Here is a 72,089-nt window from a genome sequence, read left to right as displayed (position 1 = left end):
TCTTAAGTATTAATTTGGCTCCAAGAGACTCGAGGCTTTAGCTAAAGAAGTAGGAGCCTAAATTTCAGGGAATTGAGTGTACCACCTTCTGGCACCACTGCTTATTTTACATCTTAGTACGATAGTCCTGGAAGCTGTAAGTATCTGTGAAAATGGCAAAATATTACTAAGACAGTCTAGAATTACAATGGTCATTATGAGAAATGTTCCAGTTAACAAGTGCACTTGAAAGTGATGGCTCCCAAATCAAACAAACAGAATGGGTTACCTATTTTAATTGGCAGGCAGAAGTCTCCCAAAGTTTTCAAGATTCCAAAGTAATTTCATTGAAACATTCACTGCAAAAGGCTAAGGAAACATTAGAGACAGGAGGTAACTAAAAGACTGACATGATCCTAATTCTCCCCTCTAGCATCCTTTACCTGAGTGCTCACTGTCTACTAATCCTCTATCTGAATTCCCTTCTACTCTGAAGAGACTAAAAGACTGTAAACAATAGATGACCAAGTTCTTAAAACACTCCTATATCTACCCTCAAAGGAGAGCCCCCATATGGACAGCATCCAGGGTTGATGGGACTCTAAGGGATTTTCTGATAAACTGCTACCCATTATTCCCTTAAACAGCCAAGGAGAAACTAAAAATTAATCGGAAACCTTGCAAAATTCTGGTAGATATTGGGGCTATTTTCTCTATTTTGAACCCCACTTACTCTGGAGCCTGCAGATAGGATCCTGGGAAGACTCATAGAAGCCAGTGACAAGTGAGAATTCTTACCAGAATCAGCTCTTCCAAATCTCTGTTGTGTCCAAATCTCTGTAGTGTCCATTCATGAGAGGAAGGTAAAATGTCATGTGATCTGTCCTTTCTAAATCTAGACCACTTGGTTACTGATCCTTTCCCTCCCAACAATAACTATTGCTGTCTTTTTTGTCTTGTTTCCTGAGAACTTGGACTGACAACTCTCAGGTTGGGGGGTCCCCAAAAATATGGTTGGACAGAAATGTGGGTTGCACTTCATTTGCAGGTTAGGATCCTACTGATTTTTGCCAACTCTCAGGAAATTTGCCTAAGTGGCTATCTTTTGGCTATTTAGTGGGGGGGGGGGCGCGGGGGGGGGCACACCTGTTGGATTCATGGGTTATTCAATACTGCTAGAAATATTTATTGTTTGTTCCAGCTGAAACCTGACAAAATATTTGAAAGGATTTTTTAAAATAGGCTTATGGTCAGAAGTTGGCCAAACTGGGAGCTGATATTCACAGCCTGATAGCTCTTTTTCAGGCCCTTCCCCCTAAGCTAATATGAAACTGTGCGCCCACAGGGGAAGAAAAACAGTCCAAAGAGAAGCAGCTCTAAATCTACAGCATAGTAATCTTTTGATTTCCATCTTCATTAAAGATTTTCTCCCTGATACAAAGAAGCAAAGTGAAGATAATGTAGTTGGATGGGTGGCAAATCCCTTAATTTCATTCAGGTTGCAACCCAATTCTTGAGGAATTAAAAACAACTGTCCTTGTGTTATAAATTGTTTACAAAAACAGAAATGCAGCTCTAGAAGCAAGTCAAAGGCCACCTATCCTTTTTATTAATCCCTAAACCTCTCCTATTCATCTCAAAAGGATTGTAGATGTTGTAAAAGATCTGGATTTAGGGAACAAAAGTCCTTCTTGGTGTAACTTGCCTTCTTTCTCTGTATCTTTTGTGATGTAAAATCATGTATTTTATCCTCTTTAGGAAACAAGGTCATTCTTACCAGAAAGAAAAAAAAGGCTAATTGAAAACTAGGCCTATGAAAATCTTAAAATTCTTTGCCACAAACGTTAGTGAAAAGTTCAAGCCATTTTAGCATGTACCTTAACTTACTTCATCTGCCAGAAACACAACGTGGATCTGACTGTTCTTGTATAAACTAGTGAGTTTTGCATTATCATATCAGCCTTTTGTTTTTTTTAAGATTTTATTTATTTGACAGAGAGAGACAGAACACAAGCAGGGGGAGTGGGAGAGGGAGAAGCAGGCTTCCCGCTGAGCAGGGAGCCCAATGTGGGGCTCGATCCCAGGAACCTGGGACCATGACCTGAGCCAAAGGCAGACACTAATGACTGAGCCACCCAGGTGCCCCCATCATACCAGTCTTGATGGGGTTTTGGAATATAGGTGAGGTTCAGTGGGGTGAGGTCTGGAGCCAATGACCAAGAAAGAATTCTTGAGACATCTTTGGTACAAAATGGTGGTTTATTAAAGCACGGGGACAGGACCCGTGGTCAGAAAGAGCTGCTGTACCAGGGTTGTGAGGGGTGGCTGATTATATACTATGGGGTTGAGGGAGGTAAGGAAAAGGGAGGTTTCAAAAGGATTTTCATATGTTAAAGAAGACCCACAGGATACTGGAGGCCTTGCTATTGTCAAGTTAAGGTTGTTTTTCCCTCCAGCAAGTCATTAACATGAAGATAGTTGGGAGCTTCCTGGAAGAACATTATACTCTGCCCAATGGGCTGCAGGTTATAAGGCCTTTTAATTGTATCTACATTTCTTTCTGGAAGCTAGGCCTTTGATAGAAATGTAAATTGCTAAGACTTTTGTAAACTGAGGGAGACTCCTGTCTTGCAGGATTGTGATGTCTATAAATTAACTATTTGTTTTTCCTTTCCTTAGCTTTAGGGCAACCAGGAGTGCATGAGGAATGTCATGTATATCCCTTAGGGGAACTTGTGCGTGTCAGCTTCTGTTTTGTCCTCAACTTGCTTTCTGTTCCCTCATCAGACTTACGGATAAAATTTTAAAACAAAAGCTGTAAGATCGGTTTATGTCTGTTCATATGTTTATATATGTCTACGTATGTATGTTACAGATGTGATTTTTTTTTCTACCTCTGGTTAGTATTACCCAAAGTAATTTTTAAGAACCTCTATTTAACTGATTTAAAAACAAGTGCTGAATAAATTAGGTATACTCTCAGAAATATAAAAACTAACCCAAATGTTTTTAAAGTCTATGGGATCTATGATAATCTGTAGTAAATAAAAGCTAATTTAAGTGTATTGTTTTAATTAAAACAGGCATGTCTTTAGAGCTATCAGTATTAGATATAATATGGGCATATGGCTTTTATTCATCCCAGGTTTACTAAAAGTTAAATAAGCTCATGTCTGTTACAGAATTTGTCAGCAAGAAAGATGAGATGATAGGTGTTTAATGTCTCATGAAATTTTCTTTTTTTTTTTTTAAGATTTTATTTATTTATTTGACAGAGACACAGTGAGAGAGGGAACACAAGCAGGGAGAGTGAGAGAGGGAGAAGCAGGCTTCCCGCTGAGCAGGAGCCCGATGCGGGGCTCGATCTCAGGACCCTAGGATCATGACCTGAGCCGAAGGCAGTCGCTCAACTGACTGAGCCACCCAGGCGCCCCTCTCATGAAATTTTCATAAGCAATCTAAACATAGTTAAGAACAGGTAAGTAGATGTAAGTAAAAGTTTATAAATAACTTTTTAACAAATAATTACACTTTATGGCACGTCTACTTAAAAATAGGTAAAATTATACTGAGATATATCAAATGATGGATAGTCATTGAAAATCTAAATTGTTTCCAAATAAGATAAAATACTCAAACATTAATTACTGAATGTAGGTTTATCCACTGCTGTCTCCTTTTTACAGAAGAGGCAAAAATATTTGGGTCTATTAGTAACATACTTTGTACCACATTGAAAAATTTACTATAATAGAGAATATACTTCTAGAAATTATGAAATGTATTTATAAATTTGCAACCACGAAATCCTGGTCTAATAGTCCACAACTGCTTACCTCTTAATTTTCACTAGGAATTAAAGATTCTAAGTGTTAAGAATTCTTATCAATAAATTTAATTAAAACTTAGTAAGAGTAAAAGCAAACAAATATTTGGTTGTTCCAGAATAAGAAAAAACAGCGAAATCTGAATGGATATAAAAATGTTGAAGATTTATGGAAAAGGAATCTTGGGAAAAGAATTTTGTGTATGGCCAAGCTAAGATTGGAATGATTTAAGTTTTTAAAATAAGTTTTAATATCAAAAGTACACTGATAAAAATTAGAACTTGGTTTTCTCTCCACTAAAAGAACAGAATTTTCTTGGACTTTTGATCTACTTTTGGTAAGAGATTATAAAAGTTTCTCTACCTTTAAGTAATCTGCCTGGACAGCAAAGATTTTCTAACCAAAATAATTAATGTGAAGCACAGTAGTCTTTTTCAGGTCTTTGATTACTTAAAAAACCCCAGTCTTCTCGAGATTAAAAGAGCTAAGTTTTGTTTATAATTATATTTTGTATTTTTGTATTTGCCTTTAACATCTTCTATTGTTACTTTGGTGAAATATTATTTCATGATAATTTGTGATCCTATTATTCAAACTTTTTGACATTTTCCCAAAATCGATTTCTAAATAGAGCCTTTGTGATCTCAAACTAACTTTCTGATTTTTTTTTCTAAATTTATTTGACAGAGAGAGAGAGACAGCAAGAGAGGGAACACAAGCAGGGGGAGTGGGAGAGGGAGAAGCAGGCTTCCTGCAGAGCGGGGAGCCCGATGCGGGGCTCGATCCCAGGACTCTGGGATCATGACCTGAGCCCAAGGCAGACGCTTAACGACTGAGCCATCCAGGCGCCCCCTAACTTTCTGATTTCTGAGTGCTTCAAAATCTCAAAGGATTTGTCTTCCACTTGGAAGATGTTAAACTAACTGGTTTATTCCATATGTTAAATTACGTGGGAAACATCACCAATAAAAAGTAATGCTAAACCTTCTTAGGTTATATGGATGCATTTTGTTAATATAAGTGTTTTAAAAATTAAATGAAATTCCTAGAAATCTGATATTGTCCTAGTATAATGTTGTCAGTCATAATTCAGTTATTATCTTAAGGAAGTTTGGTTATTTCTGTGATAAATAAAATTTTGTCAGTTCCATTATAATGAACTCCCATCAGATCTGTAACCATGAGCAGTTTTAAGGTTTTTTTTGGGGGGGGGGAGGCATTTCTGTAACATTTTATTCTGATACTTTTGCAAAAGTTGGATTCATGGAAGGGATCCTACCAAGTACTGTTGACCACTGACACCACTGACGAATTACAAGGTGTCAAGCCTCAGGTGCATAATTCACAACTGATGAAGTCTCCACCTGACATCTGATCCTGTGTAAAGATGGAGACTTCCAAATCATGTGGGCTAAGAAGAGAAGTAGCCGATGTCAAGGTACACTGCTTCCTCGAGAAGTCTGACCAATAATGTATCTTTCTATCCTACCCTCTGATCATCCTCTTCCTAATTTTTACACTATGAAGGTCTTTAGGATTATTTTGTCTACCTTTTGCCTTGCTCTGTCCTGGAAAGATAATGCTATTATTCAAATATATCTGGCCAAGGGTGCCTGGGTGGCTCAGTGAGTTAAGTGTCTGCCTTCGGCCTAGGTCGTGATCCCAGGGTGCTGGGATCGAGCCCCCATGTCGGGCTCTCTGCTCAATGGGGAACCTGCTTCTCCATCTGCAGCTTCCCCTGCTTGTGCTCTCTCTCTCAGATAAATAAAATCTTTAAAAATATATGTAACTGGCCATTGCAAGGGGGATAACCCAACCCAAAATAACTGGTAGGTTTGCCACTATGCTGGTAATCCTATAGCTTTACCTGTGACAAATTTTCCCTGATTTCCAATGCCTCAGCTTCTCTGGAATAAACTCAGCCCCCTCGCCTTTATGTCAGACTCCCTGACCCTGGGGGTCCATTTCCCTGTCTTTGGGTAACAACCTTAAACCCAGGAAACCTTGTATCCAGGCTCTGTCCAAAGAAAGGGACACAATGCAAGGTTAACCAGAATAAAACTGCCTGTGATCTATAGATGCTTAAATTTTACAGATCTCCATGGCTGTCACTTTTCCAGCCCTAAGCCACAGACACAAATGCGAAATATCAGGATGCATTCATGACTCAGTATTAGCTATTTTGGCAGATTGCTACTTCCTGGCTAGGAGTAAGTACCAATGAGGCTATGACCAGGAACCTCTGGTAAACTCTTGAAGATATTACAGAATCTGCTACTAAAGCAATAGCTGCCCAACAACAACAAAATCCCTAGAGTCTCTGGCCAAAATTGTTCTGGATACTAAGGTAGCCCTTGATTATTATTTTTTCAGTTGAGTAAGGAGGTGTTTGTGCTATGGCCAACACCACTCGCTGCACTTGGACTGATATTTTTGGGGAAGTTGAGACTCAGCTACATAAAGACTACTGAATAAGCCAGTTGGATTAAAAAAGTGAGTCCTTCAATGAGGGCTTTCTTTGACTTACTTGATTCTGATTGTTTTGGGTCTTGGGGACCATGGCTTTGAAGGACACTCCAGACATTGGGAATTACCCTACCTATAATAATCATAGTAGCTTCACGAGTATGTTGTATTCTCTCAAAAGCTTTAAATGCATGTTCACAGCCTTAATCACCAACCAAAAGATCTCTCTAAGACTAGAATATCAGAAAGGGAATGAAGAAAATGACCAACTTAAAGAATGTGAACCAAATATCATAACTTGAATACCACAAAGAGATTCAGCAAAAATCTCCAAGAACTCCACAGTGGTGCCTTACATTTTGATCTCATTCTGAGAGTCTGATTGAAAGTGTGGGACAGATTGTTAAGACAACAGGCCCAAGGGGCACCTGGGTGTCTCAGTTAGTTAAGTGTCTGCCTTCAGCTCAGGTCATAATCTTATGGTCCTGGGATCTAGCCCTGAGTCAGGCTCCCTGCTCAGTGGGGAGTCTGCTTCTCCCTCTCCCTCTGCCCCTCCCCCCCCCACTCCTGTTCTCTATCTCTCAAATAAATAAAGTCTTAAAAAACAACAACAACAACAACAAAGACAGCAGGCCCAAAATGGAGTCACTTATGCTAAGCCTCATGTCACCATATGAAGATTTACAGTTTTGGCTCTTCCAGAAATGCAATCTTAAACCAATCAATTAGGACCTGCCTGATCAGCACTAGTTAGGTAACCTGTCCAATAGATTCTGGCCATCCCCTAAAGGAAAGTAAGCTTATAATAACCAACTGGCTTTTTTTCCTAGTGTAACTTCCTATTCCTGCTCCCATCTGCCTATAAAACTCAATTTGGACAGTTCCTCAGGACTCCTTTCCATCTGCTAGATTGGATGCTGCTTGATTTGTGAATCTTTGAATAAAGCCAATAAGATTTTTAATTATTTTTTAGAGAGAGAGAGGGTGCACGTGATTGGGGGTGGGATGGGTTGGGAAGGGGCAAAGGGAGAGAGAATCTTAAGCAGGGGCTCGACCTCACAACCCTGAGATCATGACCTGAGCAGAAATCAAGAGTCAGATGTTTAAATGACTGAGCCACCCAGGTGCCCCAAGCCAATAACATTTTAAAATTTACTAATAATCTTCTTGTAAGAAAAAAATAAAATTTACTAATAATCCATGATGGGAAAGTACTGTTATTGATAAGGGGTCATGTTAGGAACAAAGACATCTGATATTTTAGGTTTAATGAAAATTTTAAAGTAAGTCTCCTTTAAATCATTGTGACTTGGAGAAACATCCCAAGGATACTCCAAAAGAAATGACTATTCATTATGGTGGGTTAAAATAATAAGAAAATATTAAACTTTGTTTGGGATTCTCTTTCGAAAGTAAGGACAGACATATTTTTTAAGTTTCTATCAAACATGTCACTTTTTAATTTAGAGCTTAAAAAAAATTGTAAAAGTCCACTCATTTTCTAAATAAATTACATTACACATCATATAAAAATATACACACATATAATAAATAACTTACCATTCTCAAAAAGTTAAGAGTTCTAGGTACATTACTTCCTTGGAGATGGACTATTCAACTTCCATTAGTTTAAAACAACTCCAACTCTGAGATCTGTTTATTATAGAAAAATTGATTCATAATTATAAGTGAAATTTGTATACCATTAAACAATTTTTCCAAAGAATTGACTACTGTTGTAATGGCCTTGTTTACTTAAACAATTAAATTACCATTTAATGAGAAAGAAAAGTTGTAGCCAATTAAAGACCAAACCAAAAGACACACTGCATTCATTTTTCAGCAATTAATTGATAACTTGCTTACGATGGGTTATCTAACAATTAGCCAGGGAAATATTTCTGGAAATAGAAAGCATTAATGCTAATGTGTTCTTGATTTATTCTTTTCAAATCCATTTACCACATTATCTAATGTGGCATAAGCAGGAAATCCCTAGGAAAGATTAATATTCAAAAACACCTCTAAGCCTTCTGGTGTTGGGAGTCGAATTGTTTGGGCAACATAAATCGTTAAAGGAATGTCTAAAGACACTTCTCAGCCATCACAAGCGTCAGAGTTAAAACAAGAAGAATAAAGAGTTTTCTAGATGCTGATCTGTATGTTAGAGACTGGCAGCTCTCAGTACATTCTCAGCCTGTGTGACTACTGCTATACTAATGCTCACACACCCATGACAATGGCCAGGGCCATGCATGGTTACAGGTATCACATCTAAACACCACTTACACCACCAAAAAAGCATATCGCAAGTGACTATGAGAGACATTAACCTTGACTCTTCTCTAGTTCATATTTTAAAAGTCATTTGTAAATTTTTAACTTGACCTTTTAGCATGATTTCAAAATCAAATGTGACTCAGTGGGTCATTGTGCTGTATTGTTACACCACGATTATGAATTTCTAAAGTAGAACTTAACTTTGCAACTCCTGTGAGTGTGATTCATGATGTCTACCTCTTCAGGTAAAATTTTAAAGACTCATCCAACTGTCCAGGTGTTCAACTAATGTCCTTAATATGACATTTGACTCCTGGTTGGGGGAGGGGGCAGGAAACATTGGTTTGGTGTAAATAAAATATCTAAATCGGGGTTTCTCAACTTTAGCATCATTGATATTTGGGGCAGGGTAGTTTCTTTCTGGAGGAGGGCTCTCTCATGCATTGTAGGATATTTGGCAGCATGTTTTCTCCCCAGTAGATACCAATAGCAGCCCCCCCGGTATGACAACCACAATTTCTCCAGACGTTGCCAAATAGCCTCTACTTGAGAACCGCTGTCTAGATCATCACACAAGTATGAACTGCTTATGTGTACATCGTGTGTGGTTATGCAGGCAAAGCCCTGGGAACCAGTTATTCACACTGATGTCCCCTTACTGACAAATCATGTACTTATATAATCACTTCTGGCACTACTCCAGTTTTTCTTTGAAAGAAGAGGGAATCTTTATACATGAAAAGTCACCTGCAGGAGGCATATTTTTCTCTTCTTCAGAGAGAGCCAAATCAGTTGTTTGACAAAGAAATTTATAGGTTGCTAAAAATTTGTAGTTCATTTCTTAGGGGCAAATTGAATCTATTTGTCCAAATGATGTGGGATTAATCACCAGGAAAATGTTTTTACATACACAAGATATCCTTATCCTGGGTTTTTGAACTACAACAGTCTCAAGTGTTCTACAGGAAAACGAGTCTGGTGTTGACTCATAGTTCACCTGTTTATGATACTGTCTTCATCTGGGCAGACAGTAGAGAGAAATTACATGAGTTCTATTAAGGCTTAAACACTACCCATCTATCCCAATAGAACAGACAAAAAAAGATAATTTTTCTCACTATCACCATTACCTTCAGTCTGTGTGAAATTATTACCTCCATCTACAGAAAACCAATGGACCATTTTAACTATTTATTCCACTCAAGTTGTCAAACTAAAACAGAGTGAAAATGCCAATAATTTACAGCTAGGTCTTAACGCACTTCTAGAATATCACAGATGGAAACCTAAACGCATAGTAGACAGCTTTCATCAATAGGAGAAAAATAACTGGCCAGACCAGGGTAGACGAAAATCTATGTGGATAAGCCCTCACCAAAAGGAATTCACATTTAAGTTTTCATTAAATATATTTTTCCATCACCTTTCATGCTGCTAAGGCTTGACAGCACTAATCTTTTATTTCTGCACCCTGAGGAGGCTCGCACTGGGTCTGGCACTGAGAAAGTATAGTCAACAAAATGTTAATTGAATAAACACATCAATAATAGTTAATTCTGTTTTTATCAGATAAGACTGTGACTATAATTACATAGCAATGTGGCTTGTATGTAGTGAGACAAGGAAAAACAAAGTACATCTGTAATTTTTTTGTCTCAAAATTTAAAATAAATTGACATTTATCAAAATAAGCATCTGCTTTATAGAATTGCATAAGGTATGAAGATGTTTGTAAGCAGAAATACAGGTGAGACAAACTAGAGAATGATTCAAAATGGTTTAAAAACATACCTTAAAATACCTTTTTATAAAAACAATTTAAATGTAACAGGCTTGTAGAATACTTGTGAAATACAAAAATAGATGTTAAGGAATTCTCTTAATTCTCATAATTCCATTTCCCAGCTATAATACAGTTTAATATATTGCCTTACTTTACATAGAAATTGTTGCAGTCAGTTCACATAATCTAATAAATATATCTGGTTCTTTAAGTTAACAATATATTATGACTATTTCTAATGTCTTAAATATTCAAACACATTCTTTTTAAGGGTTGTTAAGATTTCACTGCAATGCATGTACCGAGAATGGCATAACTGTATACCTATTACTGGCTATTTCTCAGTTTAAAAAATATATATTATAATTGCTAACTATGACCTTATTTAGAAATAGAGCCATTGCTGATGTAATAAGATGAGGTCATACTGGAGTAGTATGGGCCCTCATACCAGTATGACTGATGTCCTTGTTCAAAGAGGGGAAATTGGAATGCAGAGACATACAGAGGTAAGAGATATAAATAGACACAAGAAGAGAGCCAGCCACCAGCCCAGGAGAGAAGCCTGGAACAGATCTTTCTCCCAGCCTCAGAAGGAATCAGCCCTTCTGACACCTTGATTTTGGACTTGTGATTTCCTTGCATACTCCTCTAGCAAACTAATACCCTAACCAACACTGCAGAATTCTCCCTATTCAAAACTCCCTCTCCCTAGCCAGTGTGATCATACCTTGGCTAACACTGAAAAGTTTTATCAAGACTTTTTCTTCTTTTTTTTAAAGACTTTATTTATTTATTTGACAGAGAGAGATACAGCGAGAGAGGGAACACAAGCAGGGGGAGTGGGAGAGGGAGAAGCAGGCTTCCCACGGAGCAGGGAGCCCCATGTGGGGCTTGATCCCAAGACCCTGGGATCACGAACTGAGCTGAAGGCAGACGCTTAACAACTGAGCCACCCAGGTGCCCCAAGACTTTTTCATCTTTTACTGCTCAGTGTATATCCATCTCTATATCCTTTCTTCCAGCCCATAGTCTTTGTAGGGGGCATTTTTTTAAACTTACTATTCCAATGGTCTTGATAATGAAAAAATACTAACAATAGCTATTATTGAATGGTTTCCATGTTCAGGCTTCATGCTAAATTAAACTCTTTACATGAATTATCTCCTTTACTGCCATGTTAATGGACTCATGGACATGCGGTAGCATCTCTAGCCTCCTTCTGTTTCGGTTTCCCAGATGGGTGGTGTCCTGTGAATATTAGACATCCATTATGTGTTGATGATTCTGCTACTCTGGCGTAAATCTTGAAAAATGATCATGTCCCAGTGTGGAATTATAACTAGCTGTACTCTAACTACTGTAGTCTTCAGAAAAGAAGAGTTGGCATTTGGATGGTATTTATTCCAGGAATCACAATTTTCTCTGAATTGAATTCAATTGGAATTTCTCTCAAATTTTCCCAGTACTTCAATTCACTGAATAAATTCCCACCCTCTCCGTGAGCTCTAAGCAGTCAAACATTAACTGTTCAGGTGGTCGGAAAGCCAAATAGGATGTGAATGTTACCAGGTGAGTAATAGCACAAGGCAAGGATAGTTATGCTGAAATCTAAGGGTGGAGCAAGAAGCAGCTGTTGGGGCTTGAGGAGCAGCGGCTGGTGGAGGCCAGGGTGGCAAGGAGTCTGGTGTGGGGCAGGTGGCTGGGCAGTGAGTGCAGCAGGTGGGGCTGGCTTGGGCAGGCCATGGCCCACCTGACGGACTAGACTGTCAGACAGAGCAGGATCTGGAAACAGAGCAGTGCAGAAGAGTTTGTGGAGAGGCAAGGCGGGCTCGTGTCAAGAGCAGAAAGGGAAGTTAATCAGTGGAGAATGGGCTGACAGCAGCTTTGGATTTTTGTCATTTAGGTTGCAGCTGCTGGCTAATGCAGGACTTGTTGGGGGGAGACAGATGTCAAAGTGTGATGTTAGCAAACCTCCTGCAGAAGCACTGTGCAAACACAGCCAGAGTGGAGTGTGACAGGGAGAACAAAGTTGTGTGTTTCTTTCCTTTTTTGCTCACAATAATCTATCTCTTCACATCAGGGAAGTAACTTGCATTTTACTCTCTGAACTCTATAAGGGACCACCTAAGAAATGTGTGCTCTCAGATGTATAGGGTGGGAAAGATGAAAAGTCCTAAAGAACTCTGGTGTTTTAACTAAAGTTCTGAAGAGGGTGGAGACATGCATTTATTAATTCATGCCCAGGTGTTCTCCATCTAGAATGGCCTCGGTTCAGTTAATGTTTTGTAAGATTCTGCACCCAATTCCGATGCATGGGGTTTTCCCCCACACCACCAGTCAATTCTCAGACATTAGCTGGGTGTCCTATGATTCAACTCAAATGTGATACCATCCACCCAGAAATAGCATTGGATTCCACAGGTGAAAATCACAGTCCTGAAAGCCTGTCCCCACTTCAGATGCTACTCACAAGTCCAGATTGTCACCTGTACTTCTGACCAACTGGCCTGTAGAGCAGAGCTTCCCACATCCTCCTCTTCTGGTTTGGTTAATTTGCAAGAATAGCTTACTAAACTCAGGAAACCTATTTCTTCATTAGAATACTAGTTTATTACAAAGGATATCAAAGGGTAAGACTCAACAGCTAGAGAAAAAGATATATAAGAAGAGGTTTCCAACAAAGCTTCTGTCCTTGTGGAGTCGGGGGCCCAGCACACTGGCATATGGAAGCATTTTCGTTTACCAACTAGCAGTTCTCTAAACCCCTTCCTTTTGCGTATTTATAGAATCTTCATTACTTAGACATGATTGATTGAGTCATTGGCCATTGGTGATTGATTCAACATCTAGCCCTCTCCCCTCCCTGGAAATTATGGGGTAGGACTAAAAGTTCCAACCTTCAATCATGGTTGGTTCCCCTGACAACCAGCCCCCATCCTTAGGTGCTTTCCAAAAAGCACCTGACATAACAAAAGACACATTTAGGTCTCTTTTCATTTAGGAAGTTCCAAGGTTTTTGTTTTGTTTTAAGATTTTATTTATTTATTGGAGAGAGAGAGTGTGTGTGTGCATGAGCAGGGGAGGGGCAGAGGGAGAGAGAGAATTTCAAACAGACTCTGTGCTGAGAGCATGGAGCCTGATGGGGGGCTTGATCTCACAACCCCAAAATCAGGACCTGAACCCAAACCAAAAGTTGGACACCCAACTGACTGAGCCACCCAGGCACCCCAGGAAGTTCCCAGGTTTTTCATAGCTTTGTGCCACAAATGGAAATGAAGAACAAATGTATATTTCTTACTATAAATTACAATATCACACTCTTTCAGTGTAGAAGATTTAATTGTTGCTTTCTGGTTTCATTTTTTCCTGCCAGAGAAACTACTAATGTGTTTTTCCAAGTGTGACATGGATGTCTGATGCCTTCACAGAGACCTTGTCTGTCTACTGCAAAAGGCCCAGCGTCCTTTCTGTGCAGTATAAAATTTTTTTTAATGCATGAAGTTTAGTATTGAATTTGCTCAAACCATAGCTGACAGTAACAGCCATAATCCTGTGTGTATTTCTTCTGGGAGTTCATTAATTATATTCACAACTGTGTAGCAGTAAAAGATTACGTGCTTGGATTTCTCTAGTTTGAAGTTCATTCATCTTGTATTCTGGTAGTGCTCCTTATGCTTGCCCCTGCCACTATTCACTTCCCATTTCTTCTCCAACCACAAGCAGACTCCCCACTAAGCATGGAGCCCAGTGCAGGGCTCAATGTCATCACCCTGAGATCATAACCTGAGCCAAAACAAGAGTCAGACGCTTAATTGACTGAGCCACCCACGTGCCCCATTAGATTGTTTAGTTCTATGTAGCTGCAGGGCTGGCTCTTCAGCAGGGATTGATGGAATCCTCCTTCCCTTTGGTCCCACAGGGATGCCAGAGTCCTGGATCAAGTCCAAGGGAAGAACAGGCTCTCCTCTTTCCTAACCCTCCCTTCCTCTCACACTGGCACAGTCCCTTCTGTGTGCAAGGCACTAGGGATAGAAAGTTGGATAAGACACAGCTCTGCCTACTCTAGTAGGAGGACCACAAGAATGTACCTCATTTTAACATAACATAAAAATTCAAAAAATTACAAATAATAGCAAAGCCCTGAGTTTGTACTAGGACTTCAGGATGGGATGCGGTTTAGTGATAGAAAAACCTGCAGTGGGTAAATGTCTAGCTATTATTTGATAATAAAAACAGGTTTTTATACTTACTGTGAATACAAAGCCAGATTTGAAACAGATATTGCAACAAAGCAATATAGTACAGTGGTAGAGGGCTCATGAAGGAAGTCTATCAGGATTTAGTATCATGGTGAACACAAAGGAGGAAGTGATCAGTTCTCACAGATTCTTAGAGAGGTGGTACTTGAGCTGAGTCTCGTGAGATTAAGTGTAGACAAGGGAACAATTTTAGGCAAAATGAACACCATGAAAAGAGACCAAAAGAAGGCATTTAGGAATGAGGCAGTGGGGTGCATTTGCCTAACTCCACGTTATTTATTGATATGGATGGTGAATAGAGGACACGTTTTGGGAAAGATGATGGAGGCAGGACCAAAATCATGGAGTATTTTGTATATAAGATTGCACAAAGGAACCTGGTGTCAGACATACACAAATAACAGATTTTATTTTCCATCAAGCTTTACTAATAATTTAAAAAATACAATAGTGGGGGAGAGATGTGTTAAGTAGGTGATGAGGATTAAGGCATGCACTTGTGATGAGCACAGGGTGTTGTATGGAAGTGATGAATCACTAAGTTGTACACCTGAAACTAGTATTATACTATATGTTAACTAACTGGAATTTAAATAAAAAAATACAATTAATCATGATGTACATGCAATAAAGAGAGAAGTGCAAGATCATCAACACAGCTCTGCAGACTTTTCTTGCTGACTCAGGATGCATTCAGATCAACATATGAGGTCATTAAGTAATGTGTGTGGCTACATTATTTACATGAAAAGGAGCTGTTTTGTAGTCACAATTTCAATTTTATACTCCCATATAGTTACATAGCTTATGTGATGTTTTCTAGGGAGCCATGTTCCATCAATCCATAGTATTCTAGGTTTGTACCATAAGTAGCCCTAAACAGATTTGGTACATCTTGCTAAAAGCATTCCATAGATAAGGCTTCTTCCACCAGCAAATGACATTATCATACTTGCTATGGGGTCTATTATTATGTTACTATCATATTTAAAAGGAGATTTGGCCTCACTACCTTCTTTCCTTCCTGGGTAATTATCTGTCCAACCTCCCCATCCAGGAAATGGAGAGAATGTTTCCCAGTATGCATTTAGACTACCATAAAACCTGGTGCTGTTTATAATGGACTCCAGAGACCATCTGAATCATCCGGGTCACTTGGTAAAATGCGTCTATCTGAGCCTTGCCCAGGATCTAAGGAATCAGATCTTTAAAGCTGGGGACCAGGATTTGCATTTTAAAGATGCTCACAAAGGATTCAAGATGGCAATGTAGAAAGATCCTGAATTCACCTTTTCCCACAGACATACTGAATCTACAACTACAATGGAAAAACTTCCTCTGAAAAAAAACTAAAAACACAGAGTAAACAAGCAAATAAAAAGCAAAAATGAAAGCAAAAAACCAAACACACACACAGTGAAGTGGGTAGGAAGCTGGGGACACAATCTCACCATAGACCTCTTCCCAGCTCTATGACCCACAATCAGGAGGGAACTCAAAATCCAGAGCTTCTTCCTGTGAAGAGAAGGATTTCAATGCCACAGTGGGCACCCCAACTTCTAAGACCTGAGAAATGAGTCCTCTAAACATCTACCTTTGAAAACCAATGGGGTTGGGGCGCCTGGGTGGCTCAGTCGTTAAGTGTCTGCCTTTGGCTCAGGTCATGATCCCAGGGTCTTGGGATCGAGCCCCACTTCAGGCTCCCTGCTCGGCGGGAAGCCTGCTTCTCCCTCTCCCACTCCCCCCTGCTTGTGTTCCTGCTCTCGCTATCTCTCTCTCTGTCAAATAAATACACATCCCTCTCAAGTGTACCTGAAACATTCTCCAGGATAGATAATATGTTAGGCCAACACAAGCCTTAACAAATTGAAAGACTGAAATCATACCAAGTCTACAAGCCATACCACCTTGAATGTACCCAATCTTGTCTGAAATCATACCAAGCACCATTTCCAACTACAATGGTATGAAATTAGAAATCAGTTTTACAAGGGGCACCTGGGTGGCTCAGTCAGTTAAGCATCTGCCTTCAGCTCAGGTCATGATCCCAGGGTCCTGGGATTGAGCCCCGTGTTGGGCTCCCTGCTTAGCGGGGAGCCTGCTTCTCCCTCTCCCTCTGCTCCTCCCCATGCTGTGCGTACACTCTCTCTCCTCTCTGTGTCAAATAAATAAATAAATAAATGATCTTTAAAAAAAAGAAATCAGTTACAAGAAAACTGGAAAATTCACAAATATGTGAAGATTAAACAAAATGCTATCAAAAAACAGTCAAAAAAGAAATCACAAAAAAAATCTTTTGAGACAAATAAAAATATAAATACAACATAAACTTATGGGATGCAGCAAAAGCACTTCTAAGAGGAAAGTTCTAAGCAATAAATGCCTACATCAAGAAACAGGTGTCTTTTTTTTTTAAGTGTCTCAAACAACACCTCAAGGAAATAGAAAAAAAAAAAAAAAGAACAAACACAGCCTAAAGTTAACAGAAGGAAGGAAATAAAGATCAGAGTGGAAATAGAGACTAAAGAGACAATAGAAAAAATGATCAGTGAAACTAGGAGCTGGTTCCTGGAAAAGAAACCAAACTGCCAAACCTTTAGGCAGACTTACCAAGAATAAATGTAGGACTCAAATATAAAACTCATATATGAAACAAGAGACATTACAACTGTATTTCTGTACAGAAATACAAAGAACTGTAAGAGACTACTGTGAACAACTCTATACCAATTGGACTACTTAGGAAACATGGATGAATTCCTAAAAATGTACAACCTACCAAGAATGAAAGATCAAAAAACCCTAGAAAAACTGAACAGATCTATTACTAGTAAAGATATTTTATCAGTAACCAAAAACCTACCAAAACACAAAAGTCCAGGACTAGGAAGCTTCACTGGTTAATTCTACTACACATTCAAAGGATTCATAACAATCCTTCTCTAACTCTTCCAAGACAAAAAAAAAAAAAAAAATAGAAGAGGAAACATTTCCAAACTCATTTTATGAGGCCAGAATTACCCAGACACCAAAAAAAGACAAGGATGCCATAGGAAAAGAAAACTACAGGCCAATGTCCCTGATGAACATAAATGCCAAAATCTTCAAAACAATATTAGCACACCAAATTCAACAACACATTCAAAGACTCAAACACCTGAAGCTAACATAATGTTATATGTCAATTATACCTTAATAAAAAAAAAAGCTCACAAGACAATCCTTAGCTAATATTTGATATTTCAGGAATGAATGCTGGAGATGTTTGAAGTGAGTTTCAACATTTGAACTGGGGCAAATTTTGAGATTTCCAGTTGCTTAAACTAAACAAAGCTAGTATGAAAATTGAGAAACCAATCTGGGAGATAAGGAATAAAATGTCTAGGGCATGCTGCCTGCCTAAGACTCCTGGAATGAAAAAGACGGAGTGAAAAGTATTTCTTACTCTAATCAGAGCTCTGACAATTCCACTGGTTTTGAAGAAATTAACTTTTCAGGAACACCCATTCATTACCCGCATTCTGTGGTTGTTCTTCATGACTAATTGAAATGTACTTTGGTATGAAACTACCCTTTTATCCAAATAAAACAACTGAAATATGCTTGATATGCTGTTTCAAAGCTAAAATTCAAATATTTTAGAGCGGATATTTTAAAAATACCCTTGTTGAATTATCTTTAACTATATTTAGAAATAAACCCATTGCTTAAGCCCTAATATTTAGTCCATTGTTTGCTTTAGTCTAGTGGCACTGAGAGAAATAATAAAACTGAAGTGATGATAAAAATGTTTGTCACCTACAATGTATTCTGGCAGTCAAATTCATGGGCTTTGTAGTTAGCCAGCCACAGATCAAATTCCAGATCTACCATATTATCATTGTATGACATTAGGCAAATTTAACCTTTCTAAGCATTAGTTTCCACCTTTGTAAACTGGGGTTAGTAATAAAACCTACCGTTAAATGTTGAGAAATTAATATGAGAGCATCCATGTAAAGCAGTGAAACCAAAGTAAGTGTTGAACACTCAACAAATAGTAACTGTTATTAGAGTCATCGGATATGTATTTGTAGGACATGTGATTTTAACCTACACACATTAATTTCTCTCTTCTGTAGCAGACAAATGTTTCTTTTCTTAACCCACTGCCCATTTCCTTATTCCATGTTTTCCTGGTAGGGCTGTGAATCAGGTTACCTCTTCTTTAAGAAGTGGGTGCATGACCCATACGAATTCACTCATGATCTCCCTACAGGGAATTGAATCTTAAGAAGAGAAAATGTTTGGAAAAGAAACACTTAGGATAATCCATGAAGAATTTATCCATAATTCCTCCTCCCTGTTCCTTAATACTGGTTATATTTCTCTATCCTTTCTTAGATTTGATGTGCTACCCAGATTTCTTTAATACATTCATTTTTATTTTCAATAGAACAGTTTTTTGATACTTATAACCAAAAGTCCCTCAATGATATATCAATATTCATGTTTCAGATGTGTATCAATTGACTCTATACTCAATCGTTTATAAAAATTTTGTATTTTCATTTGTGCACTTTTTCTTCTTACTCCTTTTTTTTTTTGAGAGAACACAAGCAGGAGGTGGGGTGGGGAAGAGGGGAGGAGCAAAGGGAGAGGGAGAGGGAGAGAGAATCTCAAGCAGGCCCCATGCCCAGCTTGGAGCCTGATGCAGGGCTTGATCTGACCATGAGATCATGACCTGAGCTGAAATCAAGAGTTGGATGCTTAACTGACTGAGCCACTCAGTTGCCCTCCTACTCTTTCATTTAATGTTATTATATAAATTTATTCTAATGATATTAAAATATTTTGCAAGCATCATTTTTAATGGGTACATGCTCTTCCACCATAGAGTTCTACTGTACTTATTTCCCTATTTTAATATTTCAGATATTACTAGTTTTTGCTTTTGTAAATTAAGTACAGGGATGTTTGATGACTAATTTCAGTGTAACCTCACCAACTTTGTATCTTCTGTTTAAACTAGACCAAATCAGGCCAGAGTGAATAAAACTGGAAATCCCTCAACCTTACACTAGACAGAGGCACATGTCCTGAACATCACAGACTTTCTCATATCCCTTTCAGCTTGCCTCAGTAAGCTCCCAACCACATGTTCCATTTACTTGGCATCTATCTCAAGAGTATAGACAAATACTTGAAAATATTTTTATAATTTACAATTATAATTTATATATACATAAATTTCAACAGACAAGTGCTGAGTGTTGAATGTCCTAATACCTATTGGAAATAATCTCTAATTTTGAAAAAAAAATATATACTAAGATAGACCATCACAGAAGGTATTTTAGGTGGTACTCTTTAGTTGCACCAACTCTGCCTATACTCCTAAAGCTGGTTTTGCACCATGGAATCCAATACAGAACTAAAGAAGCTGAGAAAATCAGTCTTATGAAAAGTTGCACTAAAATGTATTTCAGGGGGCGCCTGGGTGGCTCAGTCACTGAGCATCTGCCTTCGGCTCCGGTCATGATCCTCGGGTCCTGGGATCGAGCCCCACATCGGGCTCCCTGCTCAGCGGGAAGCCTGCTTCTCCCTCTCTCACTCCCCCTGCTTGTGTTCCCTCTCTCACTGTGTCTCTGTCAAATAAATAAACAAAATCTTTAAAAAAATAAATAAATAAAATAAAATAAAATAAAATGTATTTCAGGAAACAATAATGCTCACCAAAAGTCAACTTGTAATCATCCTAGATTGATGACCATGTCTTCCTTATGTTTCAAAATTATCATATTTTTTATGCTTTAGAATCCTTAGGTTCCTTAGAATCCTTTCTGAAACCTGAACCCAGAGAGATGATTTCTTTTTCTTTATAAATGTAGACATTCAGGGTCCTAGGTGGCTTACTATGCATATAAAATCACAGAAATCTGTGAGAGTTCATATAGTATTCCATTTTTGGAAAAGGCACAGTGTAAGTTTTTATGTGAAGAGACAAAATGTGATTTAAGTTTGCTATTACTGAAGTTTCTTAAAAAGTTCTATAAATGGTAACAGTACATTTTACTAACCCAATTAAAGCAACTTCTTGAAGCATAATTCTAGTAATTAGTATATTTACTGGGAATCATAAATTCACTTCAGTATTAAGTGAAATTAAAATTAACTTTATTATTTTCCATTTGAAAAACAATAACACTTTTATTTTTGGGGATAGTATAATAAGATCCAGTGAATCCAATTTGACTTGGTGATTAGATTTCTCCAAACCAGGTCTACTTTTCCTGGTATGTGTCACCCCTCTGCCTCTTCCTTTGGATAGACTGATATTTTTCATTGTTTCTAGGAATGTCACACCCATGAATATATTTACTTAGTGTCACCAGTTTCAACATAGTATCAATGACCTGATTTGTCTGTTATTTTCACCCATCTCTTCGATCACTATTACAAAGTACTGAATCCCTGCTAAATTTAAATAAGCTGGGGCGCCTGGGTGGCTCAGTCGTTAAGTGTCTGCCTTTGGCTCAGGTCATGATCCCAGGGTCCTGGGATTGAGCCCCGCATCAGGCTTTCTGCTCTGCAGGATGCCTGCTTCTCCCTCTCCCACTCCCCCTGCTTGTGTTCCCTCTCTCACTATGTGTCTCTGTCAAATAAATAAATAAAATCTAAAAAAAAAAAAATTTAAATAAGCTGTTCCTAAGTGTTTTGTTCACAAGACCCCTTTAGACTCCTAAAATTTATTGAGGACCCTAAAAAACTTTTGTTTATGTGAGTTATATCTATTGATAATTACCAATTTAGAAATTAAACCTGAAAAGAAATGGAATTATTTATTTCCTAATTCATGTAAACCAATTACATGTTAACATTAATAACATAGTTATATGAAAAATAAAACTATATTCTAAAGCAAACAACTAGTGAGAAGAGTGTTGTTGTTTTATATCTTTTTAATCTCTGTTGGACTCATATCTATTTCTGCCTTCAGTTTGTTTCAATATGTTGTTTTGGTTGAAGTAAATGAAGAAAATCTGGCCACATAAACATAAGTAGCTGGGCAAGGGAAAAGAATATTTTAATATCCCATTCAGAGATAATTGTGGGTAATCATTTTAGGTACTACAACAAAACCTGACAAATGGTTGTTTCTAAAATGTTAATTGCAATGTGGAATTTGAAATCATATCAGTGCACTGAAATTCTATCAATGCTCTATTTCATTAATATCTCTTGATCTCTCTTGTATTTTGAATAGATCTTTTATCCACACATAATTTTTTTAACATCATGCATTGATCTCTTAAAGGATATTGGTTTTACTCTGTTAAATATATTGTTAAAGCAAAAATATTTTGAGACTTATTAAAATGGTAAGGAAGAATTTAATCAGTATTATAGAAACAGGTTTCAAGATTATTATAATGGGGGAGAAATCAGGCTCAATTCTGAATACAGCACAGACAGCTGTGGATTTATAGCTATTAAGCATAGTAAGGGGGGTCAGTGGATGAAAAATTACTAAAAGCATACATCAAAGGTAGGGAGATTATTCCTTAACCAACTTAACAGGACTTTTGCAGGAGTTAGATCAAGGACTTATGCCTCAAAGGTGGGGGATAAGGCACCTGATCAGATACTGAGGGCAATCAGATATCAAGGGATTCTCGATAAACTGACCCAGTGTAAATCCTGCCAAACTGAAGCATGTAGGCCCATGACTAATGATTGTTAAGGAGTATTTGTCAACATCTTCAAAATATTGACCTATTTCATTTTCAGAAAATCACTATTGTTGATATCACAACTACACTCATCAGAAAAGTCTGTAAGTATTGGGAAGCTATGAAGCTGACAGTGGTGGAGTTTTCCAATATTCTAATTTGTACTTTAAAGCTGAAATTCTAAAACTGGCAATGAATAGCATTATTTTTTTTCCCTTGAGGTAACAAGTTATTTTTTTTAGACAATGTCTGTCAAATACCTAATGCTGAATTATCATAGTTTGTCTGTCTGTTGTTCTTTCAAGTAAAAATGGCATTCCATGAGAAAAGTGGCTAGTTCAGCTGGCAACCAAAATAATTATGCAAGAGGTCCATCTTGAGATAACCATCACATCTCAGTGCAGTGTTTTTTGGGTACTTCCAAGGGTGTCACGTTAAAATCTTAAAATGTTAAAAAGATGTGCACTCAAGGGTTAAGATTTAACATTTTTCTTTTTTTTTACTGTTCCATCAAGGACAGTCTTAAATGAAAATGGAATTTTTTTTTTCAGGTGCAAGAGCATTTTGATGAAGAATACAATAAATAGTAGTACAGTTTGGTTCCACTACTTTGATTCATGCTAAGGTGCCAGCAGTTTTACCCACCATTGCTTTTGCTCCAATTAATGCAAATGTTAACCAGTGAAAAAGGCAATTACCATTAATATTGTTAGGAAAACAGTTTTGATCTCATGGACCCCTTGAAAGGGTCATGGAGACTTCCAGAATATGCAAACAATACTTTGAGAACTGCTGATTTAGACTATCAAAATTTGGGAACTAATTTGTATTATACCATCATATGCTAATCTTTTTAATCTAATTTACTGGGGGGAGTGGTTCCCTAGGTTGATATTTTACTACTCTAATCCCATTAAAATGTTTTTAAATGTGTGTGTGTATAGGGCGCCTGGGTGGCTCAGATGGTTGGGCATCTGCCTTCAGCTCAGGTCATGATCCCAGGGTCCTGGGATGGAGTCCCACATTGGGCTCCCTGCTCAGCGGGGAGCCTGCTTCTCCCTTTCCTTCTCCTGCTCCCCCTGCTTGTGCTCTCTCTCTCTCTAATAAATAAATAAAATCTTTAAAAAAAATGTGTGTGTATATGTGTATGTGTATATGTGTGTGTGGGGGTGTGTGTGTGTGTCTAGAAACAGAGAAAATAAAAGACAGAAAAATCAAGTGCAAGAGAAAGAGAATGTATGAAGGGCTGTCTTAAAGGAAAAATGACTAATGAAGTAGGGTCCAGTTTCTTTATTTTGGGCCTCATTCAGGGATGCTATTTGCTGTTTGCTAGCCTGGCTCTGCAAGAAAGTTAATCCTGAGACAAATACTTGCATGAGGTAATCGAGTTGGGAATATGATCCTCTGGGAATATGATCCTCAGGAAAAGAGGGAAAGCCAATAAAATGCTTTTTTCAATTTTTTGAGATAGCTCCCCACCTCTCCTTTCCAAGACACCTGTGCTCAATCTTTCCAGGACCTTCTGAAGATCGTTTAAATCATCTACCCAGGAGAAGAAAGGGGAAGAATTTCTTCACTGACTCTAGTGCTCCATAACTCAAGGACGACAACAAAGGCATTTACTATATCCTCATAGTGATGAGGGAACAGAAGGCTGGCTGAAGACGAAGCATAAGCTGACACCCTGCAACCTCCCCCCATCCTCCATTCCTGGGTGGGACATGTGTGACATTCTTTCAGGGATCTCCCAACTAAATGTTAATACCTTGCTAGAGGGGAAAACAACCTTAACTTGACAATGGCAAGACTTCTAGTATCTTGTAGGTATCTTGTAGGTGGGTCCTCTTTAGCATATTAAAGTTCTTCTGAAACCTTCCTTTTCCTTACTTCCCAACTCTTAAGTATAATCAGCCACTCCTCAAGATCCTGGTGTAGCAGCACTTTCTGCCCACGGATCCTGTCCCCGTGCTTTAATAAAATCACCTTTTGCACCAAAGATGTCTCAAGAATTCTTTCTTGGCCATCAGCTTGGAACCCTAACGTCTTTCCTACAACAACAGTACTTTTGATTTAGCATGGATAACTTCAGAGTGGTTCTTACCTGAATCCCATGTTATAGCACTAAAGAAATCTAAGGGCAGAAAGAGAGAGGTATGATGAGGAAGCTGGAAGCCACTTAGTGGCCAGAGTCAGATGTGAAGCTGAGGGTGTGCCAGAGGTGTTCAATATGCTGCTTTTTTCCTACTTATATGACCATCGGTCTGTAGAATCACTATTAGGATCACTATTAGTATCACCTGATAAGGCCTCTATCCCTGTGTTCTTGGCCCAGCTGTCAGAACTAGGGAGCTGAGATGGAACCTCTTAAAGAATTTATGTGAAATGGGCACAGAGTAGGCAGTCAGTCAATGTCAGTCACCTAAGAAGCTGCATATACCTGACACTAGAGATATCTGAACACACAGACCAAACCAGTCTGTTATAAATAGTATAAACTTGAAGGAGGTTTAAATTTGTTTGCCTATATGTGATATTGTGATTTATGGTAAGAAATAAGTATTTAACCCTGTTCCTGTTACTGGTTCAGAGCTCCTGAAAGCCTTGGAATTTCCTGTGATGAGCAGCATAAAGAAATCTTGTGTTATGTTAACGAAGTGACTTTTAGAAAGCACTTAAGGAATGGGGCTGGTTCCCAATGGAACCAACCACAGGATTATAGGGTTGGAACTTTCAGTCCCAACACCCCTGTCCATGGAGAGGAAAGAGACTGGATATTGATTGAGTTCAATTGCCCATGGTTCAGTGAGTTAATCAACCATGGCTATGTGATGAAGCCTCCATAAATATCCACAAGGATCATGTTTGGAGATCTTCCAGGTTGGTGAATACCTGGAGATTCAGAGAGAATGGCATAGTTGGAGAGGGCATGAAGCTCCACACCCTTTTCCCCATACCTCGCCCTGTGCATCTCTTCCATCGGACTGTTCCTGGTTATATCCTTTTATAATAAACTTGTAACATAAGAAGTTAAAATGTTTGAGTTCTGTGAGTGCCTCTAGCAAATTAATCGAACCAATGGGAACCTCTGATTTATAGCCAGTTGGTCAGAAGCTCAGGTGACAACCTAGATTTGTAACTGGCATCTGAAGTGGAGGTTGGGCAGTCTGGTAAGAACTGAGCTCTTAACCTGTAAGATATGATGATGTCTCCAGATAGATAGCATCAGAACTGAGTTGAATTGTAGAACTGCTTGGTATGGGGAAAAACAAAACAAAACACACACTGGAATTGGTGTGAGAATTGTACCATACAAAAACAGACAACTCTATCAAAGTAATGAGCAGAAGCTTTCATACCTCCTATCATGTGGATGGATTCATAAAGCTCTTATTTTCTAAACACAAATAGAAATAGTAGCTAACACTTATGGTACTTTGAACTTGGTATATCCACCATTGGTAACAGGGTGCCTGTATGCTGCTGAGTTGTCTACAATGTACACTCACTGTCACTCTTTGGCTTTAACAGCACAACCTCCTAATTTAAGAGACTTAAAAATGACCATGGTCTTTGAAAGAGTCCTACTTTAGGAGTTTAAGAAATTATTCAGAGGTGAGTTTATAAATTTATGTATGATGAAGAATTATTTTAATGTAACTCATAATCACAACAATTTGGAAACAACCTTAAGTGTTTCAAAATACAGGACATTTTTTTTTTTTTAATCATGACCTGAGCCGAAGGCAGACGCTTAATTGACTGAGCCACCCAGGCGCCCCCAAAATACAGGAAATTTTTTTAGATAATTTATAGTAAATGGGATCATGAGATATTTTGCATACATTAACATGTTGTTTTGAAAGATAAGGAAATCCTCATAATCTAAGTACCTTATAAAATGAAGGATATAAAATTTCATATTCAAGCTAACAGTTGTGATGGAAAATATGTGCACAGAAACTAAAAAGAAAAAAAAATGCACTAAGGTTAACACTGCTTACCTCAAACAGGTTTATAGAAAATTTGCTTTTGTATTCTACTTTCCAATATTTCCCTCTTTTTTAAAATTTTTAAAAAATATTTTATTTATTTATTTGAGAGAGAGAGAGAGCACACGAGCAGGAGGAGAGGCAGAGGTAGAAGCAGACTCTCCATTGAGCAGGGAGCCTGATGTGGGACTTGATCCCAGGACCCTAGGATCATGACCTGAGCTGAAGGCAGACACTCAACCGACTGAGCCACCAAGGTACCCTATTTTCCCTCTTTTTTTATTGTGAGGAAATGATACATTATCAGGAAAAAAAAAAAAGAGAAGCTAATAATATACTGGAAGAAAAAGCTAAAAAGAGGGTACAAACAGTTAACTAGCCAGTGTGATTGAGAGATCAAAAACAATTCAAGAATTATTAAATATTTAACATGCCAGCCTACTTTTCACTGATTTCTGTCACCCACGTCAAGCCTGGACTTTGTTAGTAATTTTTCTTCCACCAGAGTGCATTGTAGTAGAACTAATCAAAGCAGCTGTACCCTGACTCTCCTAGAAGGCTGTCTGTCTCAGTTTCTGCCAGTTTAGGGCAGGCTACACCATCATTTCTGCACTTTGAAATTCCAACAGCTATTTCCAGCCATATAATGGTGAAGAGAAAATTCTAGGAGAATTTCTAGACTTCGTGGCAAAAGATTTCCTCAGGCCCATCTGATGTTGCTGATGCAGCCCAAGGTCACAGTGGGACACAGAGTATATTACATAAGGCTGGAACAAAGCTTGTAGGGATAGTCATCAATGCTGAATAAATTTGGTCTATTTTTTTTTCCTGTATTCATACTCTGCCCTGTGAAGTGATGCTCTGCCATCATGCTCCTATAATAGCTACAGAGATATCTGGCTCAATTTATTACTGAAGAGAACTCTACATTTTACCTATGTGAGGATTCTTTGGATACCAAAATCCAGAATATGCTTAAACATTTCTTTACTCTTCTTTTCAAAGTCTGGCTTCTGTCCATCACCTGCCTGCCTCTCTAATAGTACCCATATGTCCCTCTTGCTTGACCCCCTTTCATCTTTGATTATACTTTTTCCTTTAGATTTGGCTTCTCTTATAAATAAGCTAGAAAGCTCCATACTTGCAGTTGTCCCAATAAAATCAATTTTCTGTGGACCTATACATTGTTTGGAGTGGACCTATAACAGAATTTTTCTCCTGCTAAAATTGATCGCTACTAGACTATTTCTCTGGAGTACAGTGAGGAAGAATTAGTACAATGGTATACAGGACAGTTGTTCTAGAGATTCAAAACAGCATTCCAATAAACAAACAATCCTAAAATTTGTATGGAACAACAAAAGACCCCGAATAGCTAAAGCAATCTTGAAAAAGAAGAACAAAGCTGGAGGCATTACATTCCCTAATTTCAAACTATAGTACAAAGCTATAGTAATCAAAACAGTAGAGTACTGGAATAAAAACAGACACATAGATCAATGGAACAGAATAGAGAGCCCAGAAATAAACCCATGCATATACGGTCAATAAATTTTAACAAAAGAAGCCAACAATATACAGTGGAGAAGGGACAGTCTCCTCAATAAATGGTATTGGGAAAACTGGACAGCCATAGGCAAAAGAATAAACCTGGACCACTGGTTTAGGCCAAACACAAAAATTATCTCAAGATATATTAAAGACTTGAATGTGAGAGCTGAAATTATAAAACTCCTAATAATGTTTTAAAAAAGGCAGTAAGTTCCTTCACATAAGTCTTGGCAATGATTTTTTTGGATCTGACCTCCAAAGCAAAGGCAACAAAAGCAAAAATAAATAAGTGGGGCTACATCCAACTAAAATTTTTCTACAAAACAAAGGAAACCATCCACAAAATGAAAAGGCAGCTTACTGAATGGGAGAAAATATTTACAAAGCATATATCTTATGATGGGTTACTATCCAAATGCATAAAGAGCGCATATGATTTACTAGTCAAAAAAACCAACAAAATCTGATTCAAAAATGGCCAAAGATATGAAAAGACATTTTCTCCAAGAAAAAACATACAGATGATGGTCAACAGGTACATGAAAAGTACTTATGCATCAGTAAGCAGGGAAATTTAAGTCAAAACCCCAGTGAGATATCACCTCATAGCTGTTAGAATAGCTATTATTGAAAAGACAAGAAACAAGTGTTGGCAAGGATGTGGAGAAAAGGGAATCTTCATGCACTGTTGGTGGGAACATAAATTAGTACAGCCACTATGGAAAACAGTATGGTGGTCCCCCCCAAAATTAAAAATAGAATGACCATATAATCTGACAATTCCATTTCTGGGTATTTATCTGAAGAAAAGAAAAACTGCAACTTGAAAAGATATATACGCTACCATATTCATTGAAGCATTATTTACAATAGCTAAGATATAGAAACAACCAAAGTGTCTGTCAATAGATGAATAAAGAAGATATGGTATATACAATGGAGTATTATTCAATCATAAAAAAGAATGAAATCTTGCCATCTGCAACAACATGGATGGACCTTTAGGGCACTATGCTAAGTAAAATAATTCAGATAGAAAAAGACAAATGCCATATGATCTCAGTTATATGTGGAATCTAAAAAAAATAAATAAGCAACCAAAAAGCCAAGATCATAGACACAGAGAACATATTGGTGGTTGTCAGGGGTGGGGCTTGAGGGGTGAGTGAAATTGGTGAAGGGGGTCAAAATGTGCAAACTTGTAGTTATAAGATAAATAAATCAGGGGTATATGATACACAACATGGTAACAATAGTCAATGATACTGTATTTCATATTCAAAAGTTGCTAGGAGAGTAGATGTTAAAAGTTCTCAAAAACAAAAAATCACTCAAAATGGGATTTTGGCTTCCACAATCTCTCACTAGTTGATTAAACCATGATTAATGTTGCTTAAAGGAGCATAAGCAGAATTTATTAATTTGCAATGATGGACAGTTCTCCAAAATGCTATGGACTGGTTTTCTAAAAACAACCTTTGTAGGGAAATTTGGGGTTGAAGAATGAAAAAAAACATATAAGCTTTTATGTATAATTTGAGGAGACATATCTGAAAACAAACTTATGATGGAGATCTTACATATACAGGTATTTTTTTTATGTTCACCAAATAGTAAAGATACAACATAAATAAAGGGAAAGCAACACCACCTGAAATTAGCAATAACAATGATGATTTCTTTTTTTTTTTTTTTTTAGATTTTATTTATTTATTTGACAGAGACAGAGATAGCGAGAGCGGGAACACAAGCAGCGGGAGTGGGAGAGGGAGAAGCAGGCCTCCCCCCCCCCCGAGGAGGGAGCCCGATGTGGGACTCGATCCCAGGACCCCGGGATCATGACCTGAGCCGAAGGCAGACGCTTAACGACTGAGCCACCCAGGCGCCCCTCAATGATGATTTCTGTTAAAAACAAAAACCTTTGAGGATTTTCCTCCTCCCAACATTCAGGACATTGGTAACAAGTGTAAGAGGGAGGCTCCTATTACTGGGAGGTATAAACCGAAGACTGTTTTGTATTATCCAACTGTCTCCTAATTTCGCTGTGTTACACATGTAGGCAGAGGCACTCTGAGGACCAGCATCAACAGCATCTGTTAGCTAAGGGAGGCCAAAGTGAAAAAACATGGGGGTTCTTCGTAATATAAATTCACAATCATGACACTTTTTTTTTTTTGAAGCCTGCCATTTGCACATAATGCATAGACAACCTTCTCAGAATGTTCAGTAGCATTTGTCTGTACCCCTTTTATGACTTCAGCTATGTTCTACTTTCTGGTATAGCTGTTGGTCTACTGCTTGGGAACAGAACTATGATTAAACTATTGTATTGCCCTTGGACCTGGACTTTTGGGACCCTGGGTGTGACTAAGCAGTGCTTCAATGAAGGAGCACATTTGTGTGTTCACTGGTGAAAAGCACTCTCTACATGGGTATGCTTTTATCCTCAAGAATCTTACAACCCAATGGATATAACCCACTCTGAGCCTCGGTATTTTTCAAAATAGACTGAAAAGCCACAGTTAAATTGTTGGATATAGCAAATAAAGTAAAGCAAAGTAAAGGTAAACATTGTCACAACGAGGTCTATTTGAGGTCATATGACATCTATGTGCAAAGCATAAAAACAAACCCTTTCACCTGGGCAAATACATCCCTTTGCCAACGTGTACATACTGGTGATGTGTGCCATCTGGTTTTCAGCCCCTAACTACCTGCTTGGTTGGGTGACCACAGGGAAAAACCTACCCAACCATACATGTGCCTCTAATCATTGCTTACCAATTCATAAAGTAAAGGTTACATCGAAGAGCCAGATCCATGATAATTATCCTTCAGGTATTAAACTAATTGTAACTACTGGTGGTGCCCAGGACATATTTTTAAGCTCTTCAAATCCAACTAGAACTTAGGGACATTTTAAGTTTGTCAGTCTAAAGCATGCTGTGGCAGGTACTTTCAAACCACATCAAAAATACGTTCATCACAGGCTTGTTGTGTAAATCTACAACTACCCTATCATTCTTTCCATTCCCTACACCGAGATTGCTGAAGGAAATAATTAAGTTTCTGGGGCACTTCCTAGTTCTCCAATACTCAAACACATCCTTGGCCTTGCCACAGACATCAGTTATTATTAGAGAAACACTTTCTTAACCCTTCTCATTTGTATTCCTAGATGCAATATACTGAAGTTTCCAGAAACATCAGGTAAGAAATTTTTATGCAGAGAGCATAAACAAATGTAAGAACCAAAATGTGTTAAGCATTCTCTTGGATGCACAATAGTGCATCCTCACAGTAGTCTTATGAGATACTCTGGTACCAATTCTATTTGGTGAAGAAACTGAGGCCCAGAAAAATTAAATAACCTGCCCAAATTCACTTATACTGAACCTATAAAACCAGAATCTTCTGATGAGAAAAGCTAGATTTCAACTACTTCATTATATTTCCCTAAAGGTTAATATAATGTTATAAATTCAGAAGTCAGAAGCCTATTATTTGTCAACATATGCATCTCATCTAGACAGGCTGTTCAGCAAGTGACTTCTCATGCATGACCTCATCAGATACCTTCCGTGACAGGATAAAGATCCCAAGAGCAGGCAGGCTTCCATGATGGAAAAGTAATTACAGAGATACTATACTGAATTGAGACCAGCCACTTTGAAATTTGTATCTAGAGCTGCTTGTTTTGCCCTTTGTATATAAACAGAACAAGTTACATCTTTTTTCTGTGTATCCACATAACACAATGAAAGATAATTCTCATACTTTCATAGCCTGCCCCCTATCGCACCCCAGCTGAAATCTTCTGCTCTTAGACTTTAAGCATTCTCTGATTATGTGGTTGTCCTTCATATGCTATCACTGGTTTGCATTCCTCTCTATCAAGGTGGGGACTGTTATCTGCATATGTTAGCTATCAACAAAAATAATCTCTATTATGATGTTCCAAATTGGACAAACACCACAGGTGTTTTTTGACCAGTATAAGATAGGGACGATAAGGCTATTCGGTGAATTGTAGTTTCTGTCAGGCAGAGCTAGTTATGTTTCCTGCCTCATTTTGGCAAATAGTTATCTGAGGGAGGGTTGACTTCACTGTACTTAACATCTCCACTATGGGAGAGATTTTTTCCTTCTGGGGTATTACTTTCTCACCCTCTTTAGTCAATACCTACCTGCTCACTGGATTAAATGTAAAACCAATTCTCACTAAGAAGGAGGGTGAATTTAAGAATGATTATTTTTGGGGGCACCTGGGTGGCTCAGTTGTTAAGCATCTGCCTTCGGCTCAGGTCATGATCCCAGGGTCCTGGGATCGAGCCCCGCATCGGGCTCTCTGTTCAGCGGGGAGCCTGCTTCTCCCTCTCCCACTCTGCCTGCTTGTGTTCCCTCTCTCACTGTCTCTCTCTGCCAAATAAATAAATAAAATCTTTGAAAAAAAAAAAAGAATGATTATTTTTGTACAGAGACAGACATTAAATTTAATCCTCACTTTGTTACTCAAGACTTCTATGACCCTGGAAAATTATGTAACTTCCCTGAGCTTCAGCATCCTTATCTATTGAAAAGAGACTCAAGGGCCCAATTTGAAATGCAAAAATATAACACCTAATTTATGTGGATGCTTATGAAGATTAATTCAAATGTTTGTAGATGACATAGTAGGTATCTGGCTAGTAAAATTTTAAAAATTAGATCTCATTCTCCCACTAGTTAGGGAGAACTTGGTGACAGGAATATGTCTCACTCCTCTATATGCCTCTGCTACCTACTAGAAGCACTGACACATAAGAGTGTCCTGATAAATATATTTTCCATGCATGGTCCCAGATCTGTGTATAAGACATCATCCTTTAGCTTTTAAAAGTCCTTTTTCCAAGGGAGCTAGGATGAGGGCAGGAAATCTTGTTTCACACTCAGTAATTATTCCCATTATTTAAGTCACATCTTGGAACAATTGCCTGAGATTAATGGCAAGAGATTATTGGAATTCATGTTCTAAATATGCATCTCAGTCCCTGTGGGGGAGGAGGACTGGAAAAACATTGCTTGACAAGAAGTTGAAATTCTATATTACCTCCCTATGTGCTATGATTACAACTGCTATCAGTGTGTCAAACACGTGAGATGTACCTCTCAAGAGAGTAGACCCCACAGTTCCTTCAAACATCATGGCAGTGACATGACAGATCAAAAACAATCAGTTGCCTTCAGTCTTTTTAAATACATGTGACAGTCACATTTATACCAAATGATTTCAACAAGATTAATGTTATTCAAGTCAGCACCTAGAAATTAATCATTTCACCATTATTTTAGTATTAACAAGACACTTTAAAGGAATCATTTGACAAAGACTATTCACACTAAATTAAGAGGAAAGCACAGATGTCAAAAGCTAATTATCACTGGATAAATTATACAGAGGAGTAGGACCTAAGTCTTAGAAACAGACTCCTTGCTTTTGGAAATCTCTCTTTAGGTTACTTTATCTGGACCCAGCCTCTCTTCTCTCAGTTACCTTTTCAAAACCAGCCAGAATAAGCCATCCACCTTGATACTCCTGTTTTAGAGGCACTTTTAGGACCCAAGTAAAAATTATCATCATCATCACCAATAAAGGTTACTGAACAATTGCCATGTCATAGGAATTGTACTCAAAACACTGTATTATATAGAAATATCATTATTATCCTCATTTTTAGCTAAAGAAAACAGAATACTGAGAAAAAAAGTAATTTTTTCAAGGTCAATTTATTTAGGCAACAACTGATTGCTTTCTTATAGATAAAAAACTTAACCCTCAGTGCTGTTTCAGGACTGTTTCTTTCTATTATGGAATGTTCCTTCTTCAGAGAACAGACTCAAGTTTCTCAAATCAATGGAACAGTGAGCCAGTAGGCAGTATAAAGGTGAAATTTGAGGAGAGTGCCACACATTCCTTGAAATATTGTATTTGTCAGTTCTGGAATTTCCATTTGGTTCTTTTTTACCATTTGTCTTTCTCTGCTGAAATTTCTCAACTTTTTATTCACTCTGAGCATATTTTTTGTCTCATTAAGCATAATTATAATAGTTGCTTTAAAGTCACTATTAATTCCAATATTTAGATAATTTGGGGGTTTTCTGTTTATTGTCTTGAGTATTGGTGACACAGTCCTGTTTCTTTGTATATTGAATAATTTTGAATTATATTCTAGACATTATGGATGTTATGCATTGGAGCCTCTGGATTCTGTTATATTTCTCTGGAGAGTGAAACATTTTTGCTTTAGCAGGTTATTGACTTGGTCAGACTCAAAGTATAAACTCTCTCTTGGACAAGAGCTGAATACTCCTATCAGTTCTTTTATTCTAATCTATGTTGTTTGGTGTCTGCCCTATACATGTATGGTTCAGGGGTTAGCTGGAGATTTGGGGAGGGAATTTGGGGATTCCTCTATCTTCTTTCCATGAACTCCTGCCCCAAATTTCCAGATATTGTGGATTTCACAAACTCTGTCCTCCGGTTCTGCAGACCAGGAAGACTGGATTTTCAGAGTTTTAGACACCCTCTATGGCTCTGACAGTGGACTACCCTCATTTAAAGAGAGAAAGAGAAGGAAGTGGGTGGGGGAGAGGGAGGGAGAAGGGTGGAGAAGGAGGAAGGCAGGGAGGGAGGGAGGGACAGAAAGAGAGAGACAGAGAGAGAGAGAAACTTACTAAGTGCTTTTCCTTTCAAGTTTTGACTCCTTCCTAAAATCTGCCTATTTTTGTTCACTCTTAGTGCCTTTAGGAAGTTGTTTTGTTTTTTGTTTTTTTTTGTATTGTGTCCAGAGTTTATAGCTGTTGTCCATGAGAGGTTTGGTTTGATAGGCACTTACTTGGCTATACCAGAAGGATTCTTTTTTGAGAATGTGAACAAGTTAGAAATCTTCCCTTAATAAACATAAATAAGCACATTCAAATGAATATGCATACTCACAGATATTCAATGTAGCAGGCATATTTTTGAGAGTTAATGCATCTTTGAAACCTGTACCTATGGTAGATCTCAGGTCAAGAATCCCTGATCCTTGTGCCTGGTGCTGAGATTAAAAAGTGGAGTAAGATTTAGTCCCTACCCTAACAGAGCCCTTGTTCTAGAACAGGGATAAATAAACTTTCTTAAAGGCAAGAGAGTAAAAATGATAGGCTTGTGGACCAGCCACATGATTTCTGTCACAACCTCTCAACTCTGCCATTATAATGCAAAAGCAGTCAGACATACAGAAATGATGGGTGTAGCTATTGTCATTTTCCAAGAGAAAAATAAGCCACAGACCCATGGAATGTAGTTTGCTCACCTTTGTTCTAGAAGAGAGAATGAGAGAGAATAAAGAGAAAAATAGTAAGGACTTGGAAAAAGGTTGACGAGAAATTCAGAATAATGAAGCAAGAGAGATTGTGATTACCAAGGGAGAATGCTGACAATGTGACTTTGCTTAAAAAGCCAAAGAAAATAGCACAAACCTCGTACAATCTGTTTCATCTTTTTACAGCAAAGATCTAAACATCAAACAACAAACAACCAATCCTATCCCTGGTTTATGCATAAGAGTCATCTCTTCATTAGTCCTGCAAAGCTCAAACTCCAAATCTAGTTTTCTCCGCCCTCCCTTTTTTTTTAGAGATTTTATTTATTTGACAGAGAGAGAATGAATGTGGAAGCAAGGGGAGGGGCAGAAGAGGAGGGAGAGGGAGAGATAGAGAGAGTCTCAGTAGTTTCCATGCTGAATGTGGAGCCTGATGCAGGGCTTGATCTCACAACCCTGAGATCATGACCTGAGCTGAAATCAAGAGTCCGATGCTTAACTGACTGAGCCACCCAGGTGCCCCTAAATCTAGTTTTCAATTAGCTGTCATATCAACTTCTCACTGTTCTGTAGCTATTTACAGTCTTTATTCTCTACTGGAATGTCAGTGTCTGATGGAGGTGGTGGGGGGATAGGTCATTTATTTATTCTTATGTGGCCCTATATTGAGTGTGGTAATTATTACATAGTACTTACTAAATATAGATATCTGAACAGATGATGGGGAAGAAATTAATTTAAATCAGTATCTATGAAACAGAGTAATGATAACCTTTTAAGAGATGTGTACATAGTACATTAATGTTCACAAAGTAAAAAAAATTAAGATCATGTCTAAATGAAAGGATCAGTAAAACTTCCATAGGGGAAAGAATATATAAACTATGTCTTGAAGATTTATTTTTTTTTAATTTTTTAATTTTTTTTTAAAGATTTTATTTATTCACTTGACAGAGAGAGACAGCGAGAGAGGGAACACAAGCAGGGGGAGGGGGAGAGGGAGAAGCAGGCTTCCCGCTGAGTAGGGAGCCCAATGCGGGGCTCGATCCCAGGACCCTGGGATCATGACCTGAGCCGAAGGCAGCCGCTTAACCGACTGAGCCACCCAGGCGCCCCGAAGATTTTTTTAAACCAATAATAAAAAACATTCTTTTTATGTTTTTTTTTTTCCTAACAATTAAAATGATACATGTTTACATTGAGAAGAAGATTCCTCAACCTTCTCTCCCTAATCCAAAAATGCTTCTATTCCTTGGTTGACTTCTTCCCTCACTTCTCATTAGGAGGAGTGAATAGTAATTTGATGTGTCCTCATGTATTAGTGGACAGAGTCACTGTGGAGGGCAAAATCAAGCACTCATATTTTCCTATCTAGGTGGTAGAATAGCGATCTATTTAGCCAAACCTAAATATCTACTGGACATTACTTTTGACTCCTGTATTTGTGGCCATTCAGGAAGTAGTAATATTTCCAGATATTAAGATGGGCATATGACAAAACAACAGAACCCGCTTGTATTAAATTCAGTAGTCCTAACCCAGCTTTTTCTGATGCCTGCATGTGGGGGCTTGAGTTTTAGTCTATGAGTCTACAAATAATAATACAAAGTATCTTGTTTCTCATGTAGTTTTTGTTCTTCAGGTGGAAATCTTCCTCAGTTTGCCATAATACAGTCCTGCAGGGAGCTGATGCCAAATTGATTAGAATTAGCCTGTTTTCCACACTTGCTCTGTGGCCATTCTGCCTAGAAGCATATATGTTCATTACCTTTATTTGAGATAACTGTATATATATTTATATCATTCAGCTATGGGTTTTCTACTAGGGCTACTCTGAAATTGTTAGGGGTCACCATGGAGCATCATTAAACAAATGTGAAGGAAGACTCAGTAAGAAAATTCAAACAATAAGAAAATAGGGATCATGGAAGCAAAATTCAAAGTAAAACACTCTCAACTTAATAGAAGCTTGTTGAGAAATTGGGCTGTATGTATATCTTTGGAATAAATTGGCAATCACCTATTCCCTAATAGCAGATAAAGTTGTATAAAGCACAGAATCTTCTTAGAAACCAGTTGAAGAGGTTTGGGTTTTCTTGAATGCCTAGTGACTAGAAAAGTTAAGTATATCAGCTCAGATATAGAGTACTGAGAAATAAATCACTTACTTTTAGATGAGACAACTATGATTTTCAAGGAAATTGGGGAAAACAGTTTGTTATGACTTCAAATTAAAATATTCCTTAACTTTTAGTGGTCTTAGTATTTAGCTACTAGATGTTTTAAGATATTTTATCAGAGTTACTGAAGATCAAAGTTACTTCTCTCCTCTGGTCCATAAATGGTGTATACACATTTTCATCAGTTGCTTAAACTGTGGTCTATGAATTCTTTGCATCAGGATCATCACTGGGGATGTTTGATAAAAATGCCAATACCTACTTACATCCTAGCACGTGTGGTGATGAGCACTGGGTGTTATATGCAACTAATGAATCGTTGAACACTACATCAAAAACTAATGATGTTAGTTGGCTAAGTGAACATAATAATGTGTGCATGTGAACATAATAATAATAAAGTGTTAAAAAAATAAAAAAGAATTAAAAAAATAAACTTCCTGAATAAAAATCTCAAAGTGGTGGTGCAATTCAGAAGAATCTTACATTTTTAACCCAGCATAATATTTTACAAACTTAGTAATGCTGGGAAAAACTGTTTAGGCCTGAGCTTAAACTTCAAGTCAGTTTTGTTGCTCCGTATATTCTTAATAAAACATCGGAATACAGGTGAATGTATTAAACTTAAGCTAAGCCTCCTGGTGCTGTAACTAATTAGAATCTTAAAAATTTGTACAAGTTTCTTCTTCCTCCTATTCCATCTTTTTAAATGTAGTTTCCTTGGGTTCATGTTTTAGAGTTCTTCAAAAGCAGCAAGAGTAAAGAGAAGTAAAATGAACATCTAGTAAAAATCCAGAAGGTTAAGAAAATTAAAGCTCTTTTTTTTTCTTTTCATGCCCTAAGTCATGTAAAAAAAAAAAATCTAAGTTGTTTTGTCTTAATATAATATGGGTCTCTTATAGAGCATGCTTGTTTTAAATGTCAAATAATAGCCAAGCTGAAGCCTCAAGCAAGCAGGGCTTTCAGGAATGTACAGCACAATCTGCAGGAAGATGACAATTTAAAAAATTTAAATGTCTGGGACACCTGGGTGGCTCAGTCGGGTAAGCATCTGCCTTCGGCTCAGGTCATGATCTCAGGGTCCTGGGATCGAGTCCTGCATAGGACTCCCTGCTCAGCTTCTCCCTCTGCCCACCCCCCTGCTCATGCTCTCTCTCTCTCTCTCACTTTCTCTCTCAAATAAAAAAATAAAATCTTTAAAAAAAAAATAAAAATTTAAATGTCTAACACAAAAGCATCCATCGATAACACCATAGTGATATCACTGCTCAATGCAATGTCCATATAAATATGTTGAAGTGAATGCTCTTCTACAGGCCTTAAACTCATTTGACTCTGCCTTGGCAGAACAAAATAGGATTTTACAACATCTGATATAAATGCATTTAGATTCTGATGACATATTTTTGAATATGACTGTCAAAAAATCAAATCAGGGTGCAGAAAGTGACTTTATGTTGGTTATCTATAAAGGTGAATTAAAGTGGGGAGAAGTGACAATTTGTGAATAATTCAGGGAAGTGAGGGAAAAATATAGTTTGAGTTCTGAATTATTTATTCAGGCTTTCTAGGTTGATCCAATCCATCATGGTCATTATTCAATTTTCCTTTCCTGTGTAGCTGTAGGCCGTGGCGTGTCCCTTCTAGTGTGATTTTAGTACATTCATAGCAAATGGTCTGAATGGGTTTTCCCAATCTTCTCATTTGTATGCAATGATAATTATGGTAGTAGTAAACATTTATTGAACATTTATGTGCCAATCACAGCTCTAATTACTTTACTGCTCATTTATCCTTTGTAACAGCTCTATGAGGTAGATATTAATATTTCCACTTTATAGATGAAGGAACAAGACCCAGACAGCTTAAATAACTTGTACAGCTAGCAAGTAGCAAATCCTGAAACCAAAATGAATATCTAATTCTAAAGCCTTGCTTTTATCAACTATACTATACTGAGAGCTTTAAAAAACAGGTCTGATTCAAAGACTACTTTGGTGTTGTTTTTGGTTCCCATTGTATTGCTTGGTTAATAGCAACTAGAGCAGAAGAGAAAAAGATGGGGATGAATCCCTGGCACTGGGTGTGGTATCCGGCTTCCTGAGAGGCTGCAGAGTTATCAGCTGCAGCAGGCTGCAAGTATGTGAGGGATGAAGCTTACTTGATGGAAAATGGGAGGTTGAGGGATGAGACAGGTTAATTTCCTCTCTTTTCTCTCCCCCATGGAGGAAGATATGATCTTCTGTTCAGTCCTTCTGGAAAAGTTGTATGTGGCAAACATCATCTGCTGACTGTCCTCTTGGTCTGTTTGGCAGCTTTCTGTGAAGTGGTCCCCGGGATGGAGCACCATACATCCTATCACTTCGCTCTTTGCTTGCCTAGCCTCTTTTCAATCTCACCTTCACTGTCTTGGACTTACACCTCCCCAGTAAAACGTCAGTACCATAATGGGGTGCCTCAGTGCCTTCTTAGTGGTCCTGGGCTAAAACAACAGTTAACACATACATAGTCCCCCCCAAGTGCCAGACCCCATTCTCAGTGCTTCAGGGATATTAACTCATTTAATCCTGGCAACAACCTAGTGAGGTATTATCATCAACCCCATTTCCATTTTACAGTTAAGGAAATCAGGATACAGAAAGGTTAAGTTTTTCTAGGGAGCATAAAAAACAATCTTCTCTACATGTTTGTTGCATATGAATACATAAATGAATAAATGGAAACCTGCTCAAGAGAATGAAATAATCAGGAAAATTCCACTTCTAAACTTCACTGGGTGCTGCGGCTTCCGTTATTAGGCTATTTGGTGGAGGAAAAAAGTTTTCAGCCTTGGATCCAGCAAAGTGCATGGCATAGAATAGATACTCAGCATTTACTTGCTAAAATAATGCATATTTCCTAAGTCTGGGTATTTTTTTTAACAACATCTATAAAATATTTCTTTAAACATTCAAAGACCTAAAAAAGATTGAATAACACTGCTGTTGCATGGTTCCAGGAGCTCAGATTACGAGGAAAAGTAATGGTGGGGAAATTAACAGGGGAGATGCCTTGCTACACCTTTGCTTTATGTAAAATAGAGCTGAGTTGCTGGAATTCAAAGTTCCTTAGGGTTGTAAGACCAACAATAAACCAAGAATAAAAGATTCTGCCATGAAAATCAATGAGTTTCCAGGAAAATAAACAGCCAAGAAATGAGCATCTTTTTTTGTGCCCTATGAATTTTCCTTGGCATGAGTTGATCTTTTGTCAACAATCTTTGTTTCCTATTTGATGTGAATGTGCAGTGCAGTGGCCCTTATTCAAGTATTGATAAGAGCATTGAGAGACTTCAGGAAACTTAAAAGATTTGATGAGGATGGGAAACAAGTGACCGGGAAATGAAAGTGACACAACATTGTCAACTATTAACCCAAAGATCAGAGTCTTCTAATATGGTTAGTGTCTTAGATTTTCTCATGTATTTCTGCATTTTCTTTCTTTCTTTTTCCAGTTACTGCATATTTTTAAAGGAGCAAACTGGTTTCTAAATGAATTGATTTTGTGTGAAAAATGGAATACCAGAGTTTAGAGTAAACTTTAAATTAAGCTCAGCTTATTTCACCCTATTATAGTTTCCTGAAAATTCTTTACAGCCTAAGAGCCACGTTTTTAAAGCATGTTATTTTCCATTGCACTGCAATCAAGCATCCAACTGACAAACCATTTCTACACTTATGTCTAAGGAAAGCTATGGGTATTTTCATTTCATCTTTGGGGAACTCTTGCATACACTGTTATTTGCCAGGTTAATCTTACAGTTGTAGAGCTAGAAAATGAATGTTGATGGGGGTGATCTCTAAGTCTTTGGATAAATAGGACAAATCTCCTCATCCTTTTTGGTACCTTTGAGAAATTCCTTTCCTACTGATGAGGGTTGAAAGCAGTTGTATCTCCCTCAGCTGACTCCTGCAGTCTGGCCAGAGGTACCAATATGAGGCTTATCTGGGCGAATGCAATATCCCATAGCTCTGGTAACTGATATGGGACTTGGCACACACCCAAAACTAAAAGCAATCATAGTCCTCTTTAGCATTTTTCTGCTCAAGCCGACAGGAAAAGACGATTTTTATAACCATTTGTCCATTCTTGGCTTGAGTAATTTGTTATTAAAAAAAAAAAAGTTCAGATCTCCCATTTGTTTGGGCAATTTATTTTTTTGTTTGACTATTACCTTTTTGTGTGTTTGATTATTTTATCCAAGTTTCAAATTAATTAGCATTAAGGGATTCTAAATATTTCATCATTTTGTAATGTCTGCAGTATCTGTAGTTATGACCCCTTTTTCAATTCTTTTTTTTTTTTTTTTTTTAAAGATTTTATTTATTTATTTGAGAGAGAGAGAATGAGAGACAGAGAGCATGAGAGGGAGGAGGGTCAGAGGGAGAAGCAGACTCCCTGCCGAGCAGAGAGCCCGATGCGGGACTCGATCCCAGGACTCCAGGATCATGACCTGAGCCGAAGGCAGTCGCTTAACCAACTGAGCCACCCAGGCGCCCCCCCTTTTTCAATTCTAATGTCACTTAATTGCACCTCCTTTCTTTTGTCTCTTGATCAATTTTGGCAGAGATTTGTTAATTTTCGTCTTTGTAAAGAAACAAACCTTGGTTTTGTTGAGAACATTGTATTGTTACTTTACATACCATTAATTTCTGCTCTTATCTTCATATATATTTTTTAATTTCTACTTTCTTTGGGATCCACTAGTTTTTTTCATAATGTTTGAAATGGATGCTTAATTCATTTATAATTAGTTTTGTTTGCTATAGTACTTGAAGCTACAGATTTCTAAGCACAACGTTAGTTGCATGACATCAGTTTTTATATGCTATTATCATTCAGTAAAGCTTTTTTCTAATTTCAATTATGATTATTTGACTCATTAATTATTTAGAAGCATGCTTAATTTCTAAACATAAGTAGTTTCCAAGTTTTCTTTTCATTACTGATTATATGATAGTTAGAAAAATGAAATTTATAATTGATTTTTTTAAAATTTGTTATTTGCTTTATATTACTATATGAGACTGGGGTGTGTGAGCGTGAATGTGCATGTTTGTGTGTTAATGATTTAATTGTGCTCTAAAGTAATGTTCATACTGTATTAGTTCAGTGTCCTATAGGCATATATGTATAAAACAAGTGGACAAATGGAGTTGTTAAAATCTTCTACATCCAGTTTTTCTTTTCTCCTGTTTTATTATTTATTTATTTAGTTAGTTAGTTACTTATTTACTTACTTTTCTTTTTGGCTTGCTTGTGCTATTAGTTATTAATAGAAATGTTAAAAATCTCACACTGTGATGGTGGATTATCTAGTTCATTTTTTAACTTTTTATTTTAAAATAATTATAGATTTAGAGGCAGTTGCAAAAGGAAGTTGCAAAAAAAAGTTGCAGAGAGATCTTGCCTATACTGCACTCACTTTCCCCTAATGATTATATTTTACGTAACTATGATATACATTCAAAACTAAGGAAATTGACTTTGGTGCAAAGTGTGCACACAGACCTGTGTCATTTAATTTCATGTAAATACTGTAACATTGATTCTGTTGCAATCAAAATACAAAACAATTTTTATCACAAGTACGTTCTCTCTCCTGCCACCCCTTCACAGTCACATCTATCCCTAACCTTTGCCAACCCCTAAGCCATTTTGAGAATGTTATGGAACTTGAATATTAAAGTATGCAACTTGAAGAATGGCTTTTAAAACTCAACCTCATGCCCTTGAAATCCATCCAAATAGAGTGTATTAACTGCTTGTTTTTTATTGCTAATGTACGGTTAAGGATATACCACATTTTGTTTAACCAAATACCTCTTCAGAAGCATATTTCCAATTTTCAGCTGTTACAACTAGAGCTGTTATAAATATTTGTGTAGAAGGTTTTGTGTGGGCATACAGTTCATTTTTTTCCTTGGTAAACACCCAGCAGTGCAATTACTAGGTCATATAGTAAGTATGTACCGTTTTACATTTCATTCCACATGCAATGGATGACAGATCCACTTTCTCAGCATCCGCATCAGCATTTGAGATTGTATTTTTTTAAGCTGTTCTAAATAGAACTCTATTCTAACAGAATAGAACAAGATATCTCATCATGGTCTTAAATACATTTCCCTGGTGTAAAGTGATATTGAACATCTTTTCATGTGCTTATTTGCCATTCTCTATTATGAAATGTCTCTTCATGTTTGTTTGTGTTCTAATTAGATTGTTTTTACTGTTGGGTTTTGAGAATTATTTGTACATTCTAGGTAAGAGTCTTTTGTCAGATATGGGTTACAAATACTTTCTCTCAGTCTGTAACTTACTTTCTCCTCACCTTAATAGGATCTTTCACAGAACATTTTTTTTTATTTGATAAAATCCATTTTATTGTTTTTTTTTTTTCTTTTGTAGAACATAATTTTGTTCTTATGTCTAAGAACTCTTCAGCATTCTCTAGGTCCCAGAGAATTTTTTTCATTGTTTTCCTCTAAAATTGTTATAGTTTTAAGTTTTGCACTTATATCCATAATCTAATTTAATTAACTTTGATATAAGATGTGAGGTTTAGGTCTAAATTCATTTTTGCCTATAGATATCAATTTCTCTAATACTAACTTTTGAAAAGATTATCCTTCCTCTATTGAATTGCTCTTGCATCTTTGTGAATAATCAGTTGGCTGTACTTGCGTTGGTCTATTTCTGGGTTTTTATTTGATAATACTGTCAATTTTTAAAATTTATTTTGAAGTTCTATGGATAGTTACATACACATTTGGAATTTTATATCTTCCTCTGTACTGAATTAAGAAAAATCATATGTACTCTTCCTTTCTGATGTTTTTGCCTTAAAATCCATTTCTTTTTATATCAGTATAGATATTTCAACTTTCAAACATTTATATTTGTTCAATAAATCTTCCATTCTATTATGTAATTTCAAACTTTCTCTTTTATCATACTTTAGATTTTCTTCTTACAAACCCATATGGATAGGATTTTTATTAATTCATTTCAACAGTTTGTGTCTTTTAAGTAAAGCATTTAATCTTTTTAAAAGAACTAGTATTTGGGATTTTTTTTCTATTTTATTTTGTGTTTTCTACTGTTGTACTTTTTCCTGTATTCTATTCTTTCCGTATTTTATATTTTCTTTTCTCATTCAATATTTCCATGTAGTTGTTTGGAAATTAACCCTAATTTATGTTACTCTAGAGTCTTAACAACTACACTTAATAATGAAAGCTAATCAATACTTTTACCCCCCAAACACAAAGCTTTTAGAATATTTTAACCACAATTACTCTCCATCTCAATTTATACTCTACTGTTGTCTATTTGTTCTTATAAAATCTTGTCTTATAAAATTGTGTTGTGTACAGTCAATGTTTAGATTTACCTGCATATTTACAACATTTACTACTCATGATTATTTCTTGTTTTTTCTATCTTTCATCTGGAATCATTTTCCTTCTGCCCATACTGCATTTATCTGAATACTAGCTGGTGGCAAATTATGTCTTTTTATTACTTCCAAAAGACCCTGATTTCACTTATTTTTCTTGTCTAATTTCTCTGGGGAGACTTCTAATAAAAAAATAACTTTCAAAACATAAGTGAAATGCATCCCAATTAAAAAGAAAGAAGTAAAACTGTCACTATTTTCACATGACATGGTATTATATACAGAAGACCCTAAGGACTCCACTAAAAAATTATTAGGACTAATAAGGAAATTTAGTAAAGTTGTAGTATACAAAATTGATGCACAAAAATCAGTGGTGTTTCTATACAATAATGATGAACTGTCAGAAAGAGAAATTAAGAAAACCATCCTACTTATAATTGCATCAAAAGAATAAAATACCTAGGAATAAATTTAATCAAGGCAGTAAGAGATTGGTATACTGGAAACTGCAAGACATTCATGAAAGAAATTGAAGATGACACAAATAAACAGGTTATCTGTGCTCATGCATTGGAACAATTAATATTGTTAAAATGTCCATACCACCCAAAGCAATCTATAGGTACCAACCTATCAAAGCTCCAATGGTACATTTCACAGAAACAGAATAATCCTAAGATTTGTATGGAACCATAAAAGACCCTGAATAGGCAAAGCAATCTTGAGAAGAAAGAATAAATCTGGAGGCATCATGCTTCCTGATTTCAAGCTATGATAACAGGCTATAGTAATAATAATTTTAAAAAGTATGATAGTGGCAGAAAAACAGACACATAGATCAATAAACAGAACAGAGAGCCCAGAACTAGAACCACAAATACATGGAAAAATTACTTTATGAAAAAGTAGTCAAGACTATACAATGAGGAAAGGAGAGTCTCTTCAATAAATGGGGCTGGAAAAATTGGACAGCCACATGCAAAAGAATGAAACTGGACCACTATCTTACACCCTACACAAAAATTAACTCAAAATGGATTAAAGACATAAATGTAAAATGTGAAAAATAAAACTCCTAGAGGAAAACGTGAGTGGTAATCTTGACATTGGTCTTGGAGGTGATTTCTTTTTTTAATCTGACACCAAAAACAAAGGAAGCAAAAGCAAAAATAACCAAGTGGGATTATATTAAACTAAAGAGCTTCTGCAGAACATATGAAATCATCCACAAAATAAAAAGGCATCCTACTGAATGGGAGGACATATTTGCACATCATGTATCTGCTAAGGAATTAAATATATAAAGAACTCATACAACTCAATAACAAAATATAAACTAATCTAAAAGGCAGAGATCTATAGAGACATTTTCTTTTTTTTTTTTTAAGATTTTATTTATTTATGTATTTGAGGGAGAATGAGATAGAGAGAGAGAGCATGAGAGGGGGGAAGGTCAGAAGGAGAAGCAGACTCCCTGCCGAGCAGGGAGCCCGATGAGGGATTCGATCCCGGGACTCCAGGATCCATGACCTGAGCCAAAGGCAGTCGCTTAACCAACTGAGCCACCCAGGCACCCGAGACATTTTCTTTAAAGATGACCAACAGGCATATGAAATGGTTCCTCAACATTATTAATCATCAGGAAATGCAAATCAAAACCACAATGAGATATCACCTCACACCGTTACAGTGGTTATTATCTAAAGGACAAGAAGGAACAAGTGTTGGTGAGGATGTGGAGAAAAGCGAACCTTTGGGCACTGCTGGAAGGAATGTAAATTGGCATAGCACTATGGAAAACACTATGGAGTTTCCTCAAGAAATTAAAAATAGTGCTCCCATTCAAGATGGTGATGTAAGGGAATCCTGAAATCCCCTCCTCCATGCACATACCAAATCTACAGCTATACAGGGAACAATTTCATCTAAAAAAGTCCTACAAACAGGCTGAGTGACTCCTATACATTGGTTGAATGACAGAAGGCACACATCACAGTGATAGGAAAGGCTTAGACACAATCTTGCCATAATCCCCACTTCCACATGATATGGTGCCCCACAGTCAGGAGAGAACTCGAATGCCACAGCTTCTCCCTAAGGAGTGAAGAGTTTGGCCCCGCATGAGGCACCTCCAATTTTTAAGACCTACACATAAGAGACAAGCTCCTAAAACTTCTAGCTTTGACAACAAATGGGGCCTACGTTCATGAGACCCACAAGGCTAAAACAATCTGAGAAATGGCAATTAAAGGGCTTGTGTGCTTAGACTCACCCAGCCTGGGGCCCAACCCAGAAGTGGCCACCGAGAGGCACAAAGACTGTGTGTGAGAGAGCCTCATTTGTGTGTCTTGCAGCTTTGGGCAGAGGGGCAGGCTTTAGGTTTGGCAAGCATCTAGGCATGCTCTCAGTGAATGTAGACTGGAGCATGTCATCTCTGTGCTTTCCTTCTGCCTTGATATAGCTCACTTGTATCTCCCAGGTGGGAGCTTAAACACTTGTCTAGAGCCCTGATTTTTCAACCAGTGCCCAGTGGTGCCCACTCTAGATCCCTTGGTACTGGTGAGCAGTGGGGCTTACACTTGTGGTACCCTAAGACTGTATATATTTGCATACATAAAATTTTGCTGCCTGAAAGTCTGATTCCAATCATCCTGATCTAGGTGTTTACTGAGATCTTCCCCTTTGGGACACTGACAGGTCTTGACATACCCTCAACTACAAGGAGTCACTAAAAATAAAATAGTTTCCTTGGACAATCATAAAGGTTTGAGACAAAACTGAAAGCTAGGGTAATTTTGAACAAAATGGTTCATCTCCTACCTAAGGCTACTCCTTCAAGACTAACAGAAGTAACTATTTTACCTAATGCATAGGAAGACATTTATGGGACAATATCAAGTGGACTAATGTTCACAGTATAGTGACTCAGAAGGAGAAGAGAGAAGAAAAGGAAACTTATTTAAAGAAATAATGACTGATAACTTCCTGAAACCAGAGAAGGAAAAAGACAATCAGATCCAGGAAGACCAGAATGTTTCAAATAAGATGAATCCAAAGATACCAGAGCAACATATAATTAAAATGTCAAAAGTTAAGGGAGAGAATCTTAAAAGCAGCAAGAGTAAAACAACTTGCTACATGCAAGGAAGCCTCCATAAGGTTATCTGCTGAGTTTTCAGCAGAAACTTTGTAGGCCAGAAAGGAATGTCATGATTATTCAAAATGCAGAAAGAAAAAAAATCCAACAAATAATACTCTATTTAGCAATTTTGTCATGTAGAATTGAAGGAGAGAGAGAGTTTCTCAAATAAGCAAAACCTAAAAAAGTTCATCAACACTACTGACTTTACAAGAAATATCAAAGGGACTTCTTTAAGCTGAGAAAGAAAAGGTACCAGTTACTTACAAGAAAACATGAAAATATAAATCTCAGTGGTAAAAGTAAACATACAGTAAAGATAGTGGATTAATCACTTATAAAGCTAGCATCAAGGTTAAAAGGTAAAAGTAGTAAAAATTACTTTAACTACAAAATTAGTTAAGGGATACACAAGATAAATAGATGTAAAATTTGACATCAGAAAGAAACTGGGGTGGGGGAGATTTGACATCAAAAAGAAACTGGGGTGAGGGAGAGTAGAAATGTGAATGTAGAGCTTTAGAATGTGTTTACACTTTTTTTGGAATCAACTTAAAATAGACGTAAGTTAAGTGTAAGCCTCACAGTAACCCCAAAGCATAACCTAGAGTAGATACACAAAATAGAAAGGAATCTAAGCACTAAAGATGGCTGTTAAACCACAAAAGAAGAGCTCAAGAAAGGAATAAGGACCAGCCAGAAAACATTTAACAAAATGGCAATTGGTATATATCAATTATTACTTTAAATTTGAATGAACTAAATTTCCCATGACATGGAGTGGCTGAATGGCTTAAAAAAAAAAAAAAAAAAAGGGAGCAGGAAAGATGGCAGAGGAGTAGGGGAACCGATTTCAACTGGTCCCCGGAATTGAGCTGGATATCTACCAGACCACTCTGAGCACCCACGAAACCAGCCTGAGATGTAAGAAGATCTGGATCTCTACAAGCAGAATATCGCAGGCGGTTGGTTTTGAGGTATGAAGTGGGGAGCCATGATTCCACGGGCAGATATCAGAGGATAAATGGAAGCGGGAGGGTGCCTGGACGTGAGGATCCTACACCGCTGGTGAGCGACAGCCTCATGCGCTGGGTATGGGGCACAGACTCGCAGACTGGTAGTGGCGGGGAAAGGACTTTAGGGCAGCCCCCGGGGTGGAAACCCAGAGCAGTGGATCACGCTGGCAAAATCGGAGCTGCTGGCAGTTTTAGAAGCACAAAGGGCAGAGACATGCCCCGACCTGGAGGCAGGACTGGGGGCGCCACGGAGGGGTACACAACCCAGGATGCTGCAGTTTACAGCAGCACGGACGGAAACGGAGACAGTGTGGCCTGAAGAGCTCACTGAAGAACAGACTGTGGTCTCTCTGCTCTGAGGCAGAGGATTAGAAACAGTCTCTTCTGCTCTGACTCGTGGAAGAGACGTGGAAAGCCGCCAGGGAAAGCCTCCAAAGAACAAAAGCCCCAAAAACGGATTCCCGCTGAGCCCATCCCCCACCACAGAGGGGGCAGGGCAACTCCGCCCAAACAGGGTTGCCTGAGTAACAGCGCACAGGCCCCTCCCCCCAGAAGACAGGCTGGGAAAACAAGAGGCCAGCAACCCTAAGGTCCCAAGAAAACAGGTGCATCTTGCTTGGGTTCTGGTCAATAATTTGGACTCTATACATTCCCTCAAACACCCATCAACAGAATGACTAGGAGGAGGAGACCCCAAAATGGAAAAGACTGAGAGATTATGACTTATGCTGCAGATTTACAAATGGATGCAGATATAACCAAGATGTCAGAGATGGAATTCAAGCTAGCAATTGTGAAGACAATGGATAGAATGGAGAAATTGATTAATGGCAACATAGAGTCTCTAGGGGCAGAAATGAAAGCTGATTTGGCAGAACTTAAAAATGCTATCAATAAGATCCAATCCAATCTAGATAATCTAACAGCTAGGGTAAGTGAGGCAGAAGAACAAATAAGTGACCTGGAAGACAATATAATAGATAAAAAGGGAAAAGAGGAGGCCAGGGAAAAACAACTCAGAATCCATGAAAATAGAATCAGAGAATTAAGTGACACCATGAAGCGTTCCAATGTAGGAATGATTGGAATCCTGGAGGGAGTGGAGAGAGAGAGAGGACTAGAAGATGTATTTGAGCAAATCGTAGCTGAGAACTTCCCTAATCTGGGGAATGAAACAAACATTCGAGTCCTAGAGGCAGAGAGGACCCCTCCCAAGATCAAGGAAAACAGGCCAACACCCCGGCATGTAATAGTAAAACTTGCAAATCTTAGAACCAAGGAAACCATCTTAAGGGCAGTTAGGTGGAAGAGATTCCTTACGTACAGAGGGAGGAACATCACAATAACATCAGACCTATCCACAGAGACCTGGCAAGCCAGAAAGGCCTGGCAAGACATATTCAGGGTACTAAATGAGAAGAACATGCAGCCAAGAATACTTTATCCGGCAAGGCTGTCATTTAGAATGGATGGAGAGATGCAGAGCTTCCATGACTGGCAGAAACTGAAAGAATATGTGACCACTAAGCCAGGCCTGCAAGAAATATTAAGGGGAGTTCTATAAAAGGAGAAAGACCCAAGAGTGATATACAACAGAAATTTATAGGGACAATCTATAAAAACGTCTTCACAGGCAACATGATGACAATTAATTCATATCTTTCAATATTCACTCTCAACATGAATGGCCTAAACGCTCCCATAAAAAGGCATAAGGTTGCAGATTGGATAAAAAGACAGGACCCATCCATGTGCTGTCTACAAGAGACTCATTTTGAACCTAAAGATACATCCAGGCTGAAAGTGAAGGGATGGAGATTCATCTTCCATGTCAGCGGACCTCAAAATAGCTGGGGTAGCAATTCTTATATCAGACAAATTAGATTTTAAACTAAGTCTGTAATTAGAGACACAGAAGGACACTATATCATTCTTAAAGGGTCTATCCAACAAGAAGATCTAACAATTGTAAATATCTATGCCCCAACATGGGAGCAGCCATCTACATAAGCCAACTGTTAACCAAAATAAAGAGTCATATTGATAACAATATGTTAATTGTAGGAGACTTCAATACTCCACTCTCAGCAATGGACAGATCATCTAAGCAGAAAACCAACAAGGAAACAAGAGCTTTGAATGATACACTGGGCCAGATGGACCTCATAGATATTTATAGAACATTCCACCCTAAAACAACAGAATACTCATTCTTCTCAAGCGCACATGGAACTTTCTCCAGAATAGACCACATACTGGGTCACAAATCAGGTCTCAACTGATACCAAAAGATTGAGATTATTCCCTGCATATTCTCTCAGACCATAATGCTTTAAAACTGGAACTCAATCACAAGAAAAAATTTGGCAGAAATTCAAACACTTGAAAGCTAAAGACCACTCTGCTCAAGAATGTTTGGGTCAACCAGGAAATCAAAGAAGAACTTAAACAATTCATGGAAATCAATGAGAACGAAAACGCATTGCTCCAAAACCTATGGGATACTGCAAAGGCGGTCCTAAGGGGGAAATACATAGCCATCCAAGCCTCACTCAAAAAAACGGAAAAATCCCGAATTCACCAACTAACTCTACACCTTAAAGAACTAGAGAAAAAGCAACAAACAATGCCTAAGCCACGCATTAGAAGAGAAATAATTAAAATTAGAGCAGAAATCAATGAATTAGAAACCAGAAACACAGTAGATCAGATCAACAAAACTAGAAGCTGGTTCTTTGAAAGACTTAATAAGATCAATAAACCACTGGCCGGACTTATCCAAAAAAAAAAAAGAGAAAGGACCCAAATTAATAAAATTATGAATGAAAGGGGAGAGATCACGACTAACACCAAGGAAATAGAAACAATTATTAGAAATTATTATCAACAACTATATGCCAATAAACTGAGCAAGTCTGGATGAAATGGAGGCCTTCCTTGAAACCTATAAGCTGCCAAGACTGAAACAGGAAGAAATTGACAACCTGAATAGGCCAATAACCAGTAATGAGATTGAAGCAGTGATCAAAAGCCTCCCAAGAAACAAGAGTCCAGGGCCTGATGGATTCCCTGGGAAATTCTACCAAACATTCAAAGAAGAAATAATACCTATTCTACTGAAGCTGTTTCAAAAAAAAGAAACAGAAGGAAAACTTCCAAACTCATTCTATGAGGCCAGCATTACCTTAATCCCCAAACCAGGCAAAGACCCCATCAAAAAGGAGAATTTCAGACCAATATCCCTGATGAATATGGATTCCAAAATTCTCAACAAAATCCTAGCTAATAGGATCCAACAATACATTAAAAGGATCATCTACCACGACCAAGTGGGATTTATCCCCGGGATGCAAGGGTGGTTCAACGTTCACAAATCAATCAGTATGATAGAACATATTAATAAGAGGAGGGAGAAGAACCATATGGTCCTCTCAATTGATGCAGAAAAAGCATTTGACAAAATACAACATCCTTTCCTGATTAAAACTCTCCAGAGTATAGGGATAGAGGGAACATTCCTCAAGTTCATAATATTCATCTATGAAAACCCACAGTGAATATCATCCTCAATGGGAACAGCTGAGAGCCTTTCCCTTAAGATCAGGAACACGTCAAGGATGCCCACTCCCGCCACTCTTGTTCAACATAGTTCAAGTCCTAGCAACAGCAATCAGACAACAAAAAGAAATAAAACGTATTCAAATTGGCAAAGAAGAAGTCAAACTCTCTCTTTTTGCAGACGACATGATACTTTATGTGGAAAACCCAAAAGACTCACCCCCAAATTACTAGAACTCATACAGCAATTCAGTAATGTGGCAGGATACAAAATCAATGCACAGAAATCAGTTGCTTTCTTATACACTAACAATGCAACTGTAGAAAGAGAAATTAGAGAAACGATTCCATTTACAATAGCACCAAAAACCATAAGATGCCTCGGAATAAACCTAACCAAAGAGGTAAAGAATCTATACTCTAGGAACTACAGAACACTCATGAAAGAAATTGAAGAAGACACAAAAAGTTGGGAAAATATTCCATGCTCATGGATCGGAAGAATAAACATTGTTAAAATGTCTATGCTACCCAGAGCAATCTATACCTTCAATGCCATCCTGATCAAAATTCCAATGACATTTTTCAAAGTGCTGGAACAAACAATCCTAAAATTTGTATGGAATCAGAAAAGACCCCAAATCGCCAAGGAAATGTTGAAAAAGAAAAGCAAAGCTGGGGGCATCACGTTGCCCGATTTCAAGCTATATTACAAAGCTGTGATCACCAAGACAGCATGGTACTGGCACAAAAACAGACATATAGACCAATGGAACAGAATAGAGAACCCAGATATGGACCCTCAACTCTATGGTCAAATAATCTTTGACAAAGCAGGAAAAAAACATGCTATGGAAAAAAGACAGTCTCTTCAAAAAATGGTGCTGGGAAAACTGGACAGCCACATGCAGAATAATGAAACTCGACCATTCTCTAACACCATTCACAAAGATAAACTCAAAGTGCATGAAAGACCTCAATGTGAGACAGGAATCCATCAAAATCCTAGAGGAGAACATAGGCAGTAACCTCTTTGACATCGGCCACAGCAACTTCTTTCAAGATACATCTCCAAAAGCTAATGAAACAAAAGCAAAAATGAACTTTTTGGACTTCATCAAGATAAAAAGCTTCTGCACAGCAAAGGAAAGAGTCAACAAAACAAAGAGGCAACCCACAGAATGGGAGAAGATATTTGCAAATGACACTACAGATAAAGGGCTGGTATCCAAGATCTATAAAGAACTTCTCAAACTCAACACCCAAAAAACAAATAATCAAGTCAAAAAGTGGGCAGAAGATATGAAAAGACACCTCTCTGAAGAAGACATACAAATGGCTAAGAGAGACATGAAAAAATGTTCATCATCATTAGCCATCAGGGAAATCCAAATCAAAACCACATTGAGATACCACCTTACACCAGTTAGAATGGCAAAAATGGACAGGGAAAGAAACAACCAATGTTGGAGAGGTTGTGGAGAAAGGGGAACCCTCTTACACTGTTGGTGGGAATGCAAGTTGGTACAGCCACTTTGGAAAACAGTGTGGAGGTTCCTCAAAAAATTAAAAATAGAGCTACCCTATGACCCAGCAATTGCACTACTGGGTATTTACCCCAAAGACACAGATGTAATGAAAAGAAGGGCCATATGCACCCCAATGTTCATAGCAGCAATGTCCACAATAGCCAAACTGTGGAAAGAGCCAAGATGCCCTTCAACAGATGAATGGATAAAGAAGATGTGGTCCATATATACAATGGAATATTACTCAGCCACCAGAAAAGATGAATACCCAACTTTTACATCAACATGGTGGGACTGGAGGAGACTATGCTAAGTGAAATTAGTCAAGCAGAGAAAGTCAATTATCATATGGTTTCACTTATTTGTGGAACATAAGGAATAGCATGGAGGACATTAGGAGAAAGAAGGGAAAAATGGGGGGGGGAGTTGGAGGGAGAGATGAACCATGAGAGACTATGGACTCTGAGAAACAAACAGGGTTTTAGAGTGTGGGGGTGGGGATGGGCTAGCCAGGTGATGGGTATTAAGGAGGGCACGTATTGCATGGAGCACTGGGTGTTATATGAAAACAATGGATCATAAATCACCATATCAAAAACTAATGATGTATTGTATGGTGACTAACATAACATAATAAAATTAAAAAAAAAAAGGCCTGTCTATATGGTGCGTATAAGAGACTCACTTCAGATGTATCAAGAATACAGACAGAAAGTTAAGGGATAGATAAAGATATTCCATATAAATGGGAACCAAAAAATGCTTAAGTAGCTATACTTATAACAGACAAGATAGACTGAAAACAAAGACTGTAATAATAGACAAAGAAAGGCATTACAATATGATAAAGGATTCAATCTAACAAGAGGATATAACATTGATAAATATTTACGCACCCAACATAGGGTCACATAAATATATATGGTAAACATTAACAGACCTAAAGTGAGAACTAGACAGCAATACATTAATAGTGGGGGACTTTAATATCCCACATATGTCAATAGATTATCCAAACAGAAAATCAATAAGGAAACATCAGTCTTAAATTACATGTTAAACCAAATGGATTTAACTCATATACACAAGACATTCCATTCAAAAGCAACAGAATATACATTCTTTCAAGTGTACCTGGAACATTCTTTAGGATAAATCATATGTTAGGCCACAAAACAAGCCTTTTAAACTGAAAAATACTGAAATCATAGCAAGCATTTTTTATAACCACAATGATATGAAACTAGATATCAATTACAAGAAAAAACTGCAAAATGCACAAATATGTGGAGATTAAACAACATGCTACTGAACAAGCAATGGTCAAAGAATAATCAGAAGAGAAAAAAAATTTGGAAATTCATGGAAATTAGTTTTCCATGAAAATGGAAATACAACATTCCAAAAGTTATGGGATGCAATGAAAGCAGTTTTAGTATAGACATTCACAGTGATAAATGCATACCTGAAGAAATAAGAAAGATCTCAAGTAAACTAACCTTGCACTCAAGGAACTAGAACAAATAAATTCCAAGTTCAGTTGAAGGAAGAAAATAGCAAAATCAAAGCCGAAATAAATGAAATAGAGATTAAGAAAACAATAGAAAAAATTAATGAAGCTAGCAGCTGGTTCTTTGAAAAGATAAAATTGACAAAAATTAGGTAGGCTTACCAAGAAAAAAAACAGAGAGGACTAAAAATTCAAAATCAAAGAGGAAATGTTACAGCTGATACCACAGAAATACAAAGGATCAATAAGACTACTTTAAACACTTATATGCCAACAAATTTGACAATCTAGAATAAATGGCTAAATTCCTAGAAATATACAACCTACCAAGAGTGAATCATGATAAATAGAAAATCTGAGCATACCAGTTATTAGCAAGGAGATTGAGACAATAATCAAAAACCTCATCATAAGCAAAAGTCCAGGACGAGATGGCTTCACTGATGGGTTCTACACCAGGCTTTCAAAGACTACCAATCCTTCTCAACTCTTCCAAAAAAGAGGAGAGGAGAGAACTCTTACAAACACATTTTACAAGGCCAGCATTACCATGATAACAAAACCAGACAAGGATGCCACAAGAAATGAAAATTACAGGCCAATATCCCTGATGAACAGAGATGCAAAAATCTCCAACAAAATGCCAGCAAACCAAATTCAACATTACATTAAAAGGATCATACACTGTGATCAATGAGATTTATTCCAGGCAGGCAAGTATGGTTCAACATACACAATTCAACCAATTTGATGAACCATTTTAACAAAATGAGAGTAAAAAATTATATAATTATCTCAGCAGATGAAAAAAAATTTGAAAAAAATTGAACACTGATTTATGATAAAAACTCTCAACAAAGGGGTATAAAGAGAGTGCACCCCAACTTCATAAAGGCCATCTATGACAAGTCTACAACAAACATGATACTCAGTGGTCAAAAGCTGAAAGGTGGGGGCGCCTGGGTGGCTCAGTCGTTAAGCATCTGCCTTCAGCTCAGGTCATGACCCAGGGTCCTGGGATTGAGCCCCGCATCGGGCTTCCTACTCCACTGGAAGCCTGCTTCTCCCTCTCCCACTCCCCCTGATTGTGTTCCCTCTCTTGCTGTGTCTCTCTCTGTCAAATAAATAAAATCTTTAAAAAGAAAAAAAGAAGTTGAAAGGTGTTTGTTTGTTTGTTTCTAAGACCAGGACTATGACAAAATATGTGCACCCATGGCACTTTTATTCAACACAGTATTGGAAATACAAACCAGAACAGTTGGCGTGGGCAGGGGGGTGCAGAAAAGAAATACAAGCTATTCAAATTGGAAAGAAGAAGTAAAGCTGCTACTATTTGCACATGACGTGATACTACCTGCAGACGAAGACTCCATCAAAAATCTGTTAGAAATAAGCAAATCCAGTAAACTTACAGAATACAAAATCAGCAAATCCAGTAAACTTACAGAATACAAAATCAGAAAATCTGTTAGATTTCCTTACACTAATAATGACCTCTTGTAAAGAGAAATTAATGTGGATGGAGCTAGAGGGGATTATGCCAAGCTAAATAAGTCAGAGAAAGACAAATACCATATGATTTCACTCATATGTGGAATTTAAGAAACAAAACACATGAAAATAGGGGAAGGGAAGGAAAAATAATACGTAAATTGAGAGGGAGGCAAACCATAAGAGACACTGAACTCTAGGAAACAAACTGAGGGTTGGAGGGCAGCTGCGTGGGGGATTGGGGTAATTGGATGATGGGCATTAAGGAGGGCACTTGATATAATGAGCACTGGGTGTTATATGCTACTGATGAACTACTACATTCTACCTCTGAAAGTAATAAAAACATAAAATTTAAAAAAAGAGAGAAATTAAGAAACCCATTCATTTACAGTTGCATCAAAAAAGAATTCCTAGGAATCAATTTAACCAAGGAAGTGAGAGAGTTATACACTGAAAACTATACAAAAAATAATGAAAGAAATTGAAGACACAAATAAATGGAAGATATTCCATCCTCATAGACAGGAAGAATTAATATTGCTAAAATATTCATACTACCCAAAGCATCGTATAGGTCCAATGCAATTCCTATCAAAATTGCAGTAACATTTTTTATAGAAACAGAGCAAACAATCCTAAAGTTTGTATGAAACCACAAAAAAACTCCAGTCAAATCAATCTTGAAAAACAGAAGAGCAAACTGGAAGCATCATGGTCTCTGATTTCAAACTATATTACAAAGCTAGTAATAAAAAAATGTATGGTAGTGGCATAAAATCAGACATATAGATCAATACACAGAATGGAGAGCCCAGAAATAAATCCACACACATACAATTATTTATGAAAAGCAGCCAAGAATATACAATGAGGAAAGGACAGTCTCTTCGATAAATGGTGTAGGGAAAATTGGACAGCCACATGCAAAAGGATGAAACTGGAACACTATCTCACACCATACACAAAAATTAACTCCAAATGGATTAAAGATGTGAATGTAAAATGTGAAACATGAAATTCCTAAAAGAAAATAGGGTCAAGCTCTGTGACTTTGGTGTTGGTGATGATTTTTTGGATCTGCCCCCAAAAGCAAAGGAAACAAAAGCACAAATAAACAAATAGGACTACATCAAACTAAAAAGCTTCTGCACAGCACATGAAACCATCCATGAAATGAAAAAGCAACCTACTGAATGAGAGAAAATATTTGCAATCTTATACAGATGGTTCCCAACTTACAATGGTTGCAGATATCCAAAGAAAACAAATCTCTAACTTGAAATGATATCTGCACTCTCATGTTCATAGTAGCATTATTTACAATAGCTAAGATATGGAAACAACCTAAGTGTTGGCTGATGGATAATGGATAAAGAAAATGTGGTATATATATACAATGGAATATCATACAGCCATAGAAAGAACAAAATCTTGCCTTTGGCAACAACATGGGTAGACCTTGAGAGCATTATGTTAAGTCAGACAGAATAAGGTAAATACTGTATGACCTCATATGTGAATCAAAACAAAAGAAAAAAAATGAAACAAATAATTAAAGAAACAAAAAAAATCACCACAAGTTCATGGTTGAGCAGATGGGTGGTTACTAGAGACAGGGATTGGGGGTGGGTGAAATTAGTGAAGGCATTAAAAAGTACTAACTTCCAGCTATAAATTAACTAAGTCATGGAGATATAATGTATAACATGGGACCGTAGTTAATAATATTGAATTGCATATTTAAAAGTTAAGAGAGTAGACCTTAAAGTTTTCACCACACAAACACAATAACAAATTTGCAACTATGTATGGTGACAGATGTCAACTGGGCTTGTGGTTACCATTTTGAAGTATATACTAATATTGAATCATTAGGTTGTATACCTGAAATATCAAATATCTCTAAATTTTAAAAAAAAGCAATTTTTTTTGAAGGAGCATACTATTCTAAATTAAATTAATTACCATCCAAGCACATTGGAGATGTATTTCACTCCTGGCTGTTTCTGTTACTTTTAAGATGCCAGTTGCCAGTTCAAGCACCATCTATTTGAAAGTAATATGTCTTTGTGATTATTTTAAGTTCTTCTCTTTGTCTCTGTTTCCTGCGTACTCAGTATGACATGTACAGAAGTGAATCCTGTTTTTATTATTATTTCTTCCATTTTTGTCATTGTGGAATCAATAAATCGTCTTCCATCTGTTATGAAAAATTCTTTGCTGTCATCTCTTCAGATATTATCCTTTCATCATTCTTTCTCGTATCTACTTTTGGAACTCTGGTTAAATGTAATTTATATATTTCAATTCCTTTTTGGTCCTATTTTTAATTATTATTTTCTATCAATACATGTTCTATTTGGTTCTCTTTTTTCCCTCCAAAACTGCCTAGTCTTTTTGATGTCTCTTGTTCTCACATTTTTAATTTCTTATTTCATTCAGCAGATTCATCATTTTCTTCTATAATCTATATTTTATAATTCTAACACAGATTTTATTTACTGGTCTATTTCTGCTGGCTTTTGCTCTAGTGCCACATTTTGTGTTTTGTGATATTTATATCTTTGTGAGAATTTTTGAGGCCTTATTTAAAAGTGAATTCTCCCAGAAAGAATTTGCATTTATCCAGTCCAGGTATGCGGGTGACACCAATATCCTGGAAAAACTTTAAATTTTAGTCTTGAGATTTTTAGGATCAAGTAATAGGTATAAATTGGGTTTCAAACTCACGTCGGTCCAACATGAACTTTCAGAGTGGAATTTTTTCTCCTATACTTGGTACTACATTTTAAGATGGGCAGTTTTCTCTGCAGTCCCCAGCAGAGCTAGGTTTACTTCTCATTTACCCTAAAATGAGAGTTCCAGCTTAACAGAGTAGATTCCTTTTAGATTCTTTTCTTTCCCCCCACTCTGGCTTCTTGGCTGTGGCTTACTCTGTCCTCTGTCCTGAGAGGCAGTGACATTTGAAGCTCAGGTTCACCAAGTTCAACAAATGCTCTCAAGTTTAAAGCCAACATTAGTCCCTGCTTTTAGTTTTTGGTCTTCATGTATTTCTTACTTTGTTTTGGCTTATTGATACCTTTAAGCAGAGGTATTTAAAATATTTCATTCACACACTACACAAAAAACTGGAAACAATCCAAATATCTATCAACAGAGGAAGGAATAAATTATATTGCATTCATACGATATATTACACTGCAGCAATAAAAAGAAATATATCTACACACACCAACCAATTACACAATATAGATAAATCTCACATTTTGTTGAGTGAAAAAAAACATACAAAAAAAAATGCATGTTGCGTAATTCCACTTATGACATCCAGGAACAGGCCAAAGCAAGCAGTGTTAAAAAAGCCACACTACTGGTTATTACGAGTTGGTGGTTGGGGGGGTTGGGTTGTTGGTTATTGATTAGGGAGGGCCATGAAGGAAATTTCTGGGGCTCTGGAGATGTTCCAGATCTTGATCTGGTGGTGGTTAGAGACATAAAAACTTAGCTAGCTGTACACTCAGGATTAGTGCACTTTATGTGCTTTCATGTATATATGTTATACCTCAACAAAGTAAAACACAAATTACCTCCAATTTTAGCTGGTTTGGCCATAGTAACTCATCTGCCTTATTACTGCAAATAAAAAGCCAAGTGCTTTACAAATATAAGGGATTTATATTCATTATCTATACTGCCAGTATAAAGTGGAAGATTGGACAGTTATTTAGAGAAAGCAATGAGAATATAAAATTACCACGTCTCCCTTTTTGGCAATAGAATTTTAATTTTGTTATCCTAACAACTCCACATTTCATTTTGCTTTTACAGTTAGTATCTGAATGAGTGGAAACATCTCATTGAGAAAATGTATAAGAACAAAGTATGAAGTAACATAATTGCAGTTATAATTCCTAAAGGTATAGTAAAGCTATCATTTTTGTAACAAAAGTCTTGAAAATGAATGTACTTTTAATTCTTTAATGAATGCTACCATGAAGACCACAGGCAGTTAGATCTGAAGGAACGTGATTAATTTTTCTAATGCTTCATTTCTAGATACCTGTATGCTTTCTACCACTGTACACTCAGGGCACTTCTTTCATGTCTAAGTGCAATTCATCTATAAACTACATTTGTGTATAGCAGTTTATTAATAGAGAAGATTTATTTTATTAGCAAAAGGAAAGGAGTAGTTAAATCTGTATATTTACTTATTTAATAACCATTGTTTACACATTTGCTAACAGGCTCATTCATTGTTTATGCAAATGAAGAACATGAAGTGGGTAACAAATTGTAGATGATGCAAGATGCTTATCCTCAGCATAGTGAGGCTTGCAACTAATGTTTTACGGGTGGAATGAGCCATATATATATTACATATCTTTGTCTCCCTTGGTAGGTTTACCTAACTGCCTAACATACAATAGGATCTCAGTAATGTTTGCCAAGTAAATAAACAATAATGATAGCCTACTCTTTTAAAACATATATATTTTTAAAATTATGTCCCCAACCTTTAATGGTCTCAGATAAATTTCACCATAATATAATGGGAAAAGAACAATATTATAAGCATTATTTTTATGGATAAATATAAGTATGTATTGTTACCATATTTTAAAGCAAAATGCCGCAGGGTATATGAGGGAATACTTATGTCCAAGGAAAAAAAGTTGTTAACCACTTGATTACTAAGCATTAACAATTGAAATCAGTAAGTATTCACTGAGGACAATTTTTATATGGCACTCAGCTGGATGTGGGGATCCCCCAAAACACAGAAGACATCACTTTAGTCTACTTGGGAGTTGGGCCCCTTGATAATAAGTAGTGCCAAACACAGTTTTGGTATGATGCTGTCACAGGATCCTAGGACAAAAAAAATGGGTCTCTTTGACTTAACAGCTGAATGACTGTGACAACTGCCAAGGAATCCTACAAAGGTATTAGGGTGTGGGTAGTTAGTAGCTAACATTTTTGGGTACTTTGTTTGCTTTTATTTGGTTATTTCCTCACATTACTCCAATCAGGCAGGGCTATACATTGTGTTTTGCTACATTATTTGTTCATATTCCTTTGATTTTCTTAAAGCCAAAGATGGATAGGATACCTGCCAGTTTGAAACTTGGAAGCCCTGCTTTTGCTGTACTGTAGGCACCAACTCTGTTTGATGAGACCACATTGAATGACCTTTTGTAAGGAGTAATTTCTATACACCTTGTTTTTCATCACCTAATAATTGTGATGACATTATTGACCTCACAGAGTGGTTGTTCTAATTGAACAAGATTATAGTCTATTTCAAGTGCCTTATACTTTGCCTGGAACATAAAAAATACTCAATAAACATTAGTTATCTTCATTATTGTCTTCTTCTTCCTCATCTTTTATATTATTAAGTATTGGCTAAGAGTCTAGACTTTGGAGTCAGACCTGAGATCTTGTCCTCGATCTGACACTTGAAAGATATACAACCTTGAAAAATGACTTTTTATTTCTCATCCTCAGTTTTGCTCTCTTCAAAATGGGAATAATAATAATAAAAAAAGCCCTTAATGCATTTAGTTGCTATTGTAATTAACTGAGATGATACAGGTCACGACTTTAGGTTAGTGCCTACCACACAGTAAATGCTCAATCAATGAAAGTGATGATGATAATTCCATCTCTCTATAAGAGAGGGGAAGGGCAGAGAGAGAGGATCTCAAGCAGACTCCCCACTGAGTGCAGAGCCTGACATGGGGCTCCATCTCACAACCCCGAGATCATGAGGTGAGCCGAAACCAAGAGTTGGCTGCCCAACCAACTGAGCCACCCAGGCTCCCTTAAAATGCCCTCATTCTTAATGATGCCCCTCTGTGAACTGGCTAACCTCAAGTGTACTTACAGCTGCCAAAACAGTGGCACCAAGGACTCTGCCTAAAGTTAACTAAAAGACAGCAGGGAACAAAGGCATACTTGTGGATTGCTTTTGTCTTCCAGTCCCCAGGCTTTCATTGTCATAGTAAAGGGAAATTTACAGAACTTATCGGTTGCCCTTTTTGCTTACATTCGTAGCTTAAAATATTTCCTAACAACAAATGCCTCCAGGTCTTTGTCTTTATGACAAAAGGCCTTCTTATGGCCTTTATCACTCTCCTATTTCCCATTCCTTCAAGTCCTCCTTAATCTTACAGTCACTCCACTTACCTTGTTTGATAGCAGATGTCCTGTGGACAACTTCAGTAGTCATGCCCATCAGATAATCCCTGCCTTCCACCAAAACATGCAAGAATAAACTCGCTAGGATAGTGAGAAAGGAGAGGAGAGATTTGCTGTTGAAGGCCTGAATTCTTTTATCTCTTCAACAGTTTACTCTGATTTAGAGGATTCTCCCCCTCCTTGCTATCACTTACATATTCTCGTGTCACAAAGGCAAATCTGGAAAAAAACATGCTAACTAGGGCTTCTCACTATCCTGTGTAGTTGGTGTTATTGAAGAAGTTAAATCAGTTGGAAAATGAATGGAGAGGGACAGTAATTCTGCAATTCCTGAAAGCATTGTTCATCCTAGGCATTTTTTTATGGGGAGAAAATAGGTTACGCAAATTAAAGAAGTAAAACACATTTTTTCCCCTTTTTACTACTTGACTGCTGAATGCTTTATAGCTTTGTAATTTGGAAAGAGTGGTTCAACTCCTTTTGTGCCTTACTTTACCATGCTATATAATTACATCTGTTAAAGCCCATCATCTATTTTGCTTTTCATGCATGCATACAGTACATCATCATAAGTGACATTTCTTTTAGATGTTGCTGGTTGCTTAGCACTTTCATTTGTATTTTTTTCCCTATTAGCACCAATCCCAGTAATCAGTTTTACAAGGCATCTTCTCATTGTGACTTGCCTTACTTCCATAAAGAAATGATGATTGCAAAAGATAAATTATAAAGTCTGTATGCAGAGGTTTCAAACCAACTGTTTATTTCCTTTTCTTCCTTCCTCCCTCCCCTTCACCCTCTCATCTTAGTTCTTTTGTCTGCCAAGTGTTAGTTCATTTTATACATATTAAATTTGAATTAGTGGCCCAAATTTTGAAATTGCGAAATTTCTCTTTAAAGGGTCTTTAGATGGGGGTGATGGAGCAGATGGGACCTAATACTCCATTTTGATAGTTCCTATCCTTCCCTACAGGCTCCTGGACACCTTGCTTGCTAATTCATACTCCCTGCCAGAACTGTGCAGGCATTTAAAGTCATGATCTCTATTAAACGTTGAAGTGAGAGTTGCTATTCCTTAGTTTTTGCTTCAAGTTGAGGACCCTTCAACCATGCTAGCTATCTCCAAAGAGTTAAACACATCTGATGGGATTCATGCTTTCCTTAACACCCTGTGGTTCAACCTTATGCTGAAATCATGGCACTCCTGCTCTGTAACCAGGAGGGTGAATTACCTGGCACTTTTGGAAGACAATATATTATTAGAGAGTTACAACCCTAACTGTGTTTGGTCTCTTTGGCACAAATACCCTACTCCCAGGAACTTAAAGCCTGATTTAAAAAACAAAAATACACAAAATATACAGGTAGAAGGATATTCATTGAAATGTCTATAACAGCCAGGAAAGTCTTAAAATGTTAATTAGGAAGACTGTGTTAAAACATGAAAAACATGTTAAGTGAAAAAGGGCAAAAGCAAAATGGCACGCACACTATTACAACAACTAAGCCTCTAGGGATATATGAAAATACAGAATGACCAGGTTAAACTTTAGGAAACATTGTCTTTTTTTTCTCCTTCTTCACCTCAAGACATGTAAAGTGCTGTGTGTAAATGAAATCACTCAATAATTATCAAGCCTACCAATTTCTTCTCCCTTTGAACATGGAGATGCAATTGACTTTCATCAAGAAAAACATGTCTGGAGATCTAGATGTAACAAATATTCCCATGAAAATTGAAAACTTCAGTGAGGGGAAGAAGCTAAAGCCTTCTCAATCTTACTCACCAAATCCAAACAAGCTGATTGGTGAGTGTGGGCTCTCTTATCCAGTAAGTCTTGGCATATCTAAAGATATCAAATGGATTGCCATTTTTGAATTGTGAATGCATTCCCCTAAGACTCCAAAAAAAAATGAAAAGATATTTCATATGATCATCTCAATAGAGGCAGACAAAGCATTTTATAGAATTCAACATCCATTCATTATAAAAACTCTTAATAAATTAAGTACAGAAGGAACATACCTCAACATAATAAAGACCATATGTGACTAGTCCACAGCTAACATCATACCCAAGGATGATAGGTTGAGAGCTTTTCCTCTAAGATCAGGAACAAGCCTAGGGTGCCCACACTCATCATTTCTATTTAACATAATATTGGAAGTCCTAGCCAGAGCAATCAGGCAAGAAGAAGAAATAAAAGACATCATAATTGGAAAGAAGTAAAATTTTCTCTATTTACAGATGACATGATTTTATATAGAGGAAATCCTAAAGACTCCACCAAAAAACTGTTAGATCTGGTCAACAAAATCAGTAAAGTTCAAGATACAAAATTAATGTACAAAAATCAGTAGCTTTTCTACACACAAACAACAGAGTATCTGAAAAATAAAGATAATGATCCCATTTACAGTAGCATAAAAAACAATAAAATACTTAGGAATAAATTTAACCAATGAGGTAAAATGTCTTTATAATGAAAATTACTAATTACTGATGAAAGAAATCAAAGAAGACACAAATAAATGGTAATATATCTGTGTTCATGGATTAGAAGAATTAATATTGTTAAAATGTCCATACTACTAAAAAGCCACGTACAGATTCAATGCAATCCCCATCAAGATCAAAAACTAATGATTACTAACATAATGGTGACTAACATAATAAAAAAAAATTCCAATGACATTTCTTATAGAAGTAGGAAAAAAAAATCCCAAATGTATATGGAGCCACAAAAAAACCTCAAATAACCTAAGCAATGCTGAGAAAGAAGAACAAAACAGGAAGCATCACACTTCCTGATTTCAAGCTATAGTTATATTATAAAGCTATACTAACCAAAATAATATGGTACTGGTATAAAAACAGACACATGGACCAAAAGAACAGAATTGAGAGCCAATAAATCCATGCATATATGATCAACTAATATTTGACAAGAGAAACAAGAATAATCACTGGAGAAAAGACAGTGTCTTTGATAAATGATGCTGGGAAAATTGGATATTCACATATAAAAGAATGAAACTGGACCCCTAACACCACTCACAGAAATTAACTCAAAAGCAATTACTGATCAAAATATAAGACTGGAAACCAGAAAACTCGTAGAAGAAAACTTAGGAAAAATGATCCTTGACATAGATCTTGGCAATGACTTTTTGGATATAACACCTAAAGCATAAGCAACAATATAAATAAGTTGTACTACATCAAATTAAAAAGCTTCTGCACCGCAAAATGACTAACAAAATGAAAAGAAAATTTACAGAATAGGAAAAACATATTTTGCAAACCATGTATCTGATAAGGAATTAATAACCAAAATATACAATGAATCAGACAACTCAATAGCAAAACAACAAATAATCCAACTTAAAAATGGGAAAAGCCCTTGAAAAGACATTTTTCCAAAGAAGATCTACAATTGGCTAATGAATGGGACATAAAAAGGTGCTCAAAATCACTATCATTAGGGGAATACAAATCAAAACCACAATGAAATATTACCTCATGCTTGTTAGAAAGTCCATATTGAAAAGATAAGACATAACAAATACTAGTGAGGACGTACAGAAAAGGGAACTCTTGTGCACTGTTGGTGGGAATGTAAATTGGTGCAGCCACTGTGGAAAATAGTATGGAGTTCTTCAAAAAATTAAAAATGCAACTATGACATGATCCAGCAATTTGACTTCTGGGAATATAGCTAAAGGAAACAAAAACACTATGTTGAAGTGCTATCTTTACCCTCATGCTTATAGCAGCATTATTTACAATAGCTAAGACATGGCAACAACCTAAGTGTCCATCAAAAGACAGATGTATAAGGAAGTTGAGGTGTGTACACACACACACACACACAGGAATATTATTCAGCCATTAAAAAGAAAGAAATATTGTTATTTGAGACAACATGAATGGACCTTGCCAAACTCAAATAAAAAGGAGATCAGATTTATCATTACTAGAGGTGGGGTGGGGGAGAGGAGGGTGAATTGGATGAAAATGGTCAAAAGCTATAAACTTCCAGTTAAAAGTAAGAACTATAGATGTAATGTACAACATGATGACTATAGTTACTACTACTGTATGGTATAATCGTAAGTTGTTAAGAGAGTAGAAACTACGAGTAGGGTGGCTCAGTCCGTTAAGCGTCTGTCTTTGGCTCAGGTCATGATCCTGAGGTCATGGGATCAAGTCCCACATTGGGCTCCTTGCTCAGCAGAGAGCTTGCTTCTCCCTCTGCCTGCCGCTCCCCCTGCTTGTGCTCACACTTGTGTGCTCACTCTCTCTCTGACAAATAAATAAAATCTTTTAATAAAAAAAAAGAAACTAAGAGTAGTCATCACAAGGGGAAAAAAAAATTTTCCTTTTTTTATCTGCATAGAGATGATGAATGTTAACTAGACTCATTAGGGTAATCATTTCCCGATATATTTTAGTCAATTAATTGTGCTGTACACCTTAAACTTAACACAGTGCTGCATATCAATTATATTACAATAAAACTGAAAAAAAAAAAAATCCCACCCCATATAGTTCTTAACATTCGCGTGCTACGTTCTGCATGGAGCACTGGGTGTTATACGCAAACAATGAATCATGGAACACTACATCAAAAACTAATGATGTAATGTATGGTGATTAACATAACATAATAATAATAATAAAAAAAATACACGTGCTACTCTTGGCTTTTAAGATAGTAATAAAAACCTACTTTTAGCATTTTGTAGTTTTGGTTTTTTTTAAAGATGCTTAAACATATGTTCATTTTAGCAAGTTTCCATGAGTCCTCAGAAATGCTTACCATACAACTGTCTTGGGTTTCTTCACTGATTCTGAATTCTGGTTTTCATACATGGAGTCAAAGTCTTTAAAATTCTTATTGTTTAAAATTTGATATCTATATAATGTACCTTTTTGATAATGAACTATAAACTTAAAAAGAGAAAAACTGTGAAGAAAGTCAGATATCAGAAAGAAACAAGTGAAATACTGGTTTGTAAATAAAAACAGTATGCATCTGCATTCTTTCTCAGTAGAGCTGTGTTTTTTTTTTTTTTTTTATGTGACAGAGAGAGACACAGCGAGAGAGGGAACACAAGCAGGGGGAGTGGAGGAGAGAGAAGCAGGCTTCCTGCGGAGCAGGGAGCCCGATGCGGGGCTCGATCCCAGGACCCTGGGATCATGACCTAAGCCGAGGGCAGACGCTTAACCATCTGAGCCACCCAGGCGCCCCTCAGTAGAGCTGTGTTTAAAATAGGAATTGAAATTATCAGAAGGAGACTGGTTGGCCAATATAGAGAAGTATTTAAAATTGAAGTCAGTTTTAGGAAGCAAATACAGTATAATCATTGAGTGTGTGCTATACCTTGGATGTCCAACATAATTTGTCCACAAAAACATGTAACTAAGGGAGATTTTTTTTTTTTTTGATTCTGTAGTAGGGGGAAAAAAAAAAACACCCAAACTACCCAAAACCCATTCTTCTTGATTCTGGTAATAAAGTTCCCATTTTCTTTTGAGAAACTATTCTCCATTATTAATTTGTTTGAAGTAGCTGGAATGTAGTAATAGCTTAGCCCATCGAAAGTTCCAACCTCCTGACTACCATGAAATGGTCCCAAACTACTAGAAGAAAGAAAATGCCAGGAATTTGTTGGAATTTAGAGATAAGAAGGGAGTTCTTTCCTCTGGGATTATAGAATTTGGTAGGAATGTTACCATGGATTTAAGAACTTTGACATGGAAGATTACATCAAAGAGGAGCCCAGAAATGGGAAGAGAGCCCCAAGTTTCAGCCAAGCCTAACACAAACCAACCTTGTATATTTCAATTCAGTTCCCCTCTGTCTTGATCCAGTTTGAGTTCAATTTTTTATTTTACCATAAAAAGGCCTTATTTATTTACTTAAGATTTTATTTATATTCTAGTTAGTTAACATATAGTGTTATGTTAGTTTCAGTAGAATTCTGTGATTCATCACTTAGATACAATACCCAATGCTCATCACAAGTACCCTCCTAAATACCCATCACCCATTTAACCCACCCCCTGGCCCACCTCCCCTCCAGCAAATCTCAGTTTGTTCTCTATAGTTACGAGTCTTTTGGTTTGCTGGTCTTTTTTCCCCTCATGTTCTTCTGTTTTGTTTCTTAAATTCCACATATAAGTGAAATCATATGGTATTTGTCTTTCTCTGACATATCTCTTAGCATAATACACTCTTGTTCCATCCATGTCATTGCAAATGGCAAGAGTTCATTCTTTGTTATAGCTGAGTAATATTCCATTATACACACACATATATATATACATACATACCACAACTTCTTTATTTATTCATCAGTTGATGGACATTTGGGCTCTTTCCATAATTTGGCTACTGTTGATAGTGCTGCTATAAACATCAGGGTGCATGTGCCCCTTAGAATCAGTATTTTTGCATCCTTTGGGTAAATACCTAGTAGTGCAATTACTGGGTTTAGGGTAGTTCTATTTTTAACTTTTTGAGGGACCTCAATAGGATTTTCCAGAGTGGCGGCACCAGTTTGCATTCCCACCAATGGTGTAAGAGGGTTCCCCTTTGTTGGCATCATTGCCAACATCTGTTTTGTCCTGAGTTGTTAATTTTAGCCATTCTGACAAGTATGAGGTAGTATTTCATCATGGCTTTGATTTGTATTTCCCTGATGATGAGTGATGTTGAACATCTTTTCATGTGTTTGTTAGCCATCTGGATGTCTTCTTTGGAAAAATGTCTATTCATGTATTCTGCCCATTCTTTCTTTTATTTTTTTCTTCTGCCCATTTCTTAACTGGATTATTTGTTGTTTGGGTGTTGAGTTTGATGAGTTCTTTATAGATCTTGGATATTAACCCTTTATCAGATGTCATTTGCAAATATCTTTTTCCCATTCTGAAGGTTGCTTTTAGTTTTGTTGATTGCTTACTTTGCTGGGCAAAAGGCTTTTATCTTGATGAAGTCCCAATAGTTCATTTTTGCTTTTGTTTCCCTTGCCTCCAGCAACTTGTCTAGTAAGAAATGGCTACCGCCGATGTCAAAGAGGTTGTTGCCTGTGTTCTCTTCTAGGATTCTGATGGTTTCCTGTTTCACATTTAGGTCTTTCATCCATTTTGCATTTATTTTTGTGTATGGTGTAAGAAAGTGGCTAAGTTTCATGTTTTTGCGTGTTGCTGTCCAGTTTTCCCAATACCATTTGTTGAAGACATTGTCTTTTTTCCATTGGATAGTCTTTCCTGCTTTGTCAAATATTAGTGGACCATGTAGCTGTGGGTCCATTTCTGGGTTTTCTATTCTGTTTCACTGATCTGTGGGTCTATTTTTGTGACAATACCATACTGTCTTTATCACTACAGCTTTGAAAAAGGCCTAATTTATACAGCATTTCATATAACTGTCAAACAAAAGGGAAGCTCAGAAACAGAGCCTGTCAACCTATTTTTCTGCTCAGAAAATTTAAGTCTAATTGTGCTTATACAATAAAGGAGGGAACATCATTTTCAAATAGAAAATAACTGATAATACATGCATTTTCTTTTCTGGTCTGGTTTTAATTACCAAGTACGAAATAAATTACAGACCAGTTGAATAATTTTTAAGACACTTAGATATATCGGCAAATCCCTTAACTTAGTTTCAAAGGGCATCATATAGGTATTTCTTTTAAAATCAGCTACCATTTCTAGGTGATATTTTACATCTACTCATGACTGGGAATGGTTTTAATTTCCCAAGACCAAAATGCACTAGAGGAAGGGGAGGATTTCAGAAAAGCATATAACCAAAAGAAATTATTTTTCTTGGTTCTCTAGTAGAAAACTTTTTTATAAAACAAAACAAGTGGAATCTTGGTTTGTTAAGTAGTGGGTAGCAAGTGGGAAGGAAGCAGCCTCATTTGAAAACTCAAATCTCAACATATAATACTTCTCTGGATGGTAAAAATTGACAGCAGTGTAAAAAGGAAAAAGGCAACCAAAGATGACAATAGTGTACAAATTATCTTTGCTAGTTTCCTGAAATTTAGTAAATTTCTGGGGAAAAAAAGAAAGAAATGCTTTACAATTTATATCATATTCATATCTAGAAGTAATAAGAGATGGGCTAAGTCTGCTGAGATAAAACGAAGTAGAGCACTGAGAGTTGTTCAGATGATTAATTCCAAAAGAAAGTGATCATGGAAAAGGAACATAAATTTTGGAGAGAATTATACTAGCTATGCAAATTTATTAAATCATCTGTGTAACTTAGTCATTTCTCTATCACTTTGCCAGAAAGAGCTCCTGGTTTATAAGTTTCCCAACACAGCCTGATACAAAACAGACTTAATAACTGGCAACTACTATCATTATTACTATCGTTGATATGTTGACCAGATGAGAAGTTAGATTGCCTTTCATTTTTACATATAGCACATTGTATATGTAGGTAGCATGTATTATATATGCATATATAATTTCCAGATGATATACATAACACATATTATTTATGTACATATATTACATATTACATATATATACTATGCATAAGACGTATATCCATGTTATACACAAATATGTGTGTATTATATATATGCCATTATAATTCCCAAATAAGATTCACATGTTTATGGTTCACATGTTTATAATTCACAGGTTAACGCAGTTGGCAGTAAAAATTGGAGAAGTTGGTAGAAGGAGGCAGAGGGTTAAAGCAGGGACGGAAATGTCTGGAGCAACTACCAGGGTTTGCTACTTGGATCTGTATGTACCAGCTGGTGTCAGCTTCATCTCTCTGAAGTGCA

The sequence above is a fragment of the Neomonachus schauinslandi genome, chromosome 1 (genome assembly GCF_002201575.2).
Source record: "Neomonachus schauinslandi chromosome 1, ASM220157v2, whole genome shotgun sequence".
Lineage (NCBI taxonomy): Eukaryota > Metazoa > Chordata > Mammalia > Carnivora > Phocidae > Neomonachus > Neomonachus schauinslandi.
The sequence above is the reverse complement of the archived record's forward strand: the minus strand, read 5'-3'. Positions refer to the sequence as shown.